Here is a 71,346-nt window from a genome sequence, read left to right on the forward strand (position 1 = left end):
TTTCTTTTTTTTAACTTTCCCTTTATTTTTTAGTAGTTTACGTTTAACAAAGTACTGTTCTGTATTTGCTTTTTTTTTTTTTCCCCATCTCTGCTGCTGCCGGATTGCATGCGTCCAATTCCGAATGAGGTGTGCGACTGACTGGTCACTTCGTAACTCTGGCGTTCGCCAGTTCTACTGTGTTTATTAATAGGACCAAGCTGGAAGCATTTCCATTTTCAGAGGGCTCTTGGAATCTATGTAACACGTTTTTCTTAAATTCCACCCCCTCCCCATTTGTCACACAAGGAGCATTAAAGGTGCTTTGAGCTGGCCATGCGCAGCATAGAACAGGCTGGAGATGGCAGCTCCTGCACCCGCTAATGAGGGCAATGCTGCTGTTTCAAAGCTCAGAGCCCCTTGCCAGGTGACAGGATTTCCCACACCGTTCAGAGTTGTGGCGGCAGCACCCTGGGGCCAGTAGCTGAGTGGGAAATATCTGCAGGCTACTGTGTTTCGTTTGTTTGTCAGCTCGACTAAGAATGAAGCTGTCCCCTGAAAACAGCAGGAGCAGGGACAAAGGTAGGCCAACCAATGATGGCTCAAAGCCTTGGGAAGCTGTGGAGCTGATGCACTGTGCTTCGTGCTGCCACGCTGACTGAAGTGATGCACAAAGGCTTGGCCATTAAAGGACAGACTCCTGGCCTGGGAGGCTGATGGAAGGGTCAGTGGCTTTCCAGGACTGTGGACTCCAAGTGCAATGTCCCTCGCGGGAGGGAAGAGACGGGACTTGGCTGCATTTAATAAAACGGGATCTGTTACTGAGGCTGCCTGCTGGACACAGGCAGATCCTACGGGTCTCTCTGGCACTTTTGCCCCCCAGCCTGTGCTGCCTGGTATCACCACACATCTCCCTAAGTCCTGGCCTGGATTTTACCGTTGTGGGAGGCATGGCTGAATAGGGCCTGAGTATATTGCTGGGCACCCCAGGCTGCCTTAAGCTGTCTAGGACAAAATGTTTTTGCTCTGCTTTATCTGCCAAGATGCACTGTAGCCCTGACATCCTGGGTCCCTTCTAGGAGCGTTCTTTGGTGCACTGTACTGGCCGTCTCCCCGATGACCAAGCTGTAACTGGCACCCGGGCTTATGGATGAAGATAAATTCACTTTACTTTGAAGAAGTCGCTCTTGCCTTTTTCGGAGTGAGACAAATGCTCAGCTGCCCCCGTGGTGGTGGTGGTGGTGGTGGTGGGAATAGGAACTCAGCAGAGCCAGGGCTGGGGATATTCACGTGGCATCCCCTCGCCTGTGCTGTTTGCGTGGTGGCTGGGAAACAGCATCAGGATAGCAACATTTCCCCTTGTTTAATTGGGAAGGCAGTGGAAGGGGTAAGAATGGCAAGAACCCCCTGGGCTGGGGTGAATTCGAGCATCACTCGGTGGGTTGGAGCCATGGGAGATTTATTGGAGAGTTGGCAGGAACCTGAAGGGTATGTACTGGGCGCTTGTTTGGGGAAAGTGGATGGATGGAGGAGCAGCTTTTGGCGGATGATCGGGGACTGGGTAGAAGGGGGTTTGGAGTAACACAGGCCAGTCTCAGCCAAGGAGATGGGAGAATCTGGTCCCACCCACAGGCCAGTCTCAGCCAAGGAGATGGGAGAATCTGGTCCCACCACTCCCACCCCAAGGGACTTGGTGCCACCGCTTCAAGGGGACTGATGTACCTGATGCACAAACTCACAGTGCTGGATCTCAGTCTGCCCAGCTGCCTAAGGAAACTTCCCCTTGCATTTGCCACAGCAGACTCCTGTCTTTCCTGTTGCCTGCTGGATGGCTCCAGAGCCCCCGGAGGGGGAGGGGGGAGAATGATGTCATCCCAGCACTGGTAATGACCCAGCAGTGCTGTGTCCTCCCTCCCCCCACCCCCCGGTGTACCAACGGGAATGTTCTCAAGCCCACTTCATTCACAAAGTGGATGTACCTTGCAACTGCTTGTAAGCGTCTGATTAAATGCAGGAGGTGCCCGCTGCCTGACCCTTGGAGGACGCCAGCCCAATGGAGATAAAAGGCTTTTTAGAGGATGGATTCAGTGTTGGTTTTGAACTCTTTCCCGGTACCTGGGAAAGGATGGTTCACTTATCAATGACAATGCTCTGGATGGCTGGCAAGCTGAGTGGAACTGTTAGCTGAATGGATGCCGGAGGGGAAGAGAGTCCAAGATTGTTCTGGCCAGCCCAGCACACCCTGTACTTTACCTAACGTAATTCCCCTACCTCAGCAGATTCTGAAAGACAGAGCTGCAGGGGAAGCCTGCAGTCAGAAAGAGAAAGGTAGCTCGTGGGTTACATGGACTGCTGTTCTTTTCCAGAAGCTGGGGCAGCGTCTGCCTCTTGCAGGATGCCCCCTCCTCACACATTTAGGGAGCTGCAGTCAAAAGCACCAGAGTGTTTAGTGCCAGCCCTGGCAAAGACCCTGCGCTATGTGTTTTTAAAACTGATGTCTTTTCCACTGGGGGGCTGGCAAGTTCCAAAGCCCTTTGAGAATTTAAAACAGAATCGTGTCATTTCATCCAGAACTCCTGCAGGAATGCACTAGGATCCCATTGTCCGTAGAGCAGATGGACATCCTCTTGCCCTTGGTTATGGGATATACCACTTGTCTTCACTTTCAAGGCCCTTCCTGGCCTATCCCCACCTACCTATCATCTCTCAAGATGTCAACTCCTGCCACTGGTCCGCCTATGATGCAGCCTCCATCATCCACTTGTTACATCAAAGAAACACCTTTGTGCTTTCTTCCCTGCTGCCCCACACACGTGGGAGGAGCTCCCAGTCAACATCCACAAAAGCCACATTGTCCTCCTGGAAATCCCTTCTTAAAACTCTACTTGGCTGTGATGCCTTCAAAAAAACTGACCATGGTTAGCTGAGAACACTGGCCATCTCCTGACCAATATTGTCTCATTGTTTCCTTGTGCTCCTTGCCTGTCTGTCATCTCTTGTCTTAGATTATGATCTCTTTGGGACCATCTTTTTGCTCTGTATTTGTACAGCGCCTAGCACAGTTACCATAATACACCTAATAAACAATAATAATGCCGTAACTTCTTGGCCTTAAGAATGCCAATCAATCTAACTTGTCCAGGTACTAAATGGACAGTGTATTCATTGTCAGTGGTGGATTACAGAAATTCTGTCCGCTCAAGTTCTGTGTGGGGTTCTCACCCTCTTTTCCAGTGAGGAAATGCCCTCATGTTTCAGGACATAAGCCAAACACTAAGTAATGGGGTTAGGAAGAAAGTTTCCATGGGGCAGCTTATTCCATAATTGTCCATGGTGGGATTTCTTGCCGCAGCTGGTACTGCAGGAGACAAGATGCAGGAGTACATTGATCATTGATCTGCTCTGGTGTGGCAGATCTTGACTGGGAAAAGGGTAGTCTCAACTGTGTTAGTTTGAGGATGACATTTGAAGAGGGAGGAGCCCTGGTGCTGGGACAATGAAGGTGCTAAAGTAATAACATCTCCCTGAAAGCTAAACAATGGCATGTCAAATTGCCTTTTTTTTTTTTTTTCTGGGCACAAGGAGGAGAGAGCTGAAATACTTGCCATTCAACTAGCAGCTGGGAGAATTGTCTCATCCCACACTCTATGTTCACACACTGCTGTCATCTGCTTATGGGGTCTAATAGAGATGGAACACTCTGAGACTGGATTTCCAGGTGGATCTGTTTTGTCAAGTGCAGTTCTTAACACCGTATCAAGGGACCAGGACAGAGAAGCCAGGATGGAGTCCAGTCCTTCCACTGAAGTCAATGGAGTTACACCCATGTCCTCGGGAAAGCAGGAAATGATTTCTTTGACCTCTTGTAGCAAAGGAACATGTCATCATCAAGGCATCAGGCATCCTTCCCCTTAGAGAGGTATGAAAAGTGCATGGCTTTTGTCTAAGCATGAACTTTCTCTGACATTGCCTCTGACAGATTGTTTTGCAGTGCCCACGACCTGGGCTGCAAGGACCTTGGACGGCGGGGGGGAATGGCCTTTTGCTTTTCAGTCCTTTTAAAGACTTGAATAAATGTTTACACAATGATGCTCCTTAGGCACCGCGCACCTGCTCTAATTAAAAGCAATTTGTTTCCTGGAGCTCTTATTATTCCTGAAGTGGGAGCCCCTGCTGCTTTCTCAAAGGCAGGGCTCTAACTAATCTATGTCCAATTCTGCCTGTATACTTCTCATGCTTTTCCAGCCAAAGCCCCCAGGACAGTACTGTAAATAATCTTTAGGGCCACATTGGGAAGGGCTGCTAGGAAGGTTCAGTAAAATATTTTGGCTATAAACCTCCTACAGAAGGGAGCGAAAGCTAAAAGGAATAGCTTGTCAATAACATTCTTGGTGATAATGTCTCCTTCCACAGAGAATCCCTTAAAGTTTAAGAAATATTTTATCTGAAAAAAAAAAATCCCTTTTCAGAGGAAACCAATGAATTCTGCCCCAGGTCTGTGCTAGCATTTACTAGGGAGAACTGGTAGCTGTGCTAAATAAGTTTCCTCCTCCCTTTTGTATTTAAAGACAGCAGGTGGGCTCACATTGACCTAACTCTGTAACACTCCCATTGGCTCCCATGGCAAAGTTAGGGCAGTGTGAGTGCTTCTGGAAATCCATCCCGAACGGTCTGGAAGCGAAGGGAATTTGGGCAATTCCCAAAGCTCCTCATCCTACAAAAGGCTGGGGATCACCTGTATGGGGCTGACCACTCTCGATGCCCCTCAGAGCCCAGTTCACTGTTCCCTTGTGCGGTCACATACCCCCGTGGGGTGTGGATGCAAAACACTACCATTCTGACTTGTTAGCATTTTCCCCCTCCTTTGATTCCACAAGGTCGAAAGCAAAGATGTATTGAGCTCATTTACTTCAGCAAGAGCCAGGGAGGGACCAGATTTTCCATTTTGTGACCACGTCTGCCATTCTGAAATTTTTTCCAGTCTGAAATGGAACGAACACACACACAAACAAACAAACATGAAAGTTCTCTGAAAAACATTTGTTTTGGGGTCGATCCAAATATTTCCTTTTGATTTTGACCGTTAAAACTTTTGAAATATTTTTATATAAAAGCAATGAATTTTGTTTTGAAAAGTCATTTCAAAATGAAAAATCAAAATGTTCCATTCTGGAAAAGTCAAAACTGGGTGGATGTTTCAACATTATCAAAACACTTGCTTTTGAGGTTTCTTTTTTAATGAAATTTCATCAAAATTGACACCATTTTCAAATCACTTAGATGAAAATGGTATTTCTTGTTGAAGAACCATTTTGATGAAAATTTTTTGACCAGCTCAAGGGTTGAGGGTCCTTAGCAACTGGCATCCAGCGCCTTGCAAGACCAACCCCAGTCCCTAAATATTACTTGCAGCCTAACTTTTGGGGTTGAATATCTTTGCAGCACAGCTTGGGGTTTCCAGGCCAGGGATGAGATTCCTGCAATAGCATGGTGAAAAGGCCAAAGACTGAGTGGATCTGAAGGTTGAATTCTCTGCCCATAGTAAGAAGCAGCTCAAAGTCAGGAATTCCTGAGGCAGTAGTGCAAGAAGCCAAGAATCAGATGAGCATGGAGACTTAATGGAAAGAAAATCAGTGCTGATGTGCGGTGGTGAGGCAAATGTGGGAAAGTTCAGCTGTCTGGAATAGTGTGAGACAAGGGACAGCTGCCTGCAAACGAACCCATTATTTAAAAGGCAATGTTCATAGAGAGGTCACGTTAAGATTGTGTTTTGTACAGGCTTTTATGTATGTTTCATTGACCAAAGCCAAAGCATCTCTTATTCTAATTAAATGCATGTCATTCAGCCAGCGCCACTGCTGTGACGGATGCTGGCAATTAAATCAACAGTGTCTCTGCTTTTTACATTCAGCCTTTTGCTCTGCAACCCTTATTGGAGCTGAAGCCGTGGCTACTTCAGGTCATTTTTGCTTTGGGAGACATTCAAAGCAGAACAAAGCCCAAGCTAATAGTTAAAAGGTTTTTCAAATTTGACGGGGAAAATGATTGGAGTCCCTCCCCTTCAGACTTGAATCTTCTTGAGTGGCCCTCAGTGGAGAATTCCAATCTTCTTTCAAGTGGGCATGTCAGAATGCAGTTCAGCAAGTGGTTTTCTTTCCCTTAATCAAGATCTTCATCTTGTGCCTTCCAACAAGAGGGTTTACATCCTGCCTCACATCTCCCCACCCCATTCTGCCTAATGACCTTCAATTTTAGCTCCCCCAACTGTCCCGTTATGTGTCTCCTTGCTGCCATAGAAGAAAGTTCCTCTCCTTCATTCCCATAATAGAGACAGGCTGAAATTAACAGAACCCTGTCTGTATAATTTGTTTTGATTAAACCAAATTTTGCTGCATAGGCAAATTTTTAGTGTATTAAGGACAAACCCTCTGAGGGATAAATTTTATTGCAACTTTGCAGAAGGTGGAAGATTGATCTTGTAAGATCTTTGAAGCAAAAATATATAATGGAAGTAGAAAGATGATGAGGCTTAATCATTTAAAGAGGTATTTTAAATGCAGCATTTACACAGTGGGAATTCAAAGCATGTTGATAATTCACTTTAAACAAGACCCGGGCCTGCTAACGGTGAACTGGCTTGGTGAGGCACTGAGTCAGTCTGTCAATCCATGTAAATATTCTGCTGAAGGATGGTAACATGGCTGCTTATCAAAATCAAGCAGGACTCCAATTAATCGGAGCAGTCAGGCCAGCTGGGCTGGCTTTTCCCCAAGCTTGTAGTATGTAAACAGAGATAGAGAGAAGTTAAATGTAAAAGAGGCATAGACCCTGGTTCTCAGATGGTGGAAATCGAGATAGATTCAGTAAAGTCAATGGAGCCACATTGATAGACAACAGCAGAGAATTTGGGCCAGCGGAGGAATAAAAGAAAGAATGATAGAGAAAGAGGTACAGTGAGAGACAGATAAACAGGAAACCTTGGGCAAGTTACTGCCTGTCTCTGTGCCTCTGTTTCCCCACATCTAAAACGGGGATAATGAGACTGACCGTCCTTGGGAAAGTCCTGTGAGATCTATGGTTGAAAAGTGCCCCAGTAACTGTTATTGTTATTACCGTGAAAGTGCAAAGCATACTTAACAACAAATATTTTGTGGTTTATTATTATTATTATCCTCGTTGTTTGTTCTTAGTAGATTTTTGGTTCCTTTGAGGAGCTGCAGTGGGAGATGTTGGCAGGCCAAGTGTGCTAAACAGAGATGCTCACAGGAATGGGGTGATTTCTGATTCATTTTAATTTCCCCCAGCCTAACAAGTTTTTACATCTTGCAAGCCAATATGATTTAACGAAACCAAAACTTGTGCTAGAAGTTACCCAGAGAAAACTGTGTGGAATAAACAATCTGCATAGTATGATGCATGTGTGGAAAGACAGTTGTTAGGGAGAACTTGAGGAAAAACAGAGGATCTGGCGGGGGCTTCAAGCCACTCTTCCTCAGGGTTTGACAGCTGATATCGCAGGCCACTGCTGAATGTTTTGGTAGCCAGGCCTGGTGTGACTCCAGTTGACTTCGGCTGAGTCTCACACCAGCTTGGATTCAAGGTAAGCAGAGCAAAGGACGTGCATTCGGTGTTCCACTGCTCACCATAGTCTGCCTCCTCTGCTTTTCCCTTCCATGTCTTCCTGGGCCCATGCTGGGCTAAAATGATTCCCAATAAAATTTGGCCAGAGCTAGAGCAGAGAGGGAGGATGGAAGGGGAGGCTGAGGGAATGGGGGAGTCTGGGGAGCCAGATTTTGGTTTGGTCATCCCAGGAGTGATTCAGTTACTGCCGCTCCCTGATGTACCCATCTTCCTCACCCTCCTGGTTGCCCTCATCTCTCTCCTCCTCTATATGTGCCTCTATGTCCAAGTCAGGGCTTTCGGCTGCCACAATCACCCTCTGCATGCACAGCGGGCAGGTCTTATTCCTGGTCTGGGTTAAGAGCCACAGGTCTATGCATTTGCTGTGGTAGGCGTGGGAGCAAGACAGGATCTTCAGCATGTCTCCTTTTTCATATGTCTCCAGGCAGATGGCACATTCTGTGTATCTGGCGCCTCTGTTAAAGGTGCTTCTGTTAAACTCCTTCCCCTGTTCCTCCCTTAGCAGGTTTCTTCTCATCCTCCAGCTGTGGTACCCCATTGTGTATTTCACAATGAGCAGGATGCCTGTCACTATGGCAACCAGGATGCTAATTGCTCTGCAAACAGGAAGAAGCGGGACAGGGGAGCAGTGTCCCAGCAGCTGTACCTGGCATCTGCAAGCACGTGGGCAGGAGTTCCCTGCATCCTCCTCCCAGGTGAAGGGATAGTATTCAGTGACCAGGATGAGATGATCTCCTCTGTCAATGCGGCAAACCTTTCCCAGGCGTTGGGAGGTCGCTTCCGCAGTAAAGTCAGAAGGCATCTCGATCTGCTGCCGAATCTCTTCTGTGCCAATTGCCATATCCACAAGGACTTGTGAGTTCATGTTGTGCACGATGGTGGTTCGGTATCCGGCTTGCTGAGAGTGTAGGACCTGGGCACCAAAAGTGCCGTCGGACCTACGGATGAGCACAATGATGGCTGTGGAGGTGTTGCTGGGTGCCGGTGAGCTTTCTAGAGGGCGACACGCATTTGCAGGCATCTCCTCGATCAGATAACCAGTCAGTCCCTTGTTTGGGAGCGGTGGTCCAAAGAGCACAGGGAGGGTGCTGAAATCTTGGCTGGTGGCGTGGCGGTTGTAAATGGCACGGAGGAAGGCTTTGCTAGCGGGCACCAGGAAGAGCAGGAAAACAGTGGCCATGTGGAAAAGAGACGGGAGCAGTGGCCACATGCTGACAGCTGATGGGGAGCTCCCTGCACAGGTGCTGGCCTGGGTCTTGTCTAAGAGGAAGCTCTGGCTTCAGAGACCTTTATGGGGAACAGCAGACTGAAGGTGACTACTGGATCTTCCATCAGAACAGACTGGAGCCTTCCCGGGCAGTGAGAACAGCAGGATCTGATGAGATGTAGGGGGCGTTGGGCTATGCCCGAGCCTTCAAGCTTCTGGTTGCAGCTTCCTTTGCTTGTCAAGCTGGTCTGTTTGCTCCCAACTGATTCTTAGCATCTGCTTCCAGCAACCTTCCAGAACTTTCTCCCCTGGTCCTTGTGACCTCACTGCCCCGCTGTCCTGCAGCCATGGACATTTCTCCTTTCTCTCTTCCTGGTGACTCTTCTCCTTGGCTGGCTGGAGTTGCCTCCACCTTTGCCCTTTGTGCTTACTATCCCCTCTTGCTTCTCTGATCCCTTCTGTTCTCTGCCTCCCTCTCTTCTCTTCCCCTCTCGAGTTTCCCTCTTTTCCCCAATAACTTCTTTTTTCCCATTCTTGGTTCCACCCCCACCTTTGTTTTCCTGTTCCTCCTCGCCTCTCTCCATAGCTCATCCGAGTCCCTCTCTCCTGCACTGTCTCTCACATAGGGGCTGCCCCTTATTTGGCTTTTCCTTTGGTCCCACTTTGCTCTGCCACCTCTCTGGCTCTTTCCTTAGCCCTCCGCTCCCTTCTGAACTATATCTTCCCCTGCTCCAACAACCTTGTCTGGTTTACAGCCTCTTCCTGAGACGAGGCATCTAAATTATTGAGCCCACCACTGAAGCTCTGCCAGAAATGGCTCGGATGAACGGCAGCATTTCTTCCTGTCATGCACAGCTTTTCTTTCCTGTGTAAGGCTGGGTCTCAGTGGCCCTTCAGCTTTGTGCTCTGCAGCACAACTGTGGCAGTGATATTGCAGCATGACACATACCTGTCACGGCTTCATGCTGCAGAAAAGACTTCTCGCCCGGCCGTGGTTACATCACTGCTTCACGGCCTCGTCTAGTGTATCTCTCTCTCTCTCTCCACCTCCACCCCAGACCTTGCACCATATTTTGTCCTCCCCTCCTGTTTGCAAATCTCTAATTACAGGTTCCCATTTTTGACAGGGCTGGAGGCATTTCTAGTGGGAATCCACTGCAGAACAGGAATAGGGGGGAATCTGTTTAGGTCATTCCCATCCATTCAGGAATGCAGATCTCAGCTCATTTTGTGTTACAGAAAGCCAGAAGTAATCGCCTGCTCTATTTATGCAGGATCTTTGGGCTTGGAAGGGCAGTGTTTCTTATTATCTTTTCCATCCATGCCACTTACCCAGTTCTAAGACAAATCACAGGGGATGACTTGTGACTATTTATCATTTTTATCACAGTAGCACCTCCAGGTCCCCAACCAAGATCAGGGCTCCATTGTGCTAGACTCTGCACATTCAAGAGAGAGAGTACCTGCCCTGAAAAGTTTGCAATCTAAATAGACAAGAGTAGGAGGGGAAACAGAGGCACAGAGAGAGGAATTGACTTGCTTGGGATTGTGCAGCAGGATAAGGGAGGGGCCAGGAATAGAAAGTTACCCCACAGGGTGTGGGTGAGGATAAATGCATTAAGAAGATTTGAGAGGTGCTCATGGGAGAGGGGATGGGAGAAGATGGCATAGTGACTAATTGTCCTCTTTCATGGTGGGTGTAAAATCAGTCTTTGTAGTTGACTGATTGAGAATAAGTAGCTCAAAGATTTACTTAGATTTACTGTCGGTTCAGGTCACCATAGCAGATAGAATTGGAATACTTGGAGGTTGGTTTTCAGAATATATATGTGGCTGCAACGTACTGAGCTGTAGGACTGTTCCAGTGCAAAGTTGAACACAAAGTAAAAGGAAGCTTCTCTCCAGAGATGGTGGAGAAAAGCGGTCAACAGGATTTATAGCTGCAATAGTACAGCCAAATTTTGCTCTCAGTTACACTGGTGGAAATCCAGAATAACTACATTGGGGACTGTCCATAAATTACAGAATGCATTAGTGTCCTTAATTTTGCATGGTTTTTTTCAGTGTTACAAAGTATTGCAAGAGCTGGATGGGTCTTGAAAATCACCAACAAATATGTTGCAGCCCCTGGACTTTAGTGAAGTTACTTTGGATTTACAACTATATATACAAGAGCAGGATTTGGCCATAGAGTGGACTTCGGGTCATTCAGCAGGACTAACATTGCTGCCAGCTATGAGCAAATATCCTGCCACACATCAGAGCATGGCATCTAGCACCACACGTGAGCTCAGAGGTTCTATCTGAGAAGTGGATTTTGTGAGCCAAACTGGTTTTTTTCAAAGCACTGATTCCATTTCCCTGTGTTCTTAAGCAGCTTCAATCCATCTTACTGCATTACAGAAACTGTGTTGATTGTTCTACTGTAGTGAGTAACAACAACTTGTACTTTACAGATTACCCCAGAGAACTATATTCGCGGCTTAGCTGTACCACACATTCATGAGTGCAAAGACACCTTGGGGTAACTTGATTTGTCACAATGCATAAAAAGTTATCTGAGAGCGAAGAGAGAGAGATGTGGTGCTGAGTGTAAAGAGGCAGAGGGGTGGGTCAGAAAGAGGAGGATTTGGAAGCAAGGAAAGGAGGAAGGGGCATGGGTTGACTCAGAATAAAAATTGCAACCCTGAAAGAATGGGGTCTAGAAATTCAGGAATAGAGATGGGAGAGAAGGGAGATGTGTCACTGAAAAAAGAAAGATAGCAGCAAAGAAATGGGGTCTTGATGGCAGCAAAAAGAGATGAAAGGGGAAATGAACCCTAGGGAGAATGGGGAAAACACAAGATATATATTTTCATACTTGCAAAGTGTCCTGGTGACAATCAGAATTTTTGTTAGTGAAATTATCTGTTTAAATCTCCCTGTCTCTTGCCCCTCCACTGCCAACAGAGAAGCTTAAATTGGCCCTGATCAGTACAATGAAATCAGCGTTATCAGTGCTAGCGATGCCTGTCCCCAATTGATCATGACAAGGGGAGTTGGTGGCTGCTTCTAGACAGTAAAGCTGGATTGGCTTGCACTGAAACCAGATTGAACCTCTTTTGTTCGTACAAAGTCCATGGGGCTGAGGGTTGCCTTCCTAATCTGTCTATACAGGTGTAAACTTGCATGAATGGAAGTCACATTGGACTCATCTGTGACTCAACTTGCTGATGCTTGGAGAATCCAGACCAGTTCCAGGGAAGAGAGAGACTCTCCAGAGAGGCCACTGAGAATGAACTGGAGAGTGGGGAGGGGTACTGAGGACTGATGGAACATCATTTCCCAAGTAGTTAAATTCTGCTCCAGTTTCCAAGGTCTTTCCTTTTAATTTCACCTCTCCCCATTCACGTGGAGTCATAACCAATAGAGCTGGTTGGAAAAATTTCCACTGGAAAATGCCATTTTGACAAAAATGACTTTTGTTTTGTTTTGTTTTTGTTTTTATTGGTTTTGTTGTGTTTTTGTTTGTTTGTTTTTTGTTGAGAAACTGTATTGATTTTGACAAAATTTTGTTTAGGAAAAAAATGGAAAAAAGGTTTAAAATGTGGAACTGTCTTGATTTTGACTCTTTCAGAATGAACATTTTGATTTTTGTTTGCTTTGAAATTTCCTTTCTTTCCTTTATAATTAAATAAAGGGTTGAAATCAAAATGAAATGTTTTAATTGACCCCAAACTTAACTTCTTTTTGGAATTTTGTTTTGCCACAAAATTCAAAAATTTGGCTTTCCATCCTGATTCAGAACGAAAAGAGGTTGAAATCTCAATGGGATGGAAACTCTGTTTTCTGACCATGTCTAATAACCAGTGAGAAGGAAGGGCACAGAGTGGATCCAGCCAGAAGGGTCCAGTCACTAGCTGAGATGGATTGCACCCTGTTTGCAATTGCTTCCATGGAAGAAATCATACTGGTCCTACTCTCTTTGAAGCCAACAGAAAGAAAGTTGAGTTTTAGGCGCTAAGACCCACCCTGCACTATGATGGATGGGATTATAGGCAAAATCCCCACATAGCAGGAGAGACTCCAAGCTCCATACAGCCTTTGTGAAGAGTAGGGGGATGCTGGTTCTGTGGCCAAAGCTGATTCTCTCCTTCCACATCCCTCCTCTCCCAGATGGTTATTAGGGATGGAAGGCCAAATTTTTGGCTGGTGTAATTCCACTGAAGTCAATAGAGTTCTGCCAACAGGGCATTTGGCACATCACCTTTAACTACAGTAGATATTAAATGTCAGTCTTCCAGGTTGAAATTCACGTCTGTGTGTCAGCTATCACAAGTCCTATCCATCACTTATGTCCCACTTAAACCCTCAGACTTGTTCTTTTCCCATTGCTAGCTCTTTGCACAGGGGTGAATTTCATCCTCACTGAAAGGTTGCACTTAGCTGGCTGATTACCCTGTGTGTGGTCTTAATTGCTCTCGGTGATCTATAATGCTGACATTTTGTTGGTTGTCTGAGTGTGATTGTTCCCTGCACTGGGTCATCAGCAGTTTCCACAGTGGGTCTTGCTATCTCAAACACACAAACAAACACCCTGTAATAAAATGCATGACAAAAACTACAGATCTCACCAATGAGCTCTATAAGTCATTTTTTGCTTGAATTTGGTTATTGCTTAATAGAATATGTGCAGTGAAGCTCAGTTTATGGGAGCAGGGAATATGCTAATGGGGGCAGTTGAAAATATTGTCGAGCAATAGATACATTCACACCCACAGCAGTAGAATTGCAAGTGGAGTAGAAATGGAGACTTGGTGGTTGTAGGCTGCCCTCACACACCTATCTGAGCTGTTGTGTTAATGCCATCTATAACTCTGCTTTTGACTGGAGTTATCTGGCAGTGTCCCATTTATAGTTTGCCTCCTTATTGGAGCCTTCTGATTGGATCCCATCTATATCTCACTTCCTGACTGGATCCTTCTAACAAGATTCTCTCTCTTTCTCTGGCTGGATCTTTTGGAACTGATCCCTTTCCAACCTCTTTCTGTTTGGGAACATTTCCAGCAGGATCATCCTTTAGCTTTGCTTCTCATTGGAGCTACAGTTGGCAGAGAAACAGTTATTCTATCCCACAAAAAGTTTTTGAGATTTTGAAAAATGTTCTCCCAAATCAGGAGAGAAAGTTGAAATATCAAAATTTTTCTTAAATCAAAAATCTAAAAAAAAAAAAAAAAAAAAAAAAGGGGTGGGGGGGTGGGTTGGGTCAGTTGAAACGTTTTGTTTCAATGTTGATCATTTTAAAACTTTTTTTTTTTACAATAATTGGCTTAATTGTCAAAAACAAAATGTCATTTTGAACCAGAAAATTGGCATTTTTCATTTAAAAAATTGATAATTAGAAAAAAAAATCTCAACATTTTTTCCAATAAAATTTTTTTGTCCAAACCATCCCTTTCCCATAGAAAGTTTCAGTTTTAACAAATTGACATTTTCCAAAATAAAACAAAAAATCAGGTTCAGCTTTCTGACGGGATCTTCCCAGTCTCCCCGCTGATCACAGGATCCCTTGTTACTGGATCCAGAACACCCCTGTAATTCTGCTTCTATGCTGGGCCCTTGTCTCAAATTTTTTCAGGTTGTTATGGCCTTTTTGTATGGAACGTCTTAGAAGTCAGTTAAATATAGAGGTAAAAATGGTCTCTTGCTTGCTTGCCTCTACTTTGGATCTCAGTTCAAGTGGTGAAATGGGGTAATTGCTCTGCTCACGCATATAACTGCTGCCTCACCTCTGTGGCTTGCTGGCATTTAAATAAACAGCAATTATTCCAAGACAGCAGATTGCATGGATCTCAGAAGAAACAGGGAGAGGGCACTTACGGAAGCTGCTGTAATATAGCTACCTGTCCCCCTGTACTCTCCACATAAGCTTTGCTCCTCCTTTTCCAGCCCCTCATTTAACCATGCTCTCCCCAACTTCACTCCTAATCCATGATTAAAGCAGAACATTAATTGAACTCGGTTTCACTGTTGCATTGTCCAGATACTCAGCTGAGGATAAATCTGCATAGTTCCATTGAAATCAATGGATTTTCACAGATTTACCCTAGTTGAGAATCTTATCTGTATTTTTCTCTGGTGCATTTCCTTGTGCAGCAGCTCTGCAGTTTACCATTAACACTGGTTGTAACTTGGATAAAGCAATCTCTAGAAAAGTTACTAATAATCAAACTGTGGCCAATTGAAGCACATCTCACCCCAGCAATAAGCCAACCTTGTTCTATGGATAGTTATTAATGTTTGATGGAGGTTGGCAGATCAGACAGCTACAGGTCAAGCCATCTGTGGCAGATGCTTTACATTTACAGTATGATCGTCTTTGATACTGCTAAGCATAGTGGAGAACACATCTACTTCGTGTTCAGATCTTGTGTCTCATGGAAAATTTTGGGTCACAATACCCCTGAAATAAAACACTTCCATTTCAGGAATGTCAGAATGTTTCATTTCAAAAGAAAACGTTGAAATGAAACATTTCAGTTTTTTCCAAACTGAAATTTTTCAGAATTTCCATTCCATGAAAAAATTTTCAGCATTTCAACGTTTCCTCCTATTTGGGATGAAACAAATGAGGACATTTTTTTGTGGGATGGAAATTTCATTCACCTCTAGTTATGACTTTTCCACTCTGCTATTGACCTCGCTGCATTTATCCATGCATTATTCAGCCCATTGCTGGATTACTGCCACGTGTCGTATCTGGTGATACCCTGAAGCTTCAAACAATGCAGAAAATAGCAGAATATTTTCTTTGCAGAGTTTGCCTTCCATCGCACATTGCGCCTGCGCTCTGTAGGTCGCATTAGCGCCCTGGTTATTTTTGGGTGCAATTCAGGACGTTGGCTCTCATCTATACAGTGCTACATGGTCTAGGCTCTGGCTGCCTTTGAACCCCTGTCAAAATCTTACAAAGATTCTGGGTGCCAAACTTGAGACAGCTGACGGGCTTAATTTTCGGATAGCATTTTCTGAAAATCAAGCCCCATTAGTTGTCTCAAAATGGACACCCAAAGCCAGAGGTGCCAAAAGTCACTAGCCTCTTTGGAAAATGTTGGCCATGGACCTTCCTTCCTATGTATGATCCTGATGGTCGAGATCTGCCGACAGACAAATGACTTGAATGCTGACAATTTGTAGCGGGCTATTCACACGCAGCGAAGAGCCCTTGGCTCTGGAACTCCGCCTTGGTACTGATGGAGCAGTGTCTGTTGATTTCTCCATCATGGTATGTCAGGCCAGACCCTTTTGCATGAAGGGTGTTAATGCATAAAGAGTTTCTATGCTTTATGTCTTAGAGGGTGATTGAGGGCTGCTGATGATCAGGAAAGCGTCTCTATATTAGACTGGCTAGAGTAGCCCAATTGGGCGTTAATTGACTGTGGGCCAGATCCTCTGCTGGTCTGCAGCTCTGGCTTAGTGTTTTCAAACTGAACTGGAAATTCACTCAGAGGCTATCCAGAGCGAACCAATCACTCTCCCTGTGACCAAGAGAGAGAGAGGAGATGAATATCTGATTTGGGTCCTGTTTGTACATCAATCCAATTCTACTTAAGCTGTTTAGAAATGCTTGGAAAATGACCCAGAAAAACCTGGAGAGCAGGAGGTTAAATGTAGCTGTCATGTCAGCCTCGGCGGAGGGCAGGGAGTGAGCAGCCAGCCTTCAAAATGCAGCCAATTCTGCAGCCCTTGAAAATGTTTTGTATCGTTTCTATCTACTCACCTGCATCGAGTGACTCCTACTTTAATGACTTGTACCTCCACTAGTCACCATCCCCTGTCTTAAGGGATCAGGTTCCCCATACAGTTTTGCTGCATTGTAATTAAAGACTAACCTGTATGCGGCAATTAATTGTTACTGGACTCTTGAGTTGCCGCTAAAGCGCAGCTTAGGTGAGGCAGTGTGGTTCAGGGGATGGGGTCCGAGCTAGGGTAGCTAGATTCTAGTCCCAGGTCTGCCACTAGTCTGGGTAAGTCACTTCACCCATCTGTGCTTCTGGTTCCTGGGTGTGAGCTTGTCATGACAGCGAATGACTCGCTATGTCTGTAAAGCATCCAGCAAAATGGGACTCCAGTCTCAGTTGGGACCTCTACGCACTCCTTCAACTAAGATTCCTGTTGTGTGTGTGTGTATACTCCATCTAGACAAAAGCAATAGGAAATGTAGGTGGATGTGGACCAGGAACTCAGTGATATCAAATGCGTTTAATTTCCCCCAGCCTAAAGGGAGTTACGTTTGCAGCAGACATTTTATGCCTTTTATTGTGGGGAGGGAGGGAAGGGAACCAAAAGTGAACTGAGCTAAACGCTTCCCAATAGACAGGCTGGAGCTACTGATGGGGAAAAGCTGGGGGTAATGTGGCTTGGACTGATGTTGGTTGGGCTTGATCATATTGATCACTGAGTGTCCTTCTCCAGCTCCTCATACCCTTCCTCAGTGTCCACACTTTGGTCGTCTTCTTCCTCTCCCTCAACAGACTCGTCACCATGCCCATCTTCCTCTTCCCCATCCTCAGCATGGTCCTCCTCCTCCCCAGCTTGCTCCTGTGGGTTTCTCCCTGTGTCCAGATTGATGTCCTGAGCTTCGGTGGTCACCTGCTGTTTGCAAAAGGGGCAGGTTTTATATCTGGGCTGGGTGTGAAGCCATGTGTCGATACACGCACAGTGATAGGCGTGAGAACAAGGGAGGATCTTCAACTGGTCTCCGTCTTCGTACTCGGCCATGCAGATCACACACGTATCGTACTTGTCTCCCCTTTCAAATGTGCATACGGTCGTCTTCCGGCCCTTCTTGTACCATAACGCACACACCACAAGCGAGATGGTGCAAATGACCACGTTGATCATGAACCCAAACTCCTGGATGACATAAGGAATGACATTGTATGCGGAATATTTAAGCAAGCGGGGCCAGTACTGCTTAGCAGCGTCCCACATGGAGGGTCTAGCAGCATCCTGGCAGGGGTTATGAGGCTGTTTGGGCGCCATGATGGTAACATAAGCACCTTTTTCATACCGTGAAGCCCTTTTCAGATGCTTGTAGGCTGATTCCCCTATGAAGACAGACTGTATCGCAATCTGCTGCCTGATTTCTTTGTCATCAGTTATCATGTTTACCAGCTGCTCTGCATTCACGTTATGCACGATGGCAGCTTGATATCCAACTTGCTGTGCGTGAAGGACCTTGACACCAAAGGGACAGTCAGACCTACGGATGAGTGCGATGAAGGTCTCAGAGGAGTTGTCGGAGGCCGGCGGGCCTTCCATAGGATCACAGGCGTTGGCAGGCACCCCCTCGATCAAGTACCCCATCAACCCATCGCTCGGGAGGGGCGGTCCAAAGCATGCAGGCAGTGCATTGAAACCTACACATGTGGAGCCATAGTTGTAAACCACACGTCCAAAGGCTTCCGCGACAGCAATGTCAAAGAGCAGGAATGCGGTGACCGCGTGGAGAGGAAGGTGGAGCGGAGGCCTCATGCTGAATGCTGCTGGGTGTCTCTTTGTGCTAGGGCCGGGCTGAGCAAATAGAAAAGGTGTAACTGTGAAGGACTTTATGAGGCGAACACAAACTTATCAGCCCGTTCTGAGAGGCATCAGCATAATATTCCTAGAGCCTTTGCCAAAGACACCAGCAGCAGCAGGATGGAAGCAGGAGGCTCTTCCCTAGCAGCTTCTTTAGATGGCTCCCTTCAGTTCACCATGCTGGTCTGCTGGTTCCCAGGGCTCCACCCTCTTTCTCTCGCTCCTTGTCTCCAGCTGCTAGGCAACCTTCCCAACCCACCTCCCCGGGGCTTTATGACATCACCCTGTGACTGCTCCCCAGGACTGGGTCCCTGTAACATCATTGCCCATCTGCCTTGCATTCTTCTCTTCTCCTCTCTTCCCTAGTTCTCTCCTATCTGCTAGGCTCCTGTTCCATCTTCCTTGCGTCCAGTTCTGCCCCAGTCCAGCTTCTGATAGGATATCGGTATCTCCCACTGCATTCAAGGGGAGTTGCTTACATCCTTCAGGGGGATAAATGCCCCTTCTCTTGACAGTCCTACCATTGCAAATTGAAATTCTTCACCTTGGGTACGGACATGATGCTTGGAGAATACTGCACAGTAGGAATGATCTGTTAGGATCATCCTCTCCCATGTGGGATGGAAGATACCAGCCCAGGTTGGTTAATTGAACTTGCTTCTGCTTTAAAAACAAATAAAACCACCCTTTTTCTTCCTGTGTGTGTGATCATCTAATGGATGTCAAAGCACCTAGAGCTGTAAGGACATAGCTTTTTGTCATTAGAAAATGGAGATAAATAATCTAAACAAGAAAATCATCATTCAACATGTAGCCAGCAGAACTTGAAATTACATCCATCTGCCCATCCACATGGAGCAAAACCAACTATATGCTCTTGGCCAGATTGGAAAAAGCATGTAAATTCCATTTAAGTCACCAAAATAAGTGGCCAGATTTTCAAAATGCTCAGCACACTGGATTCTTGCTGGGTGCTGATTGAGTTCTTCTGAAATTCTGGCCACAAGGGTCACAACAGGAGCTGCTGGCCACTGAATGTACAAAAGATCGAGAGTTACCATTTCTCATGATTGTATTGCAAGTCTCGCGATATTTGTTGTTTATCTCAAAGCTCCAGCTGCTGGAGTCAAGGGATTGAAAGAGAATCTCAGCTTTCATTGCAATGTCTAGCCCTCACGAGAGCAGAGAAAAGCTTTAAAATGTCACTCCAGTGTCGCCAAAGGCTCAAAAACCAGAAGGTGAATAAGAAGATTCCAAAAAATTATTATGCAGAAAAATCTCATGATCTGTAAGTCAATCTCATGATTTTGGGGGTGTTCTGACTCATGAATTTTGAAAGCTGACAATGCTGCTGGCTCAGCTCTGGCAACCAAGCACTGGAAATTCTGGCTTTGAGCTCTTTGGAATACCTGGCTACATTGCTGTCTCCCATTGAATTCAGCTGGTGCTGGACATTCATAATCTCTGGAACTCAGTCCCTAAAGAGCTGTGCGTCAGTGGGCAACTCCTTGCTGAACTATCCCCTTTAAAATATCCCTGGTGTTCCAATGTGGCTTCATTGGCCCTGTAGTTAATTAAAGACTCACCTGTACTAAGCAACTGATTGTTACTGGCCCCATGGGCTTAGTGTAAGACAGATTTCACTGTATATATTTTCCTCCTGGAGAAAGCTACAGGAAATGTTAGTAGTCTGTGTGTGTGTGTGTGTACAACAGAGACTCCCAGCAGCTGTGATCTCCAACTCATTTTATTTTCCCTCGTCTAAAACATTTTACACTTGCAGAGGGACATGTTGATGCACGTCCATGTCAAAGGCCTATCTCGCAATAGTCACCTGCTGTTTGCAAATTGGACAGGTCTTACATTGGGGCTGGATGAGGAGCCACGAGTCTATGCATGTGCCGTGATAGACATGAGAGCACGGGAGGATCTTCAGCTGGTCTCCTTCTTCATACTCGGCCATGCAGATCACACATGTAACATACTCGTCTCCTGTTTTGAATGTGCTCACTGTTATCTTCTGGCTTTTTCGGCACCATCTCATGCACCCCACAACCAGCAGGGTGCACACGATCATACCAATTGCCGTGCCAAACTCCCGGATGAAAAGCGAAATTGTGTGTTTGGAGCAGTATCCAACCTGGAGATCCCAGTAATGCCTTGCGGTGTCCACGATGGAGAACTGTGCATTGTCCCAGCAGGGATTGTGATAATGTTCGGGTACCACCAGAGTGACATGAACGCCCTTTTCAGAGCCCATAGCCCTTCTCAGCTGCTTGGAGGCTGCTTCCCCGGTAAAGACGGAAGGAATTCCAACCTTCTGTCTGGTCTCTTCAACATTAGTCACCATTGTCACCAGCTTCTCTGAGTTCACGTTGTGGACAATAGCAGCATGATAGCCAGCTTGCTGAGCATGAAGGATCTTAACACCCAGAGGGCAGTCGTACCTACGTATGAGCGCGATGAAGGTGGCAGAGGAATTGCTGCCGGCTGGTGGAGCTGCGATAGGGTGACAGGCATTTGCAGGTGCTGCCTCAATCAGATAACCCCTCAGGCCCTCTCTCGGGACAGGCGGCCCAAGGCATGCAGACAGGGCTCTAAAATCCATGCAAGTGGAGTTCTGCTTGTAGACCACGTAAACAAAGACTTCAGCCATGGGTGCCTGGAAGAGCAGGAAGACAGTGATCAGGCAGAGAGGAGTCGGCAGCAGACACCACATGCTGGCAGCTGCTGGTGGTCTCTCAGTGTGCTGACCTAGTTTTTGTCTAATCTCAGGCGTTGGCTTCAGAGGACTCTATGGGGAAACTCAACTCTGCTCATCTTCTTTGATGGCATCAGTGAGACATGCTGAAGCCTTCTAAGCCAATGACAATGGCAGGATGATGCGGGTTATTGTCCCCCTGTCCCTTCTCTTAGAGCTACTGTCAGCAGCTTCTTTCATTGTATAGTCCAGCCGGATGGCTCCCAGCTGATGCCTCCTTTCTCATTAGCTGCCTGCAGGTGTCCAAGTCTTTGTGACATCACTCACTGACTGCTGTGCTTTTCCCAGACACTGTCTCTGGGTCCCAGTAAGAGAAAGGGTCCTTGTGTGAGGGAGGGAGGGAGGGGAAAGAGAGAGAAGGAAACTTCGGAAGTGCAGAAAGAAGAGACGCGAGAAGACTGAAATACCCCAGGAGATGCCATATGGGAAACAGGGGGCCATCCAGCCCTGCAGGTGGAAGAAGGTAGTAGCAAGCTAGCAGTCCTTCGTTGCAGAAGATGACCGGAAGCAGCAGGTGCCAGGGCCTCTGAGAGGCCTGGCATGGTGTGAGGAGGAACACTGTGAGGCTGGGAACCATGGAGACGGGGCATTCTTATAAAAAGCCTAGATAGCAGGATGGCCTTGTGGGAACCTCTTAAGGACCCAATAGGGCTCCAAACCTTTGGATGTGTATCAGAGTTTCTTCTAAAACCCGAACCTCCCTTCATTTTTTATATGAATTGTTGCCCATTTGTGCATATTTGTACATGTGTGTACCGGTTGGATGCATATCCCTGGGCAAGTTTTTGCAGTATTGACACTGGGTCGGTGACATCATCTTATATTACAGTTGCACCGCGCGATGCCAACCAAGGTCAGGGCCCCATTATGCTAGTGGCTGTTCAGACACACAGTCAGAGACAGTCCCTAACAGCCTCCCAAATTCTTCAATGCATCTGTGATCAGACTGGCAGAGAGGGTCTGGGGAGTTCAGTTGCAACTGCAGGCAATGAGCGAGGATTTGTTCCTAATATAATCCTGTGGCCGAGGAGAGAAGCATGCAGCGCAGAGACCAAATGGTGGGCTATGCACATCACATTTAAAGGAGTTTATTTTATTCTGCTTCCCTTAATGATGCCGTGATATTACTTTTGGAGATAGCCAAGCTCTGTAGCTGTTACAGCAATGGCATGCAGGCGAGACTGGGAGACTGAGTGGCAATTAGAGTTTGTCTTTAGAATTAATCATTCTTATTACTTCATATTGGAGTAACGCATCAGGCATGTTTACACAGCCCACGACAGCGAGTCTCCCATCCCGGGTTGACACACTGGGGCTAGTGCGGCTCATTCTAGCACTCTGAAAACAGCCGTGTGGACAGCACTTTGAAGTGGTGGCTCAGATGGAGGTCGGCCTCTGAAGCCCAGCCTGTTGCCTAGGCCCCGCACCCTGAGCTGGTGCTCATAGGTGTCTACATAGCTGTCTTTAGCGTAATAGTGCGAGCCCGGTAAGCCTGAGCCTGTTGCCTGGGGTTGGGAGACTCACTGCTTCGGGCTGTGTAGACATATCTGTAGAGGCTCCAACTGAGATCAGTGGCGTGGTGAGGGGATTGAGGCAGAGAGAAGGCCAGGATGTGGGGAAAATGGATAAAAGGCATGGAGCCGCAAGTGTAAAGATGGAGGGACATGCGTCAGAGAGGAGGGATCCTTTCTGGAAGGGGAAGGAGAAGGGGCTGGAGATCAGGAGTGAGAGAGAGGGGAAATGGGTGAGGGTTAGAGTATGGAGAAGAAAGAGTCTATGGGAGAAAGGGGGGAACAGAGACTGAGATTTTCAATGGAGCTGAAAGGAGTTAGGCACCCAAATCCCATTGACATTCACAGATGCGCACGGTTTGCAAGAGAAACCGCTAAAAAAATGTGCTGTAATCATTACAACCAGCATTTAGGGAAAACGTATCTCCCCCCGCAGCGCCCAGACATACTCAATGCAAATCAGGGTGAGCCATGCATGTGTGTCTTAAATATGTTACAGCCGCTCCTGGATGTGTCTTCCACTCACGTCCTCTGGGGTCTGTGCAATCTACTTCCTCAGTATAATTGTGACTTATTTAAATGTCAACAAGCCACACATGGGAGGCAGCAGTTTTATGAGAGAGCAGAGCAATTACAGGGAACCGGTCCCATTTCACCACTTGAACAAAGATACCAACTAAAGGAAGGGAAGAGACCATTTACCTCTCTATTATACCAAAGTCTCTTCATTCCCTTACAATCCATTGTGGGGCTGGAACCCTATGTCAAAGCAGAGGCACAAGACCAGATTCGGATTTCACTTATCCCAGTGGAAATCCAGAATGACACCAGTGAAGTCAATGGGATTACTGTGGATTTACACCAGTGTAATTGCCAGCAGAATCTAGCTTCCATAGAGGTGACTGGTCCTGCCAGAGAGACTCAATCAGCAACTGAGATATCGAGGTGACTGGCTCTGTCACAGGGACATCACTGTACCTCTAACAAAGATTGTATTTCTGGCCTCAAATCCAATGTTGATTGGAGTTGCTTCAACAGTGAAATAGATCTGGATGTTTTATTCAAAGGATTTTGCAGCACTAGAAAAGCCGCCCAGCCAGGTGTGTGATGTCGGTTCAGAACTGACGACTCTCATTGTTCTTTATTATTTGCATGATGCTTGTATTTAGTATCCCCAGCACTGTGCATATGTATTAGGTCCATTATCCTACACAGGGGACCGTGCTGCTTCTCTGTGTTCATACTGAGCTCATAACACTAGTGCTATGGGAGCAGTGAGAGCTGGTGCTCTGGAGCAAAATGACTGACATTCTCCTGGCTTTCTGGGGACTTCCCTATTCCTCACTCCCTACTCTTATAAACCTGAATTCGCTGCATGTATTGTATCCACTACAGCCAGCTTCTAATGCCGAATCAAAGGATGGCTCATAGACAGGGCTGACTGGAAAGGTAGAATGCCATTTAACACGCATACCCCAAAATCGAGTCTTTGGCATTTTTCATTCTGCATTGGAATGAAAACTAAGCCTTTTGTTGTGTTTTTTTGGGCACAAAACTAAGCGATCCAACTCAGGATAGCTAATTGGTTTCAGGCACTTAGCTGGAACGTGTGAAACCCTGGTTCAAGTCCATGCTGTGCCTGATTTGGAGCCATTTCTCTCAATCTTGCCTCTTGACGCTGTTTCACTTTGTATAAATTATTAAATGTTTATTGAGATAGAGGGGCTAGCACTGGCTGTATAGCCCAGTGGTTAAGCCCCCACCTGGGATGTGAGAGATCCAGACTGAAATCTCTGCTCTAAAATAGACAGTGGGCTTTTGGCTATTCTGGAGTTTTGCTCTCTTTCAAGCAGAAATTCCATCCTGGACCTGAGAAACTTTCTGACCCAATCAGCATTTTCTGATGAAAAACCTTTTTGTCAAAAAAATTCCTGACCACCTCTCCCTATAGATCTCACGTAGCAAGAGGGGGGTGTAGCATTTCATAGATAAAATGTATTTCTTTACTATTGGGTAGGGTGGTCTTTAGGATTATGATGACTTGTTGTGGGGGCATCTGATGACTTACAGGTGAAAGCCATGGCATTACAGAGCTAACAATTGGATCAGTGGGTGTAATTCACCCCACACACTGACTCATCTGTTCCTTATCCTGTAGCAAGCTACGCCTGGGTGAAGTCCTGCACCTGTGCAAAGCCCCCATGAGATCAATGGGGTTCTGCAGAAACATAAGGGTCTGCATGGAGGGAATTCCCTGTAGGTGGATCATGGGCCGAGTAACCGTGCCCATCTAAAGAGTGAGGTTTGATATAGACTCATAGATTTTCCAGCAGGAAAGGACCGTTATAGTCAACTAGCCTGGCCTCCTGCATAACTCACCCAGCAATTTCTACATAGATTCGCTCTTTCACTGTAGTGTAGTGAAAGGCTCCAGGCTCGGTTCTCAGCTAGTGCAGATCATTGTAACTAGATGGACTTCAGTGGAACTATGGTGCTTTACATCAGCTGAGGCTCTGGCCCTCTACCTCAAATATCCATTAGAGGGAGACGGGGGGGGGGGGGAAGAATGATTTTAGGCTCATATACATCAGCGTAAATCAGGAATTGGTCTTACCCAGTTGTAAAGGAAATCAGAATCAGGCTCAGAGAAAGAGAGCAGATTTCCTGGAGCGCCGTAAACTCGGTCACCCCCCCCCAGCAATCCCTCTCACTTCACTTCCTGCAGCACACACACACAGAGGGATTTCCTCTGCCCACATCTCTCTCCTGCATTTCCCATGGGAAGAGGCAAAATCCCCCTTCCATGTAATTACAGAGTGACATACATGCTTATCTTATCGCTAAATAAGACAGCGGATTACACGACAGTCACCTTTGGACCTGCTCACATGTACCGCTGATCTGCAAGGCTGCTTCATAACAGTACAGTTAAAAAGTGGGCAGCCACTGGGCCAAACCCAGAGGTAGCTGTTTGCTCACGTCAGCTGCCAACGTCTGGCGACTGGACTCCCGTGATATCAGTGTGCTCTGTAACCAACATCACCAATGCCAGCTACGGGTTCTTTTTCTTTATTATATTTGCACTGGAAAGAAATAATATCTTGCCCTTACGTTGTACATCCAAGGATCTCAGACCTTTTGGCATGGTAAGTATCCTCCCCATTTAACAGATGGGAAACTGAGGCACAGAGAAAGGACTTGACCTGCCCAAGTTCACACAATGAGTCAGTGGCAGAGATGACAGTAGCACTCGGAGCCCTACGTCTAGTAATCTCCCATCTAACGCTGCCTTTCCCTCACACTACACATCTAAGCACCTGTGCCTCAAGATTTGGGGAAAATAACTAACATGATCGGGATCGCGTACCTTTGAAATTCAATCTGATTAAGTCTTAAACTGCTTCAGTCCGTTGCTCCAACCAATAGTTTATAATATTACTCGCTGTTACATTCAATATCACTCCAGTCTCTTGCAGGATTTCTTTCCCAGGAGGGAGAGGCGCTTCAAACATACACCTGAGTTTATTGACCGATGGGAAAGTTTGGGGTGCATGGAAGCATGAATCTCTGTTTAGCAGGCTCTGATTTCCCCTCCCCTGTTGCTCCCCCCTTCACTCCCCCACACTTCTCTGCTTGCCACTGCCTCAGTTGTCTTTCCCCACACAGGGTCAAGTGCTCCCCACTGAACTGGGAGCTATGGACCCTGCAGTGGAAAATTGGATCCCTAGAATCCTTTCACTGGCTTTTTCTCCCGCTCCTTGCTATTTGCCAAAATCCTGTGCCCTTCTTCCTTCTCTGCCTCCACGGCTCCTTCTCTATGTGGCCAACTCTCCTCATCCCTATCTCCTTGTGTTCCTGCTCCCCCATCCCCCTCTCTTCCCATGGAGAAGCTCTCTTCATTGTTGTGACAAATCAAATTACCCCGTTGTGTGCCTGCCCTGCTGAATATGCGGCGCAGCTAAGCTGTGAACACAGTTCCCTGGGGTAATCTGGAAAGTACAAGTTGTTATTACTCAGTACAGTAGAACAATCAACACAGATTCTGTAATGCAGTAAGATGGATTGAAGCTGTTTAAGACCAGAGGAAAATGGAATTGCTGCTTTCCGAAAGGAGTTTAGCTCACAGAATCCGATTCTAATGAGAGAGGAGGCGGGATCTGAAAATTGTCCAATTTGGGGCGTGGGAATTGAGACCCAGATCTAGATTTTGTGTTGCCAGATACCAAATGTCCCTTGTAAACACCAGGTCAGCAAAATACTTAAGCACATGCTTAACTTTAAGCATATGAGCAATCGCACTGACTTCAGTTACTCTGCTCACGTGCTTAAAGTTAATCACGTGGTTAAGTCCCTTGCTGAATTGGGGTGATAACTGGCAGAGACAAAAACCTGGGTATGAGCAGACTTTGGCCTTCTCAGCTAAAGGCTGCAGATCTGTACTTTATGGCTGCGGCTCATCTTTAGATCCAACACAGCAGTTCTTGCTCTTTATTATTTATTTTCCGATCTAAAGCTTCAGTGATGCTCTGATCCCATAGCTGGCCCTGGAAGCCGCGAACTGTCATACCTGATGGAGGGTGATTGCTCATAGCTGGGACAATGCTAGTCCCACAGAGTGAACTAAAAATCAAGTCCAATCTAGCTATATAAGGGGCTGGTCATTCTTCCATCTGCTATAGGCCTTGGGAATCAGAGAGAATCCGTCACGCACTGTGCTGCAGCCACTCATGATCTCCTGGGAAGCTCCTTTCATCTCTGAACCTGACTGGGAAGAGGGAAAACTGCTGTCAGCTCAGAGAGCGTGGTAGTGGCCACCAGGATACACAGCATTGTTGCACAGAACCAGGGATTGTAAACAGGAGCAGTGTTGCTTAAATGCATGTGCCTGTATTGGACTCAAAGCTTTTCTGGATGGGAGAGAAGCAGAGAGCGCTAAAGTCTTCTGAGTCCCCTGTTTAACCGACAGCTCCACTGCAGGTTACAGACACAACCCCCTGCACAGAGTCATAACTAGGCATTTTGGCATTCGGGGAGAGCAAGCATATTTGTGCCCCCTACCTTTTTTTAGTCATTTTTCTGCCTCATTTTTCTGCCCCTGCAGCTTTGTGCCCCGGGCAGCTGCCCCTCTTGTCCCATGCTGGTTATGGCCGTGTCCCTGGAAGTTATAGCTGGCTGCAGAGCCCTCCTCCATGGACCTGCGTAGAATTTCCAGGCCGATGTTGTGGCCACGCATGCAGCCTCCCATTGCTTGAGGAGTAACGTGGCAAGGTCTCTGCTTCAGTCTCTTGCTCACAGGAAAGAGATCACAGACAACAATATTCCACTATTTTAAAAACAAGAGGCAGAGCATGGATAGGCTTTCGCATGTGCCGTATTGGGCTCTTCCCTGCCATAACACATCACTGTCGATTATAAAAGCGTGGCCTGCACTCTTTAGGCCTCCTAATCTGGGAGATGGACCGATGGGTCATTTGATCAGAGCAAAGCCTGAAACACGGGTCACCCTGTAGAAGGTCCATTTGGCATCCAGCAAGTTTGCTTTCATGGCACTCATCCATAGGTATGGCTGCCCCTTGGGTGCCAACCACTAACAGCCTGAGACTGAGAAGACACTTTCACAACAGGTAGATTATTCTATAATTAGACCTTGTGGCATTTCCTGCACATCTCCAAAACATCTCACAGTGGCCAATGCCAGAGGCAGGATATTAGCAATTTTTGTGTTTCCAAGCTGTTCCCAGGGTTTGCCATCCAGCATCTCCTCTGGCCTAGTTCCCTCTGGAGCCAAAGAGACACCCTCACCCTCTTCATGTCTTGGTGGGAGCTGATTGAACCTGTCCACCAGTATGGCTCAGCACTGGCTTGAATTTTAATTTAGGCTTTTAGCACCTGAAACTAGAATGACTCAGCAAAGGAATCTTACATGTGACTACAGGCCGAAGTTCTGGTCTACACACAAAGGTGCTGCCAGTTTAACCAAAGTTTAAACCAATTTGGTTAAACTGGTGACAATTTGTTGTATGGACATCCCGATATCAGTTGAAACTTTCCTTGTCTCGGTTAGCTCAAACCTGTACACTAGGACTGGTCTCCAACCAAACCAGAACCAAAACAATGAAATCCTTTTAACTCGAACCTTTTTTGATCTTGGCCCACATCTCTTTTTACTCACTTAAATTCAATCAAAGTAGGACACATGTTAACCAAAATCATGCCCACCCAGATTTGCACCAGAATAACTTCAGGTGCAAGTATAAATGTTGGAATGTTCTTTAATAATTATTAAGGTTGTATTTGGATTTGTTACTTGGGTGGCATTTCTGTACTGTATAATGGTCTGACTAGGTAGCAGAGCATAGCCACCTAATAGAGATAATAACAGACACAAGCTTTCTAACTACATAGAGCTCTTCTTCGGGTCAGAATGAGTAACCTTTATGACTCTAGCCTATGGAGTGCGCCAATACCAGTTTGAACAGGGTGCATCAGACTAGGAGAACCAGGTCAGTCACACACAGACATTCAAGAGGATCTGGGCTTCCTAGATGTAAGCTGGATCTTTTTTGCTCCTGTAACTTAAGAGGAAAGGCGTCGGAGGGCACGGCTACCCTCGAGAGTTTACAGCGGTGTACCTGCGCTGCTGCCGCTGTGCTGCTGTAAGCTCTCTAACGTATCCGCTCTGAGCTGACAGGTGACAGCTCTCCCGTCGGTTTAACTACTCCAGCCCCCGCAAGTGATAGTAGCTATATCGGCAGGATGTCGATGTAACTTATGTTGCCCGGGAGCGTGATTTATTCATAAATTATGCCGACATACACTGTAGAGTAGACATAGCTCAATTTAGCTTGTCGGGAAGTGTCAGATCAGATGAGACTCAATACGTGTGTAGGCTGTGTATTGTTTTCACATTCTTTGTTCTCCCATGCTTTGTTTTGAAAGCTAAATAAATAGACTTTGTTTCAAGAAGGCTGTTAGTTAATCTCGTTGGTCACAGATTCCTGAAGGGAAGAAACACAGCTGCCTGAAACCCAGTTTGGTCCTGCAGAGTGGTAAACAATCCGTATAAATGAGATGATGTTCCCAGGCCATGTCTCCACTACAAGCAGCTTTGCTCTAGCTAGTTTGAAAGCAGGACTCTGGGTTTATGTCTACACCTAAACGCTATATAAACCATGACTATATCTATGGAACTGCAGCTGTGCCGCTGAAGTACTTCAATGTAGACAGTGATGGGAAGTGTTCTCGCGTCACGGTAGTTAATCCACCTCCCTGAGCGGAGATAGCTAGATTTATGGAAGAATTTTTCCATCCTAGCTCTGTCCACATCTACAAAATGTGGATTTTTCACACCCCTGAGTGATGCGACTGGACGACTTAACTCTTTAGTGTAGACCTGACCTCGAGTGGCTAGACTGTGCAGCTGCTATTTGAGCTAGCTAGATAAAAGCTAGTTCAGGTGTGTCCACACATGTTGAATTCACACCTCTGGCTGCAGTGGAGACAGACCTGCAGAGAGGAAGAATCATGAGGTTCAGCCCTGAGACAGGTAAGGGCCAGGGGCTACACACCTGAAGGGTGAGACAAGAAAGGAAACAGAGGTGTAGCTAGCCTTCTAAGGGTGACGTGAATTAAAACAATTCCATTATTTGGTTCCACTTTGTATGTAGCTAAGTCTTTATTTAGAAAAGAACCAACATAAGGCAGGTTTAAACTGACACCAAAGTATCCGCACAGTGGTTTGCACAGATTTAAATGACTCTTCTAATTGATTTAAGCTAACCGATGCAACTTGTGTGTGTAGACAAGGGTGCATCCACACAGGACAAAAGCTAGAATCCTAGTGTGGACAAGGCAGTTGTGGTTTTAACATGTGTTAGCAGGCTAAGCTAAACGTCGGCTCTCCCCATCTATTAAAAAGAATCACCCTTTTTGCTCGTGAAGACAAGGCCTTTTATAGGAACGTTCCTTAAAGCTGACCACATGGAGTCCAGTCCTGGTTAAATTCCACCAGGCACAGCGCACTGTTCTGCATCATTACCCTAGGAAGCTGACCCTGTCAATTCCCTGCTTGAGTTCTGCGAGCGAGCATTTGCAGTCAGAAAGCATCACCTTCATTAGCAGAGGCCTGTCTCCTCCCCTTTACCATTTCACCCACTGCTGTTGATTAAGTTTCTCTTTGCTGCTCTTCCAGGAAGCCACAGGCCTGTTGTTTTGGAGATAGCCTTAATTTGTTTACTCGGGCATATGTTCTGTCTTGTACGCTGACGCGTCACAGCTGGTCTCAAGCAGCCCACGGCAGAGGAGCACCAGCGGATTAAGTTTAAACCAGAGGAAGTCTATCAAAGCCATCCTGACATGCTAATCCAAGTGTAAGCGCCATGATATTGATGTGGCAAAGCGTGTTGCTCTATTATTTCAGATAAGCATCTTTAACGCTTGTTGCCATTTCCATCACAAGACGGGCACAATAATGGTTTGTTTGTACAGCGTCTCGCTTAACCATGAAGATTTGAAGTTTAAAAAAAGAAAAATCCTCCTCCAGTTTACATAATGCAAAAGCTTTGAGAAAGCAAGAGAATCAGCTCTTTAGTTTGAAATGTTGAGTGGGAAGCTGCCCTGGCATGGGTGGGCAAATGCAACCGAGCAGGCGCACATAGGTGAATGTGGGGGTGGAGTACCCATCCAAACGTTGGGCCTAGGTCCCTGTCATCTTGCACGTTGGTCATCATTTACAGCATGGAGTGTAGGATGCTGCCAGTTGGACACTTGATGGCCAGATTGTCCAAATGGCTCAGCACCCAATGTGCAGCCAATAGGCTGAGCTCTTTTGAAAACCCACGCGCTTATTTTGGTACCTAATGGGAGTTGATGTCTGCTGAGAAGGAGCAGAGCTCTCCCACAGCACGTCTCCATGTAGGGTCTACATGGCTCTCTGCAAAGCTGGGGGAATGTGGGCATTCCAGGGACATTGCTGACATGGACCCACATTGTAAAGGAAGGCATCTGCTGGTGCCTACTTACCCAATGCTCACTAATAGCTGGGTGAAGCCCAGTTGCTTGGTTGCTTCTGACTTAGGTTCTGTCTTGGTGGTGCAGATCCCATCCCCCAGCTCCCTCACAGGCACTGTAAGCAAAGCCCTTTTGCGCGGGCTCTTTGGTGAGCTCGGGATGGGCCCATAGTGACTGGCACTGTGCACCCTTTGGACTCAGTGACTGCGGGACCTGAGGCACCAAGTTCAAACCCAGATGCTCCAAAATTCAGTGTGTCTGGAGCTGTGGATATGGTTCAGGCTCACTGTGTAATTACCCTCCAGATTGAGGTTATGAGCCAGATTGTGCTCGATGGGCATGATCCAGAGCTGAGGGGCACCGTGGAGCTGCACCTAGGCACCCCCGTGTGCCACTGTGACTCATACCGTCTCTCCTGGGGATTCTAGGCACATCCAAGCAATGACCCATTTCAACTGCCCTTAAAACGGTTCAGCATGTGCCCAGCCAGCTCTGCCCTGCCCCTTTCTTTCCCTTGGGGAAGCAATGGTTCCTTGTGCTCAGTTGAATGTAGGGACTGAGCCCCTATGCAGGGGGCACGAGTGAGAAAGCAAGCTCCTTTGTCCTCCCCTTCCTTGTGCATCCATCCAGGAGCCGGGCAGAATCTGGCTCTAGATGTGCTAAGAAAAGTCATTTAGATGCTTCAGATCTATTGTCCGGCTGTTTTATCTTTTCTTAAAAGAGATGCTGGTTTAATTTGCCTGTTTGCAAATGGCTCCTAAACAACAGACTTGTCTTTGGCCAGTTGATTAAAATGATTCTCCTTGTTCGTCCAAACTGTGACATTTGCCTCCTGTATTAGCTGCGTTTCTGGGGAATTAGTTGCTCCTTTTGTTTTTAAATGATTTTTTTTTCAGGTTGAAGCCAAGCTACATAACTATAGGGATGGAATCAATCGCTTACAGAACTGATAGAAAATTAGCCAGGTTTAATAAACTTCATGCATGGCTTCCTATCACAGCTGTATATCAAAAGGAAAACAAATATATTGACTAGCTCTCCTTAGAATAATATCTGTAAGTCACTCTGTGAAATAAACCTATTGTTCAGATGGCTATGGGAGGCGGTGTTGATTAGTGCTGCTGGGGACCAAAATCAGGACTTCTGGGTACTATCCCCAGCTCTGCCACTGACTTGCTGCATGACCTTGAAGACATCACTTAGGCAAAAATTTCCAAAAGTGGCCACTAATTTTATTGTGTCTTAGATTTTAGGTGCCCAATTTGAGACACAGAGGGCCTAATTTCCATGGGTGCTGAGCACCCACAAAGCCACTTGAAGTCAATGGGTGCTTTGGGTGGTCAGCAGCTCTGAAAGTCTTAAGCATCTTGAGAAGGGCACCCAAAATCACTTTTGAAAATATAGGCTGTCACCTTTTTATTCCTTAGTTTCCCCATCCTCCATGTAAGCGGGGGGACGTGGGGTCGAAATATTCATCTGCCTTCCAGGACTGGTGGGAGGATTACTGATGATGTTTGTTAAGTGCTTTGAAGTCCTTGGATGAAAAGAGAGAGCGAAATGTTATTGGATGACACTGTTAATCATTATTTGTGTTTTATGATCCCATTTGTCGACCTTTCAAATCTTTACCCACATCTTAGATGACCTGATTTTTCCATCTGCCTCTGATACAAGTTAGCCTGCGGGATTTGGGGTGAAATTCTGAGTAAGTATCAATTTGCCCCATGGAAATTTTCCCTGCTGATGCTTCTTGTAATCCGGGCCTCTTTGGAGTAAGTGAATAGAGGCATATGGAGCCTCTAAATGTACTTAATCAATGTTTTCATTTGTTTTCATTTGCCCTGGCCATAACGGACAATGGCCACACGATTGTCCTTTGAAAATTACTGGTGCACGACCATAACGGCTGCTCCATCGATGCTCCATCTTTTTGGAGTGGAGAAACAGTTGCACTTAATTGTACATGGTTTGAGCATGTGGCATCTAATTCTGTGTGCAGCCACCAACAAGGGCGTCTGGCACACAACGGTCTGACAATGTAGCTTGCTGGGTACAGACACTGAGGGCCCTGCAGTGCGATGTGCAGTGAAGAAGAGATCGGACTCAGCTGTAATGAACATAATGGGATTTGTTATTGAGGCTGCTGCCCACAGACAGACCCCGTGGTTCTCTTTATCTCTCTAGCGCCCAGACTGACTAATGCCGCCTGTGATGTTTAGTGTCAGGATTTCTCTACGTCCAGGCACAGACGCAGCAGTCATGGCCTAAGTTGCTGATTGTATTGCATAGGATCTCTAGAGATCATAGCCACAGGGCCTAATTCCCTATTGGCTTGTACCATGTGCATCAGTTTATTCCAGTGCTAAGTGAGTGCCAAATCACATCAGAAGGGGAGCACTTTACATTTACTTTGCATTGGTGTAAACAGCTGCATAAAGGGTACAAGGCTATAGTGCATCAGGCCCCTCGCCTTGGAAGACTTTCCATGGGAAAGTTGGGCCCCAAGGCTCCAGCCTACCACACAACTTCCACTGCAAGCCTTGGGCAGAGCATGGAATGCTAGGAGGCAGGCCCATAGCACACAGCACTGCATGGGCCTCTCAGGATGGTGGTGCAGTCCTCCTCAGACTACTGTAAAGCAGACACTCTGTTTTGATTCACGACACTGGGGTCTTTTAGGCCACTGGAGCAGCCCAGAAAACAGAGGACCAAAGCATAGCTTAAAGCTGCCTGTGTCCCCCGTCCTTCCTTCCTCTTTCTGTATTGCACCTCCACGAGGTAGAGGACCGCACCTGAGCCAGAGCTTTTCATACCATTGCATTGATATACTCACTTGGATCCATAGTTCCTCTCCTGGCTGAGAAGCTTGCTGGACTGTTAATGTTGATTTTCAATAAGTCTTGGGACACTGGAGAAGTTCCAGAAGACCGGAAGACAGCTAATGTTGTGCCAATTTTAAAAAGGGTAAAAGGGATGACCCGGGTAATTATAGGCCTGTCAGCCTGACATTGATCCCGGGCAAGATAATGAAGCCGCTGAAACAGGACTCGATTAATAAAGAATTAAAGGAGGGTAATGTAATTAATAAAAATCAACATGGGTTTATGGAAAATAGATCCCGTCAAACTAACTTGATATCTTTGTTTAATGAGATTACAAGTTTGGTTGATAAAGGCACTAGTGTTGATATAATAGACTTCTGTTAGGTATTTGATTTGGTAGAGCAAGATATTTTGATTAAAGAACTAGAATGATATTCAATTAATGGGGAACACATTAAAAGGATCAACAGCTGGCTAACTGACAGATCTCAAAATGTAACTGTAAACGGGGAATCATCATCGAGCAATGTATTTCTAGTGGGGTCTCAGAGGGATTGGTTCTTGACATTACGATATTTAACATTTTCATCAATGATCTGGAAAGAAAATAAAATCATCATTGGTAAAGTTTGCAAATGACACTGAGGGAAATGGTAAATAATGAAGAGGACAGGTCACTGATTTAGAGTGATCTAGGTCACTTTGTAAACTGGACGCAAGCAAACAATATGTATTTTAATATGACTAAATGTAAATGTATACATCTAGGAACAATGCATGCAGGCCATACTTACAGGATGGGGATCTCTATCTAGGGAAGCAGGAACTCTTCAAAAGATTTGGAGGTGGGGATGGATAATTAGCTGAACATGAGCTCCCCTGTGTCATGCTGTGGCCAAAAGAGCTAATGCGATCCTGGGATGCATAAACAGGGCAATCTTGAGTAGGAGTAGAGAGGTTATTTTACCTCTGTATTTAGCACTGATGTAACTGCTGCTGGAATCCTGTGTCCAGTTCTGGTGTCCACAATTCAAGAAGGATGTTGGGTTCAGAGAAGAGCCATGAGAATGATTAAAGGGTTAGAAAACAAGTCTGATAATGGTACACTCAAAGAGCTCAATCTATTTAGCTTAACAGAGAGAAGGTTAAGGGGTGACTTGATAACAGTTTGTAATATATATTTGTGAGGAATAAATCTTTAATAACAGGCGCTTCAATCTAGCAGAGAAAGGTATAACACCGTCGAATGGCTGGAAGTTGAAACTGGACAAATTCAGACTGGAAATATGATGTAGATTTTTAATGGTGAGAGTAATTAACCACTGGAACAATTAACCATGGGTCATGATAGGTTCTCCATCACTGACAATTTTTAAATCAAGACTGGATGTTTTTTCTAAAAGCTCTGCTTTAGGAATTATCCTGGGGAAGCTCTCTGGCCTGTGTTATACAGGAGGGCAGACCAGATGATCACAGTGGTCCCTCCTGGCCTTGGAATCTGTGAACCCATTTCTGTGCTTACCATTGGGGTTAGGCGAGGGGCATTTTTGTGAATGGGAAGTATAATAAGAATCATGCTACCCTCCTGGCACATCAGGCTTCGAGCTCACCCAGTGGTTTAGGGTTAGAAAACAATACTCCATCCCTGGGCAAGTCCACACTGAATGTTCCTCTCTGGGTAAAACCATTCACCCCTAGGACTTAGGCAATCCGGCTCCCTGGGACTGGCAGATGTTGCTCTGAAAGCACTAGGATGTAAAAGAAAGACAAAAGAGGAGGCACGGAGTTTGTATTGGCTGAGTGTTATTCGAGGGAATGTCAGTAAGATGCAGCAAATACTTGTCGTGCCTGTTCCTGATTATGCAGGACATCAGTGGAGTTCTTCCAGATTTGCACCAGTGAACTAAAAGCAGAATCAGGCCCAATGGCAACATTTCTGCTCCCTTTAACCCACTGGTTCTCAAACGGGGGAGGAGAGGAGTTGTGACCTCTCAGGGGGTCACATGATTCTGTGGGGGTTGCGAGCTGTGAGCCCCGAACCCAGCCAGATGCTAGGTTGTCAGCAGTCCTGAGCCTGGCTAGGCGCCAGGTTGTCAGCCTCAAGCCCAGCCAAAAGCAGTGAGAAAAGGGTTTAAATGTAGTGTTACGTATAAAAACTGTGTTTTTATTTCCAAGGGGGGGTCGCACTCAGAGGCTTGCTGTGTGAAAGGGGTCACCAATACAAGAAGTTTGAGAACCACTGATCACAAGTGAATACCCTCAGGTGTGCACAGAGATACTGGGTCTGACTCTCCCTTGCCCTGCACCTTGTGTGGTCGCTAACTGCAGTGCCAGGGGCCTGTCTTCTGCTTTGGCAGTTTTCTACACCCACCTTGCCCAGCCACCAGTGACTGCCCGAGGAGCAGGTACCAGAGAATTGGGCCCATTGAATGAGACCCCTGTAAGCGCTGCTGACTAACTTTGACTCTCTGTGATGACTGCTCCTTCCGCGTCTCTGCCAGTTTCCCTGTAATTTCTGCCTCGTGTCTGATTTCACTTCAGATTCCTCCACCAGCTCCCACGCTGCTTTTTGGGCCAGAGCCTCCCAGCTGGCGTAAATCAGAGTAGCGCCATTGACTTCAGCAGATAGATGCCAGATCCTCAGCTGCTATTTTAATGATCAGCAGATTATTTAATGGCTATGGCTCCTCCTTCCCCTTAATGAGGTGAGAGAGAAGGAGCAGCTTTCCCAGCCATGCATCTGCAAAGAGAAAATGAATGTGGAGGATGAGCAAGTCATGGGTGGGTGTTATTGGCTGGGACATTAAGCATATAACATAATTTATCGCTTAAGTAACCTTGAAACAGCACTCATTGTGATGGAGCAGCCAGACTGGCACGGCAGTGGGCAGAGAGAAAAAAGATCTCTAGTAGTATGATTCACTCCAGTGTGCACCTGTCATAATTCATCACCCGGTTAACCCCGAAGCAAACACCACTGTATTTTCCATTTTTTTTTCTTCCTCTCTTTTCCATACTCCCCCCCCTTTCCCCTCCCCACTTGCCACCATCAGAAATCAACATCTACAATCCTCTTGAACAGCTGGGTAAGACATCGCTGGGGATCTGAAATGCAGGACAGGAAAGGGAGGCATTGGTGAGTGACTAGAATGGTTCTCTGTGTGCAATCACCCTCTGGTGACCTCTGTGTGCTTGTGTGTGTGTGTGCATGCATGTGTGCATGCAGGGAAGATGTAATGGAGACCAGAAGGAAGTTTGTGTGGGTGCCTGTGTGTGTGTATGCATGCTTGAGTGTGCAAGGAATGGGTAATAGGGACCAAAAGGGGTGCGTGTATATACGTTTGTGTGTACACGGAGAGTGCAACCTGAGATCAGAAGGGGATGTGGGCATGTATATGGAAAATGTAATATAGACCAAAAGTGTGTTTGTGTGCGTGTGCACATGTGCATGTGTGTGTGGGTGTGTGTGTGTGTGCGTGCATTAAAGATATGTCAGATGGGGGTGTGCCCAGATGAATATAGCATAAAATTCAGGGAGTGGATGTGGGTGTGTATAAAATACACCAGAGGCTCCAGCGGGTTAGTGTATAATAGTGACAAGTGGGTGTGTGCATGTATATTGATGTAGTTTTCTGGGGGATAGTACACAGTAAAGATCAGAGAGTGTGAGTGTGGGTGTATACACCACTAATATAAGAAAGTTTGGTGTGTGTGTGTGTGTGTGTGTGTGTGTGTGTGAGAGAGAGAGAGAGAAAGAGAGAGAGAGAATGTGTGTGAGTTCATTCTGTAAAAATAAGATTCCTCTCCTACAAATATTTGCCCGTTACTGGATCCGGATTTGAGTCAAGCTTATTTTACACCACTAAAATAAATGTGTTCTTTCCTTTTCATTTTCCTTCTGACTTTGCACTTCCTGGACAACCTGGCAGCAGAAATGTACATGGAACAGGTGAAAATGTCAGTTCCCAGGATTTATCCAGCCCAGTTTCATAGACCCAGACTGCATCTGAACTTTCAAACCACTTCTCCAAAGAAAACCACAAACTCTGTCCTGTCTGTTTAGATTGTCAGCATTTCAGGGCAGGGACTGTCTCTCAATCCGTCTCTGTACAGCACCTAGCGCAATAAGGCCCTGATCTTGGTTGTCATCTCTAGGTGCTACTGGAATAATAATAAGAGATAATAATAATAACTGAAATATTTGAGGTTTCCCCATCACTAATGAAGATCAAAAGAAAGATTATATGTCTGCATGTGGAATAATAACTAGTATTAAGTTTGATATAAGTATTTACACAATATGTAGGTGGTAGGTTGCCATGTTTTTTGTTGCATTAGAAACATGTAGGTGGATAGAATCAACAGAAGAGAATTTCTGTGTGTGTGTGCGCACATTTGAAGGTTTAGGGGATTTTGCACAATATAGTGTGAGTAATAATTAGATCTGGTTGGGGAATTTTCCAGCTAATGGTGTCTTCTGCCAGAAAAATGCCAATTTTGTCAATACTGCCACTGTTCACAGGAAATGGTTGGTTTTGATGAATCTCCCATTTCAAACAAATTTTGAAAAAACAAGTTTCAAAATTGTTGAAATGTCCTGCTTTGACATTTTCAAAGTGAAAAGTGTTGAGTTGTGGTTCAAAACAAGGTTTTGTTTTGCAATTCTAGTTAATTTATTCTAAAATAAAATGGTTTTTTTTTTAAATAGAAAAAAAGTTTGGAATTGAAACGAAACCTTTCAAAATTATTGAAACAAAGCATTTACATTGACCCACTCAGCATTTTTTCATATTGTTGTCTCAAGATATTTTTCAAGATTTTGACTTTGTGTCTCAATTTGGAATGTGAGAAAATTTTCAAATCTCAAAAATTCTCACAGGGAAGGAAAACGATTTCCTGCCCAGCTCTACTGTGCACAGTAAGGGGTGAGAAACAATCCCTGGCTTGTGTTCACCAGGAAGTGTATCCAAAGTGACTCTCTGTATGTGGTTGTTGGGAAATGCAAAGATTCAACACAGATTTCAAACACGGTTTTGATAAAAAATTCTCTTTAAAAATGTTGTGGGAACTTTAGCCGAAAAAGGGGCAGTTTTGAACCCTGCAAAATGGGAACACGTTCAAAAAGCCGTTGTGCAGCCGGCTCTAGCAACAAGCTTGCACACTCAGCTTGTGCTCTGGCAAAGGGCAGGAGTGACTGCCCCCCCTTCCTTGGGGTCCCGAATTAACTCCGACTGAGGTCAGTGGTGATTGGATCAGGTCCCTGTGATGAGTGAATCTGATACGCGGCACTGACAGAAGCAGGATGGTGGGCCCCTTTGAGGCAGCGTCTTTAATCTCCTCCTGGACTGGTTCCTTAGTCAGAGCCCTCCACCCCCCAGCTCTACCACTGTCCAACAAGGCGTTTGCTTTTTTCCTCCGTCTCATTCAGCGGGGGATCTGTTCCATTCTCCAGTCTCAGTCTTGGCAAGGATGCACAATCCTTCCATGCAGATTAAAAGTCCTCTCGCAGGCAGGTCTTTTCCCATGGGATAATCCAAATCTCATGGGCTTTTACTGTAATAAAACAAATCTCACTCCGTGCCTGGTTCTCATTCTGGAGGCACACATACCATTTGTGCGACCCTCCACCAACTCCTTGCCATGATCAGTGGATGCAGCTGACAAATGGCTCTTTCACTGATGCTCACTGGACAGCTGTAGCTGGGGCCAAAGTGTCCCTCTTCATGAAGCATTTTCCCAGTGCTGAGCTCTGCGGTTGAAACAAAGAACCTCCCCCCTCAGGCTCATCCCCAGCCTTGCCTTTGTGTGATGCTTCCCAATGCAAATCTACCTTGGGCTCCCCTGAGGCCATAACTCAGTGTTGCACATACTAGGGTCCATCTACACAGCAAGCAGCAGCCTGTGGCAGTGAGGGTCAGAGCCCGGATCTACAGACATGAGCTCACAGGTCTCTAAAAATAGCTGGGGTAGGTGTTCGGGTTTGGGCTGAAGCGTGGGCTCCAAAACCCACCGTCCTCTCTAGACGTCAGCTCCTGAGCTTCAGCCCAAGCCTGGACAGCTACACACCTATCTTTAGCGTGTGCCCCACAAGCTTGAGTCTGCAGGCCTGGGCTTTGAAACTTGCTGCCGTGGGTGCCAGTGTTGTTGTGTAGATGTACCTAAGGGCCTTATTAGCCCAGCTACTGAGTGCCTGTTTGGCCTGTACATTGAGTTCAATCTCCCTGTCTTCAAACAGAGCCAGCTGCCTGGAGAAAGGCTCGAAGAGGCAATTAAGGAAGCATCTGATCCAAAAAAAAAAGTCTCCTTTTAACCCAAAGCAGAGAAGTCAATGGGATTGTTGACCCAAAGCTGATATACAGAGATCAAGTGCTTCTCTGCTGTTTCCCTGGCCCTCCAAGCTAAGTGATAGGTCTCAAAATGTAATTGGAAATGAAGAACCCTCATTGAGCAGGTCTGTTTCCAGGGGGGTCCCCCATGGATCAGTTCCTGGCTCTGTGCAATTTAACAGTTCCATGAATGACATGGAAGGAAACGTAAAATTATCACCGATAAAGCTTGCAGAGGACACACAGATTGCGGAAGTGGTAAATGATGAAGAGGACAGGTCACTAATACAGAGCGATGTGGATTGCCTGATAGGCTGGGCACAATCAAACAATATGCATTTCAATACGGGCGAATGTAACTGCTTGCCAAGTGATCCGAATTTCTAATATGATCCTTGGATGTATCAACAGGGGAATATCTAATAGGAGTAGAGAGGTTATATTACCTTTGTTTTTGGTATTGGTACAACAACTACTGAAATAGTGTCCAATTCTGGTGCCCACAATTGAGGAGGATGTTGATAAATTGGAGAGGATTCAGAGAAGAGCTGTGAGAATGATTACAGAATTGGAAAAAATGCCTGCTAGTGAAATAGTCAAGGAGCTCAGTCTATTTAGCCAACAAACAGAAGGTTAAGAGGTTACTTGATCACAGGCTATAAGTACCTACATGGGGAAATTTGATAACAGAATGCTCTTAAGTCTACTGTACAATGGTCTAACAAGATCCAATGGCTGGAAGTTGAAGTTAGAAAAATTTAGACTTGAAATAAGGTGCAAATGTTTAACAGTGTTGGTAATTAACTGTGAGAACAACTTATCAAGGGTTGTGGTAGAGTAGAGTCTCCATCGCTGGCAATTTTTACATCAAGGTTGGAAGTTTTCTAAAAGATATGCTCTCGTTCAAAAGATATGGAATGAATTCGGGATAGCTCTCTGGCCTATGTTAAACAGGAGGTCAGACTAGATGTTCACAGTAGGCCCTTCTGACCTTGGAATCTATGAATCCATGAAAGCTAAGGGCATGGAGAGCTAGATACTACAAGAATTCCAGCATTAAATGTTATTGAGCCATTTGAAAAGACCCTGTCAAACCCAGTCATGGTCTCTTCCAGTGGGTCTGGTCTTTGTGCAGCTTGGACTTGGTGAGGCGGGAGTGAAGGGTTTACATGGCGGGAGACATATGTGGCATATGCCATGGGCTAGAGGGGGCTCAGCTGCCCAGATCTATCTCTGAGCCACCCTTCACACGTGCACAGCTCAGCAGGTGAAACCCCGCATCTGGCAAGGGGCGGTGTGGGGCTCCATGGAAGAGAGGGCCCGTCTGTGCATGGATGCATGCATCACATGACGCTCTGGCAGGCTCGTCCAAATCGGCGAGCGGTGAGAGCCAATGGATTGTAGTACAGAGCCAGCCCTAGCCCCGCCGGACAGGAGATGCTGTTATGGGGTGAGTGCGGAGTAGGCTCGTTCTCCAACCCTCCCTGCCCTCCTGGAGCCTCACCTCCACACCGGCTGGGTTAGAAAATGACTCCCCAACAGACATTGGCGAGCAGGCCCTGCCATCCTCTGCCCTGAGAGCTATTAAGTTTTGCTCAGCCCCCAGAAAGAATATTTTCACCAGTCACCTATGGTGGCAGAAGTCAGGCGACCTGGGGACTTTTTCCTGGCTTCATCACTAATAAACAGCCACAGTCCCCAGCTGAGACACTTATTACAGCAACAAGAGGGCTTCTCCCCTCGCTGTAGTCAATCCACCTTCCAGATAGCTCGTAGCTGGGTCGACAGAAGAATTCTTCCATTGACTGGTGCTGTCTATATGGAGACTTAGGTCAGCATAACTATGTTGATCAGGGGCATGGATTTTTGCACGCCCCTGAGCGATGTAGCCAAGGCTACGGCTACACCGACGGCGGCAAAGTCACCGCCGTCAGATCGATTTCTCTGGATCGACTGAGCGGGCAGTGAAGACCTGCTCAGTCGGTCCAGAAATCAACGTACTAAGACCACCTTCACAAGTGGCGTAGCGCTGCGTCGACGGGAACGCGGTTCCTGTCGGCGCAGTGCAGTGAAGACAGCGTGCAGAGGAGAAGCAAAGAAGTCGATGGGAGTTACGCACATTTTTTTGCATAGCTTGCGTAACTCTGGTCGACTGCCGCCGAATCCCGGAGGTAAGTGTAGACACTCAATCAAAATGTTGTGTGTAGAATAGCCTCAAGAGACCTGGGTTCTCAGCTCTGCCACTCACCTACTGTGTGACCTGGAGAAAAACTCTTCCCTTTTCTGTGCCTCTGTTTTCCCTCCGTTTTATTTGATTAGACTGCCAGCTCTTTAAAGCAAGGTTTTCTCCTCCTATGTTTTTAGTACAGCACCCAGCACAACAGAGCCCTGCTTGCAGCCTCTATTTGCCATTACTGCTAGGGCAGCAAGAGTTATCTTACACAGAGCCTTGGGAGTATGTTTTCCATTGACAGCAAAGTTTTTCCCAAGGGTTAGACTTGGCTTTAAGCCTCTTATTTTTAGACAAACTTCTGCTTCCAGATTAGGGTGACCAGATAGTAAGAGTGAAAAATCGGGACGGGGGTGGAGGGTAATAGGCGCCCATATCAGAAAAAACCCTGAATTGCGGGACTGTCCGTATAAAATTAGGACATCTGGTCACCCTATTCCAGATCCTCAGGGCAGCTCTCAGCACGGATTCTGGTCCAAGAAACGAGGCTGAGGAGCTGTGTGCTCCCATCCCTCCCAGCCAGGGTCTGTGATTGTCTCTGTTTCAAGCCCTGCGCACCATCCTGCATCGTAAACACATAAAGGGAAGAGGCCAGCCAGGTTACCCTGTTGAACAGCCCTGCATATCTCCCAGGTCTGAGCTCTAGCATAACGGAAGACGGTGAATCTTGGGCAGTATCTGTGGGGGTTACCCAGGGCACACAACAGTACCAAAAGGAAGCGCTGCTCCAACTCGGAAGGCGGGATGATTTATTATTATTGCAAGTGCTTTGAAGGCGGCATCACTGTGTCGGCTGGGTGCACTTTATACCAGTTTAATGAGAATTAATACTCTACTCTCTTGCCATAGCATAGGAGGAGCGCAAGACAGGATGTGGCTATACTTAATAGAAAGGGGATTCTTCACTTAGGCTGTTCGACACAGAGAGACCCTGGGGATCTCTCTTGAGCTCCAGCTTCCAGCTTCTGAAGGCTGGCAACACCACAGAGTCTCCCTAAATCCTGGCCTGGATACAGCTGTCACGGAAAGGGCAGATGACAACTCTACAAAAGTAAAGGGGCCCATCTATAACAGCTTGGTAAAAGGCCCCTCTGTTTTCCTGTATTTTTCCACTGAGGAATGAACAGGAAGGTGGGAGCAAAGGAAGAGTTTTGGTTGGGACAGACCAGAAGGGAGAGCCAGGACTGATTTACTTTGGCTTTCAATCGTAGTGTGTTCCTAAATGAAATTAGGGTGGCCCTGTAGGCAGGATACAGGGTTGAAAGTCAGGACTCTTGGTCAGAGCTAAGCGAATAACAGATTTGTCGTTTCGCTGGCTGTTTACAAAAAAAAAAAAAAGGTTCAGGTGGAACTACAAATATTTTTCAAAATTTTGGGGGAATCAAAAAGTAAAAAAAAACCACCCCATTTGTTTTGGGTCAAACAAAACATTTTCATTTTGACAGAAATGAAAAGATTAATTTAGATTTTGACCCTTTTATAATGATTTTGATCATTTAAAAAAAATTAAAGGAGTTTTTTTTAAAGCAAAAAGTCATTTTAAAGTAAAAGAGCAAAACGTTTCATTTAGAAAAGGTCAGAACAAAATGTTTTGATGGGGCGGGGGGGGGGGGGGGATTTTTTAAAAAACATTTGTTCAACCAAAACAATTTGGTGAAACTGACGTAAATTCGCAGGAAGTTTTGGTGTCACCGAATCTGCCTTTTTTGCCACAAAAAGTTTCAGCTGAAAAATTTCACCCAGCTGTACTCCAGGTTTCTATTTCCAACTCTGCCATGTGTCCTAGGGCCCATCTCCTTCACCTCTCTGTGCTGTTTTATCTCCTTTTGCAAAATCATTGTTTAATCAGATGCCGGTTGGTCCACACAGGTGCAAGGTGCTTGCCGAAGACAGAGGAAGACAGGCCCAGGTTTGCAGAAGTGCTCTGCACCCACTGATTTCCACGAACAACCTGATTTTCAAAAGAGCTCAACTTTTGAAACTCTGTGCCCTTATTTTGGGTTCCTAAATGACTACTTAGCTCTTTTGAAAATCTGGCCCTGATTGCAAAGGCTAGGACTAATCCATTATGATGCCCTGAGTCATCCATTCACCTTAGAGTAGACCATTCTTTGGGTCTGTGCAGTATCTGTAAGCGATTCCCCCACACTCCAAGATAAAAAAATATTAACAAGCCAACCAGTGCCCCGCAAGCCTCCAACTGTGCTGAAAAAGGCTGGTGTAAAAGACACACGCAGCTGTCTGCGTTCCATAGCTGTTTGTCTGCAGAATGCACACCGCTGGGCCAGCCTGCCTGACTTGGGTGGGCTGAGCGGGGGATCTGGTTTGTGAGAGAAACAAAGTCGGCAGCAGAAGCTCAAGAAGCCTTTTCCCTCCACTCTTCTTTTATCTGCTCTTCTTTTCATGCGGCTTTGGGTTGTTGTTTGCTCCTTATCTCCTCTGTGCTGCTGAATGCTGATGAGGCAACCCTTGATGTGAACCCCAGACTGTCCTATTTGGGCACTGAATGAGGGCTGGGTTCCCTGAGATTCTGGATCTTTTCAGATTATATTGAAGCAGATCAAGCATATGAACATCTGTGTTACACTGCACGATGCAGGTGTACAGCACACAGATTTCCCTGTGCTCTGTTACATAGAGTTACTAAAGTACCTGAAATCACTATAACAAGGATTTAAAATAATCCAAGAGTTTTGGAAGGAGTATAAACTCTCCTGCTTCAGGGCATGAGCCCAGTCCTAAGTAATGGAAGCGAGGAAGAAATTTTTCCTGTGATTTGGTTGCTGCATAATTTCCTCCTGCAGGGTTTCTTGCGCCTTCTGCTGAAGAATCTGGTGTTGGCTACCGTCAGAGATGGGGCAATGGATTAGATTGACTCTGGGTCTGATTCAGTCTGATATCAGAGCTAGTCACCTTAATACCTTTGGGGATCTCGGCCCAAGTGCCTGTGATGACAAAGAAAGATTTTCCCAAGTGAGGATTCTGAGATGTGGCCCATCCTACAGGGGTTGGGAGCTTCATGAAGAAAGGGGCTAGAGAAGAACAAGAGGCTTATTATCAGCAGCCTGGGTAGCTTTCTCAGAACAGCATGAGATGCTTACTCTTCAGATCCTGCATAGGCACCCTAGCATGGTTGTGCTCCGTACAGAACGGAAATCTAATAACAGAGGGCTCTTTAATTTAGCCACGTCTGACAAGATCTTATGTCTGGAAGTTGAAATGAGACAAATTCAGACTACAAATAAGGGGCAAATTTTTAACGGTGAAGGGTAATTAGCCATTGGGCTATGGGGGATTCTCCATCAGTGGAAATTTTGGATGTATAGCTAAAAGACCTGCTTTAGTTCAAACAGGAATTAATTAGGGAAGGTCTATAGTCTGTGTTACGCAAGGGGTCGGAGTAGATGATCACAATGCTGCCTTCCATCTTGAAAATCTATTAATCCATGAATCCATCATTGTCCCCAGTGCTTTTCAATGCAGAAATTATAGGCCGTATTTTCAAAAGTGCTCAGCACTCACAGTTGGCAGCAGATTTTCAAAAGAGCTCATCTCCCATTCAGGCGCCTAAATAAGGGCCTGATTTTTCATTTTAATAGAAATATTCTTCTGCTGAGAGAGAGAGAGAGATTGAGTTTTGCTTGGATTGGGCCTGCCCAAGAGAGAGTTTGCCACATGCTCTGTGGGCTGATCCAAAGCCCAGCGACAGACTCCCTTTGACTTCCATGTGTTTTGAATCAGCTCCCACAATGCTAAACAAAATCACAGCCACGCTGACTGGTTTGTGCGGGAGCTGAGCCAAAGGTGAATTTTCCTTCAGCACAACTGTTGCGATGCGCCCTCCCCCCTTCGCTTTTAGAGGTACATTGGTGTTTCTTTTCCTGCAAACGGCACAAATGTCAGAGACGCGAGAGGCAACATAAAGCTTCTGATTGTGGCATCAGGGCTGGCTTCCCACACAGACCGTTCAAATGGGTTGATGATGTTAGCTAACACAGGAAACACATTCTGAAAGGTTGAGGTAAGGACAACAGCTGCCTTTGCAATCTCGTTCGTGCCAGCTTTGCTCTCCATGGTTTTTTGTTGCTGCAGCAGCCTCTTGGGCATTTAGGATGTTGAGTTCCTGTAAGTTGGATCTTTCTGCTTGAAGTGATATTATTTTGGCAAGTCATTTTCTGCCTGGAGCTGGGTTAGGAAAAGTCTGGCCTTGATGAAATTGGCATATAGGGCCTTACACACCACCTGTAACATATTTTCCATATCACAGTAGCTATGGTCAGCATGTATTAGAGATAGACTCTGCTGTGTTTCTCTATACACGAAGAGTAGACAGATAGTTTAGGCTTGGTCTCACTCTGCTGCAACTCTGTTGACTTAAGTGGAGTTACTCCTGATTTACCACCCATGTAAGTGGTTAAATAATCAGATCCTTTTGGTCTAAAAGAGCCTTTATTTTTTAGATTAAGAGCACAACAATGCAAGAGGAGACAAAAGCAATGATTGAGAGAGAGCACCCAGTGTGCACATCCTCCAACAGTCTGCCATTCGCTCTGAGGACAAGATTGCAGCTGAACGCTAGCGGGCATGTGTTCAAATTAGGTCATGTCAGAACGTGATCTAGAGGTGCCATGCTAACTAACATGACATTGCTGACAAGGACAAGTCATGTTTAAGGCCATGTCAGCTGACCGTGGTGGACCACATTGTACCCATGCGGGTTAATGGTGACCAGTTGACATGATGTTAAATGTGACTTCTCTGGGTCTCCACTTACTGCAAAATCTCATTAACCTCACATTAGTTAACAGGACTCCTCTTCTGTCAGGACCTCATATTCTGGTAAAGACAAGCCCAAGAAGACTGCTTAGAAATGTAAAGGTGTACTACCTGGAAAACCCCAAAGGCACCACAGTTCCAGAGCTACCCCACAGAATACATGATGCCCAGATACCAAGGTGATGGGCATGGTATAAATGCTTAGACGGATGGAACCAAAATGCTAGAGCTGCACACCCGAACTTTGGGATATGTTTGGATACAGATGCTGTAAGCAGAGCCCAGCTTTTCTCTGATTGGCAGCTGGTACTGCCCCTAAAATGTATTGACTTTGCTCTGGGGACACTTGAATGATTTAGGGTGGGACTCACAAAGGTACTTAGTGGCCTACTTCCTCTCTTTAGGCACCTGAGTCCCATTTCTTGGTGTCAGTGTGACCCACAGAAGTCCCACTCAGCTGCTGTGGGCACCTAAATTAATGCAACACCTTCAGTTTTTGCAGTAAAATTTCCCTTGGAGCCGACGTTTCTGCGTCTGGGCACAGGCAGTTCTACCTCATTCTAGGCATTCAGATGCCCATCTCCTGCCAGAGCCCCAGAACAATCCATGAAGCAGAGGAAGACAGGTTTGGCCCCTAAGTCATGTGTGGGGCTGGACCCAGTAGGTGTGCTAAGAGGCCCCCTAGCCCCACAAAACACCTGGGGGAAGGTGGTTTGTGAATTGCTGGCAGAGATAGGTGCCTCCTGGCAGCCCGGACTTCGGTGCTGAACTCCAAGAAAGGGACAGGGCTTAGCACACACGCCTCTGGCCAGCACCTCCCATTGGCCAGCTTATGCGGCTCCTCATCTAGTGCATTGGCTTTGCACATCACTTTCCAAGATGTGTATCTCTCCCCATTCATTGTACAGGAGCCTAGGCACTTAGCTCAGGCGCCGTGGATCGCAGGATTAGTCCTGTGATATTCTAGGAGCGTGAGTCCCTTTTCTGGATCCTGGCCCTAGTACTTAGTGCAGGGGTTTGGGAGGCAACATTGCATTCATTGCTCCATCGCTGTGACTCACTGGCTGAGCATTTCATTTACCTTATCCATGCCTCAGTTTACCCCTCCACCAACAAAGATGAGAAGACTCACTGACATTGCCAGGGTAGTGTGAGAATTAATTAACCCTTGGTAAAATATACTGATATAAGTGGATGAAAGGCTGCTGTAGGTATGCAAAGAAGCATCATTGTGCATGGATAAAATGTAGATCCTTTGCAAAAAAAAAAAAAAAAAAATGCTTAAACGAATGCATCCATGGGTGCATTACGGCAGGGCCTCTCTTTCATGGGAGTATCCCAGGGGAATCTGGAGGCCAGCAAGGTTCTCAGGAGAGTGTTGAATTGAAGAGATGAGCTCTGTAAAAAACACATGCAACAAACAGGAGAGAATGTGAAAAGAAAGAAAAAGGAAAACACTAGCTTCCTGACACACACAAATGAGCAACATCATTGTGTGTCATTGGGTGACACACACGCACAAATGAGCAACATCATTGTGTGTCATTGGGTGACACACACACACAAATGAGCAACATCACCCGGAAAAGGAGCCAGAATCAGTTTTTAAATTACTGATGCATTTTTCTTTTTTGGAGGCAGGATTAGTGGAAAAAGATTCTTGAGAGAGAAAAAAAATGGTCGGGGAAGGACAAACTCAATCAGCTAATTAAACATGTAACAGAGGGAGAATATTCCTGATTAATCAGAAAAATGTACTCCCAATTCTAATTCTAATTGTGCGTGAGGGGGTGGGTGGGTATGCGTGCGCAGATTTATTGTATTAATTGGTTAGCCGGTTAGCCGATAATGTAATGTTTGAATTTGGGGCTGGTAATTATCTTTGATTATATTTGTTGCAAATCAGGGTGAGCGGGTGAGCCTGTCTGTAAATGAAGTCCTATATACTGCCCTGGAGTTTAGAGACCAGCGGGGAATTAGAAAAACAATAACTGAGTTTGTTCAGGCATTTTACTCCACTGCATTCTTATCTATTTGTATTATCATAGAGCTCAAGAGCTGCTGTCATGGACCAAGACCCCATTGTGCTAGGTGCTGTACAAACATGGAGTTTAAAGAAAATCCTGTGATATTCTACTCCATCCTCAAATTCTCCAGCAGGATATTAGAGATGGGACTCAACTGAAGATCAGTGATTCCCTCCTCCCCCCTCTCACAACACAGTAAGCACTTGCAAAGTCAGCCATCTTTGCAGTGGACTGCAACAGGTGTCTAACAGTGAGAGGAAGGATAGTTTTGTGGTTAAGATACTAGGACTAGTGTTGAGAAGGCCTTGGCTCTATTCCCAGATGCACTATACATTTTCTTGAAAATATCGTTTCATCTCTTTGTGACCCCTTTGCAAAATGGAGATTCTGACACATCCTTTCTCTGTGTTGACTGTGTAACTTCTTCAAGGCTGTCCCTAACAGGCCCCAATCTTGGTCAGGAACCCACTACTATAAATAATAATAAACTCGCAGAACACTACCTAGCATTTTAGGACAGGCAGTGAAGAACTACCGCTAGAGGCCATTGCAATTATAAGGGGGAATTTAAGTGAAGAAGCCACTCAGTGCGGAATTTGCCCACGACATCAGGGCTAACACCACTATTTGTATTCAAGTGCCCTAGAGAGAGAGGAGGTCTTTAATGACTCTGACTGGTCAGGCCTGGGTTTTTCATCCCATCCAGAACTTCCGGTTGTATATCTGCTCTGTGGACTGCCTCGCAAGGTCTTTCATACAGTTAAATAACACAAGGTGAGCTCACTGTATACATTATGGAAAGAAGCAGTAGAAAGACAACGGGTTGGATGCTGATCTCATTCACACTGCTATAAATTGGGGGTGACTCCCCGACTTAACAGCAAGAGCTCAGGCTAGCTCATTGTATGCTGATTAAAGTGTTTGGTCATGAGGACAATGGCGGGGGGAAAGGAGAAATTAAGGGGTACTGCGCTAGGCAAGGGCGAAAAGGGGAGCTGATGATGGAATACCAACGTGACAGGATCCTAGAGATGAGTTACACCCCAGAGTTGCAGAGGAGAAGGTTCTCCTACCCACAGCGGCAACATCGCACAGCGGGCCCTGCAGCAAGAGCATCCGTCAGCTCCCCCTTGCTGCAGCATTCCTGCCAACCAGCAGCCGTGGAGAAGGAAGCCGGCCGGGCATCGGTTGCAATCTTCAAATGGGCAGCTGGGGTTGCTGTGCAGCAGGAGGAGTTCCTCCTCCCCCCCTCCCCCGCCCGCAGTGTTATGGTCATCGGTTCTGTGACGCTTTCTGGATGCTCGCTGGCAAGAGAAAGTCAGGGGTTGAGTTTGCAATTCAATCCCAAGGCCTCCTCCCAAGACAGCCAAGAAAGAGCACTTCTTAATGGACCAGAGGGTTTCCCTGTCCCTTTCTCTTTTGCCTGGCTCTCTGGCAGCAGGCTGCTCTCTGTTGAGTGGGATGAGATCACTTCTCCCATCCGTCTCCCTCCATTTCTGCTTCTCAAGCCCCCCTGGTCTCTCCCGGACTGTGTCCTTGCTTGCAGTGTGACAGTGGTAAACGCTGCTAATGTTTCCTCGCTGCTGCTGCTGCTGCTGTTTTCTCCCCCTCGCCCCCGGGATTTTAGGCAAGGGATTGAGCTGAGCTGAGCCTGGTCCAGGAGCAGCATGTGTGCGGATTGGATAAGAAGCAGGATCCACTGGCCTGTGAAAAAACTTGGCCGATGCCTGTGCTGAAACTGTCCTACTTAGAGGGATAAATGAGCATGTGCCAAGTAGCGGGGGGACAGGGACGGGCTACGCTGCCACAGCCAGCACACCTAGTGCTTAGACAGCTGGCCTGGGAACAGGCCCCTTTCGTACCAGCTCTGCTGCGCCCCCTCTCTTCTTTTCTCCCCTCCCTTCTTTTTCTGGCCCAACCTCTCCACACTCTGACTCTCCGTTCCTGTCTGCCCCCGCCTTCCCCTCTGGTCTCCTCTCATTCTCTTCCTCCTCTCCCTTCCTGCCGGCTCCTCTCTACTCTAGCGCCAGAGCCGAGGGCCAGCCGCGTGCATGTGTGTGGCTGGAAGCAGGTTGAAGGGCGGTGTGTGGGTGATGTGTGCTGAGGGGGGGGGGGGCACTGAGAGGGCTGTGTGCCGTTTTCTCAAGGTTTAGATTTCAGTATCATTACAATTAAACTGGGGAGACAGGAATCTGTTTCCCGGGAGCTGGAGTCCTGGACAGAAGCTCTCAATCTGCAATATTCTGTGAACACTGCACACTCGAGTGACTTTATCAACAGCCCGACTGAGCTGCCGCCTGGCCTCGGAACATGGGCCAGGCTGTAGACTGCATGGGCGAGAAGATCTTCCTGGGAGAGACGAGGGGAGGTGTGCTCGGAGGAGGGCATGTTTGCCGGGGACGGGCTCAGGTTAACAATTAAAGCTTTGGACGTGAGCCAGCTCCACGTGCACTTTGACGGGAGCGGAAGCGAAATGTGTTTGACTGGCCACGAAACGCATTGACGGGGCAGGCGCTTTGCATCCCATGGTTTCAAAGAGCGGGCGCAGCAGCGCAGTCAACAGAGCCAACAAACAGCAGGCCCAGATGCTCCAATTTCCCTTCATCTCTGTGTATCAAGCAGCACAGGCCCAGCGGTGAGGGTGATGATGAGGATGATAATTTGCTCTTCTCTAGCCCCTTCCATCTGAAGCGCTCCAGGCGTTTTCCAGACGTTAATTGGCTACGCCTCACAACAACTCCTCAGAGACAGCCAGCGTTGTCCCCCTCCCCCCGCCTTTCTTTCTTTTCTTTCTTTTTTTTTTTAAACAAATGGGGGAACGGAGGAACAGAAAGTAGAAGTGACTTGAGCAAGGGCACAGAGCGAGTCAATGATAGATCCAGGACTAGAACTAAGAGTCATGAATCCCTCCCAGAGCTCAAAATAAAACCCAGGTCCCCCTGTTTAACCGGTCAATCCCAGCCCCCCTCACTTAATTAGTGGGGCACATTCTCTCCCATGATGGTACCTGGACAAAACCTGCCAAAAGCTGATTTCTGTAGCATCAAAAACCCGGTGCCTGTCCCAGGCCATCACCAGATCAGAACCCAGTGGCTTCCTCCCATCACAGAGAATGCAAGCTTGCTGGGTACCATAGTGCAATGTTTTATTTGGGTTATGTCGACCTGGCTGTGACATAATGTCCATTAAAAGATGGACTAAATGCTACAGGGAACATGAAAGCAGAGGCTGACACAACTCACCTTTGTTTGTACCCAGGCAAGTCCATAGCTGGTATTTTCAAGAGCCTCTAGGAAAGGGAACTGAAACTTCAGAAGTGGCCAACTGATTTTGTGTGCCGGAATTGAGACACTCAGGCTTGATTTTTCCAAAGTGTTGAGCAGCCACTGTTCGAGTTGGAGTCAGTGGGAGCTGCTGATGCTCAGCTCCTCTGAAACCTGTGCTCTGAGGGTCTCAATAGATCTGCTCAAGAAAGTTTTGGCAAAACTTTTTTCTGCTGAAAAATGCCATTTCATTGTGCAGCCGTGTATGGGTTTAGATGACAATTTTGGCCAGAAGGGTTCTCAGGTCCAGGATGGAATGTCATGTGAGAGAGAGAAAGAGCGAGCCAGAGCTTTCAGAAGACCCTGATGATTAGGGTCCTTATCTGGGAAGAGGGAGACCCAGCTTCGAGTCTCTGCCCTGATGTGGAATGAAAATAAATTTCACAATCTCCATATTTTTCATGAAAGAGAATTTTTGTCTTCCAGCCAGCCCCAGTCCCAGGTTGAGTACCCAAAACTGGGGCATCCCGAAGTATGACAATTTCGGCCTGTGACTCTACCTAACTGCCTTACCCATACTGAGGAATCCTCCACCCATCACACGATGAAGCAGGGTGATGATGCTCCGAAGGCATTGCTGGAAAGGAACACAGTGCAGATGCAGAGACCAGATGGACGTGCAAGTGAATGCACTTGGACTGATTTTCTGCTCTGTCACACCAATTTGATGCTGGAGTGACTCTAGAACCAGTGGAGTAAAACTGGATGAATAGAATGTGGATCAGGATCCTGAGGAGTGGTGACATAAAGGTGTCATTTTTGGCACTTGTTTGAGATAGTCTCATTACCTCTCCTGCCTTTGGTCTGTTTTGTTAGATTGTACGCTTTTCTGGTCAGGGACGGTCTCTCACTCTGTGTATGTACAGCGCCTAGCGTAATGGGGCCTCGATCTCAGCTGAAGCTTCTAGGTGCTACTCCAATGCTAATACATGTGTCTTAGGCAGTCCTTCCCAAGTTCATAGCAATGTAACCCTTTCACCTCAGCCATTCATGTGGTTTTTTTTCATGCTGCAGTTTAAACAGAAATTATTTTCAGATTCCATGTTTATCGGTGCTCCTGTATGCTTTGAACCCATCTGCCTGTGGAGCTGAGTTACCGTGGTTACCATGTCCAGGTCTCCGAGTGACAGAAAAAATAGAATAAAATAAAAGTTAAAAAAAAAGCCTCCACAGAGATGATTTAAAATAGCTTTTCCGCAAATCATGGGCTTTCAATATTAGGATCTGGTTCTTTGATACCTATTGAAGCTAAGGATGGATGCTTTGCATCCTTGCCCTGGAAAAGCATGGAAGGTGTTTCATGCACTGTGTGCTGGGTAATAACCTGCGAGGCCTCCATGTTTCTAAACTAAATTGGCTCTTTATTAAGAGACCTATTTGCAGAGATGCTGCAATTCAGCCGGCATTCCCACCATATGCACACAGATTGACTTAGCGGTGCCTCCTTCAGACTCTTCTGTGCTCCTTCCTCCAAGTTCCAGGCAGGTTGCTACAGAGACAAAATCCAATTCTTCAGGGGGATAAGGCAGGGGTTACGAGTTACGTTATCCAGCGCTGGAGCTGAAGCGTGCCGTTAGCTCAGGTGTGATATAACTAGTTTGGGGCTCCTGATCAGTGCCCATTTTCAATCTCTGCTTTTACCCAACCCACATTGCCAGGGAAAGAAGGGAATATTTGCATGGTAGGCTCAGTAAAAAAAAAAAAAAAAAAACAGACAAAGAATGGCTGTTTGGAATGTTACTATTAGTCCTAAGAGAGAAAGTTCAGCGGGCACAGTGCAGGTGAGATAGTCAGGTAAATGGAAGTAAGAAGATCAGTAGTGCATGGTCAATGCCGTTTACTGCGTGTTTGCAGAAATGGAGGAGTTTATCCCAGGAGCCCAGATTATCCCCCGATAATGGTGTGGCTGGGGACACCTGCATGCAGATCTCCCCCTCTAATGCAGGCCGAGTAGTGAATGCTGCCTCTGCCGTGCATGTTGGTTTGGCTCTCAAAAATTCAATCATCCTGGTCGGGTCGATGGGTTCACATGACAGGAGAAAAGGCGCCCGAGCTCTGTGTTTTGCAGAAAGCCTAACACCAATCTGAGAGGCCTGGCAAGCCCCAACCCCCCACCTCAGTCCCAGGTGTGTTTGTTACAGCCCGTGTCTGCTGTTAACGTGAAAATTGGGCCAGACGACAGTGCAAAGCAACCCAGCCGGCGCTGGCTGCACTCTTCTCGGCCCGTCTGTCAGAGCCCTCTGCGCGTCAGAGGGGCAGGCGGGCTCGCTCTGTCAAACAGATGGGAGGAAAGATGGAATGCCAGCAGCAAACTGGAGTGACAAACTCTCCCATGGTGCAATGGGCCCGAGTTGATGCTGCTCAGGGAGAGGAGAGAGCGGACTGGACACTGACGGTCCCTCTGGTGACTAACCTCGCCAACAACCTGAGATCGCCCTGCACTGCAGCAAGGAATGGGTTCAACTGCACATGGAGGGAGATTTGGGGCACTGAGACGGGGCTAGTGTGCCTAATGTATGGATGGGGGGGGGGGGGGGGGCCGAGGATTTGCATGGTCCACATTCAGACAAGTCCATTCCCTTGGATCAGGAGCTGGCCACGTGCTGGGAGAAGCTGCCAGCCCTTCCGCTTACAGAGATTTGCCTTTTTTCAACAGGTCCTCCGAGGAGGTGCTGTCACTCTTTTTGCCCAGAAAAACCTGGGGCTATGAGGCAGGAGCTCCATGCTCAGGGAGAGATGGGGATGGAGGAATCCTAGTTTAATAGCTGTGGCGGGGGGAAGTATCTCTCTCTCCCCCTGAACACACACACATATTCCCATTAGCAGCAACAGGAGTTAGGCAAGCGTATCTAGGAGGGGACGTTGAGTCTCTGTTACCACTGCCGTGCAAAGACAGCAGCAAGTGAATTCTGCTCAGTGTAATATTTCCAACCCTGCCTTCCTTTGTAACTCTGGAGTGACATCTCTAGGCAAAAGCACAGCAACTCCTTGTACATTGCCATGGTTTCCCAGAGCGCTCAGCTTTGTTGAATCAAACGATGCAAGCCGAGAATCGGAATAAAGAGATCCTTTTTGCCATAGGAGGCACCACAATTATTTGTGTTCCATTAGGTAGCAAAAAAAAAAAGCAAAAAAAAAAGCAGCAAGTTTTCCCCCCCTACATCAGCAGTCATGAGTTGGTCTCCATAGCACTCTATTTTGGAGAGTCTATTCCTTCTTCGCTTGATATCCTTTCATTCCCGAGAACGTTTTTCTCATCAAAGCTCCCAGATTTCAGACGTGCCATAAGATATTTTTAATCATCTTCTGTCACGAAATTTTCAAGCGAAAGGAGCCTTTGCCATACAGAGAAATGTCTATTTATTCTCTCTTGTTTGAAATAGCCTGGCAGTCATTTTAAGTACATCACCTTTTCCCTACACCTCTCTGGCTGATCTAACGCGTTTACACCATTCACAACAAAAGCAGGATTTTTTTTCCACCCCTCAATGTGTGTGTAACGTGCGTAATTTCAAATATCACAGTTCAGGAGATTAAATATTACCAGGGTCAATAAGGGTAAGGTGCATTTGCAAGTCTGAGGCTAATTTAATAAAGGATGGCAGAGACTTTAAACATGTCTGCTTTTCAAAAGAATACAACCCAGATTCCTGTAAGGAGCAGCAAAGTGGGAATAATCTTTTAAAGGATTTAAACGAAGCCCTCCTTTGCTAAAGCATTGAAAATTACAATCCTCCAGAGCTTGGTTTTGATTTGGTCTCATCAGGAGAGATTTAAACTGAACCTGTGACTTTTACCGAACAGACCACAAGTTGCTGGGTTGGATATAGGCATCTGGGTGAAGTTCTCCAGGCTTGCGTGAGGAAGGAAGCTCCACTAGGTTAGTGTTTCAGTCTTTGGCCACCCCATATTCTCTGCGTAGCTTTGCACACCCAGCACTACAGAAGTTCACCGCAGCTACACCTGTGTAGCACTGTAGAGTAGACACTTACTACAGTTATGGAAGGGGGTTTTCTGTCGTTAATCCACCCTTTTGAGAAGTGGAAGCAGCTGCCTCTGTAGTGGGGGTTGGGTCGACCTACCTGTCGCACAGGGTGTGAAATTTTTCATCGCCCTGGGCAACGGAGCCAGATCTATTTATGTTTTAGGCCTAGACCAGGCCTAAGATTAAGACATGTAGCAGCGTTAAGCCTCTATCAATGTATTGGTGTGTGTGTTCGGAGTGTGCGTACTGGAAGCTTGGCAGCGAATACTTGACACTGACAGGTCAAGAGATGTGGGGTCGGTTGGGGGCAGGGTTTGAGATTTTCTTTGCTTTAGATTTAATGGAATTTCGATGCCTTATGATTCCGCCCGAGTGCATTTTGTGAGCCCTCCTTGGGGGGTCACAACTCACTGGTTGAGAAACACTTCACTAGATGATTACACTGTTCTGGCCTTAAACTCTATGAAATCTACAAGATGATTTAAAAAATATGATCCTATTATTCCTCTAATCTCAGCTGCTTTGCTGCTTGTGAGAGTTTTCATAAACAGATCACTTTTAAGCAGGGATTACTTCCTGCAAACTCTGGCATTGGCTGGCTATGTCCTGTTAGGATCCAGCTGGTTTTAATCAGAGCTACCTGGATGACACCAGCAAAGCGGGTGCAGATTATTGTTATTAATAATAATAATTAGTAATAATAATACATTAATAAATGTATTGATGATGTTATATTTATTGTTATAATTGTTATTTGGAATTATGATTTATTATTAGTGTTCAGTATTTGTATCAAATTATTTATACTATTTATAATTATTTAATACGATTTTAAAATGTAGTACTCTTGATCCTTAAAATCGCACAATATTTTACCATTACAGGTGGGGAAACTGAGGCACAGAGCGGTGACAAGGCTTGCCTAAGGTCCCTCGGTGTCAATGGAAGACCCAGGAATAGACCATAGGCCCTTGGTGACACCCACCCTGATGGCCTGAATGCCAATATGTTGAATGGGTATGCGGAGCTGGAGTAAAGTTCACTCTTCTATAAAGGGCCAGCAAAAATCTAGGTATCATGTACCTCCCTCTTATGGCTCTGAGTTAGGTGGGGCAGAAGTTTTTTGCTGGCCTGCTGCACAAGGGTGAATTTCATTCCTGGGGCACTGCATTAGGGTTAGAGTGAAGACGAGTGTTCAGATGTTTAGCTGGTGACCATGTCGTCTATTAACGTGGGGGTCATGGATTTGTCAAGGTAGCCAATAAAATTGCTGAGGGCAGGCAATGTGATGCTGGGGTACTGCCGGGGAGGACTGATGCCCACAATACAGACTGTCCTTCCCCAAGGGCTTGCATTCTGCCATCCTGAAAATTACGTGCCTGTTCTCATAGACTCAGAAACTCTAATGTCAGATCATCTAGTCTGACCTCCTGCACAATGCAGGCCACAGAACCTCACCCATCCTCTCCTGTAATAGACCCCTGACTGAGTTATTAAAGTCCTCAAATCATGGTTTAAAGACTTTAAGGTACAGAGAATCCACCAGCAAGTGAGCCGTGCCCTATGAAAGAGAGGCAGGCGAAAAACCCCCAGAGCCTTTGCCAATCTGCCCTGGGGGAAAATTCCTTCCTGACCCCAAATATGGTGATCAGTTAAACCCTGAGCATGTGGGCAAGACTCACCTCTCATCGCTGTGCACCATACAGGGGGGGGATATTACATGGGACATCTGCTGATGTAACACCAGAGGCTATTATCCTGTCACATGAATTCATACCAGAGATCATTAACATACAGAGACAGAAAGAGAGATGCATGGTAGAGTCTGATCATGGCCCTAGGAGCTGAGGCTTTCCTGAGTTGAATCTCAGCTTTGACTCTGAGTCTCTCTGTGGCTTTGGGACAAATCACTAAGCCACTGTGCTTCAGTTTCCCTCTCTGTAAAATAGGGATTATGGTGTTGCAAAGAACTGGTTTGTGTATGTGGCACCACTGGTTCAGAACCACCATAGTAGAGGGCCTACAACTATGCTGGTTTTGAATCCAAATTAGGATTTTGAACCCACTTCCAGGGTGGGATTGTAAGAGACCAGGGCGGTCATAGCTGGGCTGAGGTGTCTGTCCACCAGGAACGGGAGTCATTGGGCTGGAATTGGAGGAATCGCAAGGCCAGGTCCCGTAAACAAGAACCAGGGTCAGAGTCAGAGCTAGGCCAGGGTCAGAGACTGGAGATCAGAAGACAAGGCAAAGTCTGATGCTGCAGCAGGCAAAAGTCTATGGGTTGCCCAGACAATTTCCAGGGGCAAACCCTAGGGTTAAGTAGAGACACTTGGCCAATCAGAGGGCTGCAGGGTACTGTCACTCTGGGTGCCGTGGGCGGTACTTCCTGTGGCGCCTACTCTCCTCACTGCTCCTTGGCTGTGACTCTGTATGGCCACCCAGTGGCACTGCGGGAATAGCTGGGAATTCTAGTTCCCGGATCCTTTCAGGAATGAGGTTTCAGCCTGTCCCATTCTAGAAGCAAGGTTTGGTTGTTTAAAATCCCACCTGGATCCAGTTTTGGAATCCAAACACCCTGAAATTCAGACATGTGGCTCTGGTGGTTCTGGTCTGGGGCCCATCAATAAGCGCTAAGCAAAAGATTCGGCACCACAGGTTGGTTAGCTGAAGCTTCCTGGCAGTGAAAACGGGAGTGAAAAATTTCCATGTGTAAGGCTCAGCTGTCAGGCTCCACTGAGGCCACTCTGCCAGCTTGTGAGTGCATAAAACCAATGATGGTCTAAAGGCGATTATTCTCAGACCACATGGCAAAAATGCTGTCCCCGTCTGTCCTCCCACTGCAGCTCTGTTTCCTTCCTCTTCTCTGTCCTTTCATGTCCAAACAACACTCCCCCTGCTTCAGGAGAACGCCACAGTCAGGGCTGGAATAGATGAAAGGATCCTGGCCCGTCTGATGAAAGATTGAGCTGGAGTTGCGGCCACCATGTTAGGGTAAAGCTGCCTCCTGAACCACCAAGAATAAGGTGTCCAGAGTCCAGCAGAGTCCAGCTGCCCAGAGATGCAGAGACATTTTCTGTTGTGTGGCCAAATGTGCCTGTATCCTCCTCTGCGACAAGAGGTCTGCTCCTTGCCGATGGGGTGAATGCTCAGCCTTTAGTCCCAGGGGTAGAACCCACTGCCATGACCCTGTAGACCCCAGGGTCAGTTCCCTTGGATGACCCCCAGGCCTGTTATTAGGATTATATTCTCACATGCCCCCTGTCCACCATGTTAATTTGCCTGATGGGTTATTGACAGATGCTGGATGCTGTCTCTTCTTCCAACAACTCTAGTTCTCCTGTCTTCCTCCTTCCCGCTCTTAAAAGCCGACAGAATCCTGAACTGTTTCTCTTCATGTGCGATTTCCAGCCCAGAGTCTTTGCTCAGCAGGGTGTGATTAATTCAAAGCTCTGGCTGAAGCAGTTTTTCTGGGGGGGGGTAGGAATAAGTCCTTTTTTGTGCGTGCTTATCTGCAACAACAACAACAACAAAATTCCCACTTCTTTCACATCACATCTCAGCACACTGTGCTCTGCTCCAGGGAAACTTTGCCGTGCAATTATCTAAAAAAATGCAGCTTTTCTTAACTTTTTTTGTGGGGGGAGGGGAGGAAGAGTAGATAAACATTTAAAAAAAGTCTTTTGCTGGCAGACGAAATAGGGCCAGATCTTCACTTAGTGCAAATGTCACTGGAGCATGCAAGTCACTGGAGCTGTGCTGATTTACACCGGCTGGGGACCCGGCTGATAGACATTTCTTGCCAGGGCTGTAGTGCAGTCCAAGACTGTAGACTGACCGCCCCCAGGAACTAGGGAGCATCCCAGTTCTCCACGCCTTTCTCTCCAAATGAGCAGCGCACTGCTCCGACCTGCCTCCTCTAATAAAAGCCTGTGTCCCTTCTCTCTGGTTTAGTGACAGATGCCCATTCTTTGAACGTTTTCCTCATCAGAGTTTTTCAAAAGTTGAGCCCGTGGAGCAGTTGCTTTTAATAATTGCAGTCGACTCAGGTGCACAGTAAGGAAAGAAACTGCCTGGCAATGTCTTCACCTCGATTTCTCTCCCTGTCTTTTTCTCTCGCTTACTCTTGGCCTGTTAGAGGTTCTATTGGGGAAGGAAGAAAAAAAGAAGATACAAAATAACTTGAGAGATAATAGAATGATTGTGTCCATCTGAAATACTACTCAGGACAGGTTCTTATACTGCCCTCATCAACATGGTATCGGAATGCCTTCCACTAGTGTATTATGGGTGTGTCTACACTGGAGCTGAATGTGTAAGTTACAGCTAGGGCAGGCATCGCTTTGATCAAGCGAGTGCACTAGAAATAGCAGCACAGCATGGGTGGCAGCGCTGCTAGCTGCCCTGAATATTTAGCTAGGGTTTCCGATGGGATTATACTTGGGGTAGCTAGCGCATTGTGCAGCCATGGCTACACTGTTCTTTTTGAGCTGAAGCCCATTGAAGTCAATGGAAGGACTCAAAGATCTCTGGATCAGGCTGATAAAAAGGCAGCAGATTTGCTGTCTGCTTCTAGCAGGATTCCTGACCCTTGGAATCCACGGACTTCTCTTCTCTGCACTGTGTGAGCTCTTTGGAGGTGCAGGTGGGGGCGACTGAGATTGTTTCAGAATCTGCTTTGTGGTAGGAAGGAGGAATCCAATTCCTGCTGATGTCTGCAACTTCCTTGCTGCACTTGTCTGGGGTGAATTGGATCATTTCTGGTCTATTTCATTTCTGTGGTGCCAATCAGGTGTTAGGGGCTTTTGCAGACCTGAATGAAGAGCCTTAGATTTTGCCAGTCCAGTGTAAATGGGGAGTACCTGCGCTGGAGCTATGAACCAGTGTGAGAGGAGACTCGGGCCCAAGGTCCCGGCCTTGCTGTGAATTTTTGCTCACCAGACAAATGTTCTGACTCTTTGGTCTCCGCTGGAAACTAGACGTGCACGGGGGAATGGGGACGGTTTCAAAATGTTTCAGAGGCATGAAAAAAAAAAAAAGAAAAGAAAATCAGGCCAGGTCCATAGCTAGGGTAAATTGCTTGAACACTGTTGAAGTCAGTGGAGCTACATTAACTTGCACCCGCTGGGAATCTGGGCATCAGCGCTAGAAATGAGCTCAGGGTCAGGGAGAGGGTTTGAATTGTCCCCCAAACCAGTCTGATTTTCCCGCAGAAGGCCCTGATCCTGAAGAGAGTCTATCCTCATCCTCCCACTGAAATGAATGCTGTTCCCACAGAGTTCTCGTTACAGCGCTGGGGCTTAGGAGAACAGTTCGCGATTCACCCCCGTCCAGTGCTTGGCCCATATTGCCAACAAGGAGGCCATGTTTTGTGATGTGGACCCCTCCCCCCGTCTGCTAGGAACGGACGCGGAGACTATCACGTCATTTCCCACAAAGGCCAGGCCATCAAACCATAACCATTTCCAATCCCTAGTGACTTGAGCCAGATCCAAACCGATGACCAAGGGGTGAAAGGCTCTGTACAGCCTCCTATCAGTAACTTGTTTATTTACCTCATGTAGACCAGTCCTTGAACAGAGGAGGTCACAAACAGCACACAGGCAGCCCTCCCTTCAGAAACCTCAGCCCCATAATCAGTGCCTGGTTCTCAGTAGGAATTCTGCCCCCAGAATGAGAGATTAGGGTTGAAAGCAAACTCTTTTCCTGCTTGCCAACAGTGCCCCGAAAAGATCCTCTTTGCGAAACTAACAACTGTATACTGCCTGCATGCTCAGGGGGAAAAAACTGGTTAAGACCAACTTCTGGTGACTTCGGCCATAGCAGTATAAATACTAGGTATTAGATCGAATGCATGGGCACTTCTGCCCTCTACTGGATGCAGTCAGAACTGCACAACCATATATGTGTTGTAGGCTCTAGACTGCTACCAGCTAAGGGAGATTCTGCTTTACCTCAAGGGGCAGGGCCTGTGTTTTCTGAGCTGGAGGATCTCAGTCCTAGAGAGGTTCCAAGCAGCCGCAATGTGCAGCATTGTGAGAGCTGTGATAGAACCGAGATGTCCCTGCATTTGCTGCACTATTATTTTATTAACTAGAAACCAAGTCATTCGAAACAGAGGGGAAAGTGTGCTGTCCAGGTGGTCTACGGCTGGCTGAATTATCATACCAGGCCCTGATTCTTCAGCCATTCCTCAGATGCGTAATCCCCCTGACTTCGATGGGTGGAGCAGAGTGGCTTCTCTCAGCCAATCAGAATGCCGCCTGCCGGGCCATTCTTCAGCATCATCGGGCAGAAGTCAGCGATGCTATCCATGCGCGTTATCTCTGCTTTACCAGAAATAGTCATCGCAGCAGAGCTCTGTCAGGAGATCAATACCCCTGGGAGCGCTTGGGCTTTTCTTTCCTTGTCACTTATCTAGCAGCAGGAGACCATTATCCTGTGACAACAGTCTCTTCAAGAGGACCTTATCTCTGAAATAAACACCTCCCCGCAACTGATCTGGGCATAGCTGTCTGTGACACTTATCCAGCCCCTATTACTGTTGTATCTGAGGACTTCACAATACCCCTACGAGAGGGGCAGGGCTGTTATCCCTGTTTTAGAGACGGGAACCCCAGACCGAAAGAGGTTTGCTCAGGTCAGACAGGCGTCACAGTTTGCAGAGCAGCAAGCTGAACCTTGGATTTCTGAATCCCAGGCTAACTCCCTCGCCATCATCGGTCCACCCTTCCTCTCCTGCTGTGCCCTCCTTCCCCTCTTCCACAACTTCCTCTGGTGTTTGGGTGCCTGTCTTGAGGCTGCCCGGGGACAGCGCGCTCACAGAGGAATTTCATTGCTGCCTGTCACAGCTGCTGCAGAGTCTATTCCTAACCCCATGGAGTCTGTCATCGTGTCACTGAGAAGAGAATTCGCCCCACCTGCTACTATGTAGGTTCCGGGACATGGGCAGGTGTGGGGGCAGGCGGGGGGGCAGCCCACCTATGGCTAAAAGCCCTTCCCCCAGCGGAGCTACTGAGCCCGGGACTCAACTGATTACAGGGGACAACGAATGAAAAAAGAGGAACAGGCGTGAAGGTCAAAGGGCTAAACGGAGGGAACCTGAGGGGGACACAGAGCAGAGAATCCTGGACAGCGCCCACTGCTCCTCAAAGTAGCTAAAGAATCAGCAGACGCCGGCCAGAGGAACTCTGCCTGGATACGTGATCGGACAGAGGAACAGAAATAGACCCCACAGTCGCAGAGCACCTCCACTCCTGCCTGCTAGAAGGCTGTTGTACCTTCTTAGCTGCTCCAAGCCTGGCTCGCATAGACTGCCAAAGTAACTGCACATAGGGGAGGCAGTGTAGCCTACTGGAAAGGGCACTGAACTCAGGGTCAGGAGGCCTGGATTCAGTTCCTGACTCTACCTCTGCTTTGCTGGGTGACCTTGGTCAAGTCACATCCCTCTCGGTGCCTCAGTTTCCCCAGCTGTAAAATGAGATAATGATACTGACAGGCTTTGTAAAGTGCTTTGAGATCTGCTGGTGGGAAAATACTACAGAAGAGCTAGGGGTTATTATTATTTGCCTGGTTTCTTTCAGGAGTTTTGTTGTTAACCACTGTTATCATTCCACTGCCCCTTCGGCTCACGGAGATGGAACCAATCCATTGTTATCAGCGTTCTTTTTGCACTCTGCTTTGCCAGCCTTTGCTGTAGCTGCCCTTCCTGCTTTCTTGCTTCTCTAATCTGACCTAGCTAATAACCCTGCAAGGTGAAATCATTGCAGGAGAGCTGCTTGCCTCCTCTGCTGGTTCACATCCTCGGGATCCACCCTCTGCACGGAGACAGTCACTCGGAAGCTGTGCTGACATCAGGAAGGGGTGAAAGTCTATCGTAGGCCCCTCTCCCTTCCACACTGAGATGGGCCGGGCCGGGGTTTCAGTTCCCCAATCCTGAGTCACTCCTTAGGAAAGTTTTAACTCCCTGCACAACATAAACTGAGCGCAGTCAGTGCTGGCTGGGAGACTGGAGTCCTCTGTTTAGCCACAGACCAGCTGCCACGAGGGCGGCGGCAGTAGCATTCTCCTCTAGGCTACCTTGCCAGAGGGCAGCAGGCCTGACCCAGCTCCATCACTTCTTGCTTTCTTTGGTCCAGTCAATCCTCTCTCCCGAGAGCGTCACCAAGGGGCTCAGTTGCAGTGGTGCTTTTGTGGGACACTTGCCCACCCAGGGCCCAGGCTGAGATCCGTCAAACTCGTTACACTCATGGGCACTATAGTTCTGAGCTTCCGCTGCGAAAACGCCCCCACCAAAATGAGTATGGAAAGATTCTTCATTTACCATCATGCAACCAGACCAGTGGGGCCTGAGTCTCAGCCCCTCCATTCCTATGCTTGAGGGCAGGGCCTGGGTGGAGGGGGTGATTGCCCATGTAAGGTGGCCTGCTGGACCCGGATGTCAGTTACGGCAGCCTTAGGGCTGCAGCTGCTCACACTCTGCATCACATGGGCCGCTCTGGGGCCTGGGAAGCAGAGAATAATCATTGTGCAGTGCACTCAAGCCCTGTCCCCACAAGGGGGGCTCAGCACACGCCCAGCATAGACCCCCTAACAATCCAGGGAGCTGCCCCGCTTTCCAGGGGGATGTTTCCATCCCCTTTATGCTGCCAGAGTGGAGTAAAGGGGCCTCGGTGTACAGACTGGTGGTCGCTCGTGTAATCTAGGAGCTAGATCCTCAGCAGGCATATATTACTGTAGCTCCATTGGAGCGATGCTGCTTTACACCCGCTGCAGATCCTGCCCTCCTCCCAGTGTTCAGTCTGGCATTTATCATGCACAAAAGCCTCCTTGCTCCCTCCCCCCTCCCTGGAAACTGCTGTGTGTGGCTCTGCCATCCCTGAATGCTGGAATTAAGTGAATGTGCAGCCCTGGGGACTTACAGGCAGAGCAGAGATTAAAAGCCCAATCAGTGTCTTCTTAACTACTCTTTTAATAACTCCTGTGATCACGGTGACCCACAGATTAGATATTTCCTCCCCATCGCCCCCGGCCTCCTCTCCTTCCCCACCCTCCAGTGCCCTGTGCGAGCTGTTGAGATATTATTATTGATCTCTTTTATTTAAAGCTCATCCCTGTCATTCACTTGCGAGTAATAACCAGGGCTCTTTGTTCAATAGCACAACGCAAAGTCCCTGGACAGCTCCAGGTGGGAGGCTGGGAGTTGCTTTGAAAGGTTAATGTCTCTGTTAGCAAGCGGGAGGCTCAGAAGCCCGTCTGCTGTCACTTGCGGGAGTTTTTAAATAGTTATTTGGATTCCTTAACTATTAACTGATCCTGAAATGAAACGTCCCTGCTTTCACCTGCCTTCACCCCACCCCTTCTCTGCTGTTTAAATATTTGGACGTCTAAATTGAGTCAGCTCAGAGCTCTGTCTCCCTTGTGTCAGGGGAGAGATGGGAGATTCCTCGATTCTTTTGCCACTGACGTTGGTCTGCCTCCCACAACCTTTGTCTCCAAGGGGAGGACGAGGGGACTTTGCTCCTCGTTGAGAAACTCAAGACCAGCAGTAGGAATATACCGCTGGCCACCTGCCCAGGATGGTGACGTTGACTGTGAAATACTCAGGGAGATCAGGGAGGCTGCAAAAGCAAAAATGCAACAGTAAAGGGGGATTTCAAGTATCCCCATATTGACTAGACAGCTTAAATGACTGATTCTTGGAACAGCTTGTCCTGGAAGCCACAAGGGGCGAAGCCTGGCTTGATTTAATCCCAAGGGGAGCCTAGGATCTGGTCCAAGGGGTGAATATAGCTGAACTGTTCTAGTAATGGTGACCATAATGTCATTAAATTTAACATCCTGGTAGGAGGGAAGTGCCAAAGAAACCCACGACAGTAGCATTTAACTTCAAAGAGTGGAATAACACAAAAATGAGGAAGCTAGATACATGGCAATTACAAGGAACCATCAGGAGGGTGAAATGCCTGCCAACTGCATGGAGACTCTTTAAAAACACCATGATAGAAGCCCAAACTAAATGTAAACCCCAAATAAAAAGGACAGTAAGAGGACTCAAAAATGCCACCATGGCTGAACAGCAGAGTAAAAGAGGTGGTTAGAGTCAAAAAGTTTAAAAATGGAAGTCACATCCTACTGAGGAAAATAGAAAGGAGTATAAACTCTGGCAAGCCAAGCCTACAAGAATAATTAGGCAAGCCAAGAAAGAATTTGAAGAGCAACTAGCTAAGGACAGCAAAACTGCAAAATGTTTAGGTACATCAGAAGCTGGGAGCCTGCCAAACAGTCGGTAGAGCTAGTAGCCTATTGAGGTGCTAAAGGAGCACTCAAGGAAGACAAGGCTATTGCAGAGAAGCTAAATGAATTCTTTTATTAGCCTTCATTGCAGAGGGAAGGTGGAGGGTCCTGGGGTCCCCACCGTGGCCCGACCTCCCTGGGCAGCTTTTATTACAGCCTGGCTCCAGCCCGGCTCTGGCTTCTGGCCGAGGCGGGGCCTTAGAGGGAAGAGGAGGAGCAGGCAGCGGGGCCACAGAGGGGACGGGGCTCTTGCATATGTCCTGCTTTTGCCTTTTGAAAAGCTGGTTACCCTAGCCTTTAGGTACCACCACAATGCAAATAATTATGGTTACCTGCGTGGTTCCTTATCTTAGCATCTGTACAGCGGATCTTTGCTGAACCCTGGTCCCCAGACTTCATTTCTTCACTTATTCCTTAATCAGTGATCTATTGACTTGTATTAGCTTTTACATGTACACACTCACACACACAAATGCAACCATTCCAAAGTGCACTCCCTTTTTGCACTCACGTTGCGCTGGTGTAAATCAGTACTCTAGGTTCCAGGGCAAAGAATCAGTGGGCGTCGTGATTTCCTTTCATGAGCTTGAGTTGGAAATCTATTGCTTCCTCTTTTCAGTGTGCAATAAAGGCTCTTTCTTCCATCCCTATGATCCTGTGCCTCAGGAAGGGAATTAGAAAGAGAACGTGAGTACCAACCCTCAGCTCACTGGGACCAATTCACTGTGAAAAGGAGAGGCAGGAAGCAGTCAGAGCACTGGACTTGGGTCATGCATGCCTTCCAAGGCCAGCCATTCCACAGATTCCCTCTATGATCCTGAGCAAGACTCTTCACTTCTTTTTGCTTCAGTTTCCGCACGTGTACAATGCTGACCTGCCTCCTAGGGGTGTGGTGGAGCTGAATGCATTAATATTTGTAAAGCACATCCGACGCCTCACAGTCAATGTGCGCGAGAAAGCCATAGTATTAATATCAATCATTTACTTCATTTTATCCCTCCCTTCACCACTGACAATATGAGGTCTTGGGCAACTCACTACACCTTCCTGTGACTTGGCGTATCCAGCTGTCTTTGCTCTGTGAAAGTGGGGCCTCCTGGTTAGAACGGTGGGGGCAGAGTCAGGACTTCTGCGTTCTGGGATCTGGGAGAGAGCACCGTTGAGTGAGGAGACCAGGAATGATTAGGAGTTTGTACTTCTGCGTTCTAAGCCTGTGACTGAAGACTGACTTCCTGAGGACTCAGTTTTTCCTTGTCTGTAAAATTGGGAATATAACACCCTTCTCAGCTGAGTGCTGGGAGAATCAACGTTTGTCTATTCACACTGTAAGCTCTTCAGGGCAGGTCCCCTCTCTTCCTATGTGCAGGTACAGCCCCTAGCACACTGGGGATCACATCTGAGCTGGGGTTCCTAGATGCTACCTTAATCTAAGGCTGTGTCTACACTAGCAAGTCTACAGTGGCACAGCTGTACCAATGCAGCTGCACTGCTGGAAGATGGCTTGTGTTTTTCTCACATCCCTGAGTGACATAAGTTTTGCCAGCATAAGCGGTAGTGTAGATGTGACTTAAGTAATAGAACTAATAAAAGCACCATGGGGTCCATAGCCAGAAGGTGTGGGCTAAATCTAATATATTTAAGATGTCTTGGATTCCAAGAACCCCAGAGTGTGTGTCACACTTTCATTTCTCCACCAGCAGCGGCTCCCTTTTGTCCTCTTGGGGATATTACATTTACATTTGGAAGGAGCTTTTTCTTTTTTAAACCCTTTGATCCCTGGAGAGGAATTCCCAGCAGATCAGGAGGGCTTCCCTTCTGCCAATCTACACCTTCTGAGGAGTATCAGGTTATCTGTAGTGAGTTTCTCTGGTGCTCAAGATTCCCCACAGCGATGCAGAAACGTCTGGCCTCATCGTTGCAAAAAGAGCCAGAGAGATTAAATTAGAGGCAGGTCATGGTGTGGCTTGTTTGAAAACAACTGAGTTGTGCCCTAACTTAACAATGAGAAACAATTCCCTCATCTCCTCCCGCAAAAACCTCTGGTCCCTGGGCTCTCCAGATGGAGCTTGTTGAAATGCTAACAAGTTTGCTTCCAAATGGTCATATATATTTTTGTGATATTCTTGGATGAGTTGAATTCTAATTCAGTCATCTTCGGGGGATGGCAGACAGCTGCTGTAATGAGTTTACAGTAGGGTTTAAAATAACCAGCATCTGTTCTGTGTGTGATCCGGGGCTCTCCTACCACAGCATTGATTTCAAACCAGAACCATGCACAGGAGCCGACTGCATTGGTGCTGCTCTCCGGCATTTACACCGCTCCTCTGCACCCGCGGGGGTTTACTAGCCAGAGGGGATGGGCCTGTGCTGGTTGCTCTCCGCAGGAGTCCCCATTTGTGAAATCCTTCCTGTTCCTGGATGGGATCTGTTGCAAATGAGGCTCTTTGCAGATCAGATGCTGTCTGGGGTTTCCCCCTGCAAGCTAGACCTCCTGGAAATGTCTTCCTTAGTGTAAGCAGAGTGCCAGGCTTTCAGGGACTCCCCCAGGGAAAGTATTCGCCCCCCTTTCCATCTTGATCTCTATGTCTTTGACTCATCTGCATGTGACACATGGGACTGGCGGAAGGAATGCTAAGCTGGATTGGTGCTTTGCACTCCCAAAGGTGCCCTCCAAAGAGCCACAGGAAGGAGGACCTGATTTGCATGCGCTTTCAATTCGTGGGGGCATTGGGAGGAGTACAAATGACCATGGCTGGGGTGGAACTGCGCTAGGGACAGAATCCCAAGGTGTGTCATGCACTGCTGGGTCCAGGCGAAAGAGACTCTGGGTGGTGAGTCTGGACAGCACAGGCTGTCTCAGTCAATCCGGGAGCCTGAAAGAACCACAAGATCTGTTTTCATCCGGCGGCCTAGGTAACGAGCCCTCTTTCTGTACTCTGCCGTCTTGTGTCTTCTATACAAAGTGTAATAAATGGTTCCTAATGGAAGATGGAAACCATTACATTATTCAACCATTCCTCATTACAGTTCTCTAAATAGACTGCACTTACGTGTGAAGACACTGACAGAATTAACTCTGCTTCAAGCCACCAAAAATACACAGCCTGGGGAGGAAGTGGCGCTATTCCAAATCCGATTGCATTGGTGTTATTTAAAGTGCACTTTAAACTGGCAGAGACTGAGCCACGGGGTTTGGGAACCAGAGCCGGGCCTACGTCCAAATGGCTCCAGAGTCTGGTGGGAGAGTTCAGATGCAGGGTGGGATTTCCCAGTGAAGGCCTATCTCTGCTCTGAGGGAAGTCAATGGGGATTCTACCCATTGGCTTCCATGGGCGAGCAGAGGCAATGCTTCGGAAAGCCCTATGTTCCCGTTTCAGGTGGTGATGTTCAAGTCCAGACGTAAACATCCTTGGGGGTGGGGAGGGGATTCAGATCCGGGGTTCCAGGTCCCAGTGAGATGCACTGTGGGTTTGTGCCACGTATATTTTTAAATAACAAATCGGGCCAATTTTTGCATCATGTAGATTTGGATAAATCCATGGGAAATGTCTGCCTTTTCCAGATGGGAAATGTTCAGAGCTGAATGAAAAGCCCCAGGCTTTCCTCCAATAGCGCCCTCACCCTCAGAGTTGAATGTGTTAAAAGAATAAAATCAGAAGCAGACAAACCCCTCAGCTTAGCAGCGAGAGAGAGAAAGAAAGAGACCATCATCATCTGCTAAGTAACGGGAACGGCTTGGACATGATAGTGGTGAGGGAAACATATAAGTACCTGGATGGATGGACAGAAAGGAAGAGTGACCACATGGCCTAACAGATAAGGCCTCTTGCATTTAGATCAGAACCCTGAGGGGTCACGTCCCTGCATGGTCACAGTTAAGTATGCCTGGGATTAG

General features: G+C 47.0%; 3 protein-coding genes across 3 annotated transcripts; all 3 read right to left on the reverse strand.

Annotated features, from left to right (window-relative positions):
* Positions 1–7,801: 7,801 nt before the first annotated feature.
* On the reverse strand, positions 7,802–8,830 carry LOC137157305 (E3 ubiquitin-protein ligase RNF167-like). The gene has a single exon (XM_067554598.1). It carries the CDS (start codon positions 8,828–8,830, stop codon positions 7,802–7,804), a length of 1,029 nt encoding a protein of 342 aa, XP_067410699.1.
* An 8,430-nt stretch (positions 8,831–17,260) lies between these two features.
* LOC137162413 (E3 ubiquitin-protein ligase RNF13-like) lies at positions 17,261–18,343 on the reverse strand. Its single transcript, XM_067562208.1, has one exon. It carries the CDS (start codon positions 18,341–18,343, stop codon positions 17,261–17,263), a length of 1,083 nt encoding a protein of 360 aa, XP_067418309.1.
* A 1,788-nt stretch (positions 18,344–20,131) lies between these two features.
* ZNRF4 (zinc and ring finger 4) lies at positions 20,132–21,107 on the reverse strand. Its single transcript, XM_067554609.1, has one exon. It carries the CDS (start codon positions 21,105–21,107, stop codon positions 20,205–20,207), a length of 903 nt encoding a protein of 300 aa, XP_067410710.1. The 3' UTR covers positions 20,132–20,204.
* Positions 21,108–71,346: the final 50,239 nt, after the last annotated feature.

This window comes from Emydura macquarii, unplaced genomic scaffold (genome assembly GCF_026122565.2).
Source record: "Emydura macquarii macquarii isolate MOO-44397 ecotype Brisbane River unplaced genomic scaffold, CSIRO-AGI_Emac_v2 contig_306, whole genome shotgun sequence".
In the NCBI taxonomy this organism is placed as follows: domain Eukaryota; kingdom Metazoa; phylum Chordata; order Testudines; family Chelidae; genus Emydura; species Emydura macquarii.

Excerpts from the sequence above, each read along its gene's own strand:
- LOC137157305 (XM_067554598.1), bottom strand. The coding sequence starts at position 8,830 with ATGTGGCCACTGCTCCCGTCTCTTTTCCACATGGCCACTGTTTTCCTG.
- LOC137162413 (XM_067562208.1), bottom strand. The coding sequence starts at position 18,343 with ATGAGGCCTCCGCTCCACCTTCCTCTCCACGCGGTCACCGCATTCCTG.
- ZNRF4 (XM_067554609.1), bottom strand. The coding sequence starts at position 21,107 with ATGTGGTGTCTGCTGCCGACTCCTCTCTGCCTGATCACTGTCTTCCTG.